Source organism: Nansenia antarctica, assembly GCF_963989245.1.
Source record: "Nansenia antarctica genome assembly, chromosome: 3".
NCBI lineage: Eukaryota > Metazoa > Chordata > Actinopteri > Argentiniformes > Microstomatidae > Nansenia > Nansenia antarctica.
In genome coordinates, this window is record NC_137688.1 from 47,460,126 (window position 1) to 47,527,625 (window position 67,500).

Sequence of the window (67,500 nt, forward strand, 5' to 3'; positions counted from 1 at the left end):
GTGGGTGGAGTGGGGTTTGGGGTGACTAAAGTGATTGACTACCCATAGCAAATAGCTGAATAACTGCCTAGGTGTGTGTGTGTGTGTGTGTGTGTGTGTGTGTGAGAGAGAGAGAGAGTGAGTGTGTGTAAGTGTGTGTAAGTGTAAGTGTGTGAGTAAGTGTATGTGTGTGTGTGTGTGTGTAAGTATACGGACGACGACGACTGTAGGTTACTGAGTGAGTGACAGCCACAGGGCTTGGTGTGAAGCTGAAGGTTGGCATGTTGGAGTGATGTTCTGTGATGGTCTCATGTCGTCTCAGGGTGCCCACCGGAGCCCTGATTACCGCCATGCAGAAACTGGGGGGAGAAACCGTCCGAGAGAGGAAGAGGAGGGAGCACAGAGAGCTGTATGAACTCAAGCTGGCAGAATGGTACGATCCCCCCTGTCATTTTAACCTTGCAGATTAGATTATATTTGTCATTGCAGGGTACAAGTACCAGATAACGAAATGCAGTAGCAGTAGTAGCAGTAGTACCAGTATCCATCAAACAGTCCGCCAGTATCTCTTCAAAAGCACTTTGAGCTGCAACGTTTGCAGGAAAAGTGCTATACAAATAAAAGTTATTATTATTATTATTATTCACATTACCGTACTTTACAAACTTAACTGTGGCTCAGCCAGTAGTGCCGGCGTCTAATGATCGCAAGGTCAGCAGCTTGGAAGTTGGAAGGGCTCTGACCCCATGCCTAGAGCATAAAATACATGTTGTTCATTTTGGAATAACAATTACGGTACGCTCTATGATCTTATTTGTTAATCATACGATCCCAAGCCAAAATCAAACTGTCCTATGTAATACTTTAAAGGCCGGTTTCACAGACAAGGCTTAAGCCTAATCCTTGACTAAATCACACTTTCAGTGTCAAATCTCCAATGCTTTTTAGTCTAGGATTAGGTTTAAGCCTGGTCTGTGACGCCAGCCCCAAGTGTTTGTTCTGCAGTGTAGTATTACCGTTTAATCTTCATGCCTTGTGTCGTCTTCAACTCATTTCCAGAATCGATCACATACCAAGCCCATATCACTTTCAGTCTTAACCGTAGACATTCAACCACTGCTGCACTGAGCACTGTGCTTCCCTTCTGACCTCCAGGAATTCCCGTCTACAGTTGACGGATGACCTGATTGGTGACCTGAGGGGGGGTACTCAAGTCCAGGACACTGACCACGATATGCAGAAGATCCAGGAGCTACTCAGCTTACCCAGGAATGAGGGCGGGGCCCAGGAGGACTCTGGCAGCCAATAACAGCAGCCAAGATACTCTTGACTGACACTAGGAGAACAACTGTAGTCGTCTTCATAGATAGACAATGATGTGGGGACATTTTTCACCCTTGAGGATGAACCGGTCTCGTGTTTGTGTGTGAACTATGTCCTGTTCTGTTCCAATGGGAAAGAGGAGCTCCTAATTCACCCATTAAGATACAATACATATGATGCTGTGTCGAGATGCCTATGTGATTGCTTAATCAACAGATGTATTTAAATGATTTGCAGCATGTCTAAAAACTGCACAAAAAAAGGTTCAGCATTGTGGACTCAGAGGAACTCTTTGTGGGATATGGGGAATGCTATTATGGTTCTCCCAAGAACTCAAGAGTCTCCTTCTCTGAAACTGTAAAATGCACTTGTTCATTATAACCTGGTGCTGATAAACAGTCGTGCCATAGACAGTAGAAAGGAGCTGCCCCGACTGCTTCTAAGGGGCTTCTCTCCTCCCTTTGTTAATCATGGTATCTGTGTACAAACCAGTGGTGGTTGACATTTGGAGAAAGGGCTCGTTGTAAAACCTGGAATGAGGAATGGTATCAAACACACCAGCCTCCCCTGGTACAAACAGACCCTCATAGTGCTGGTCCAGTCAAACCTGACTAATGAACTGTTACCTGGGGGGTATTCCATCAACGTCGCTAAAGGAAAATCTAGGCTTATTTTAATAAGTCTCGCGAGACTTTATCGAAATTAAAGTGCATTGAACATACGAACCACGTTCAATGATACCTATTTAAATCTGGTCAGTCTTTTTTTTGTTTGTTTTGTCTTCTGCTCTCTCTGTGTTTGTTTAGTGTGCCTTTGACGTCACCCCCCAGGCTCATCAGCATCTGGGTCAAACAGCCTCTGCCCCTGTAAACAAGATGACACAGCAACAGCTGGGGCCCAAGACACCACACATCCCCTCTGATGTGTGGACGAAGAACATAGCCAGGAGATGGGGAGAGAGAGAGAAAAGGCATGGCCAGTTCCCAAACTCCACAGAGGTAATAATAATATTATCAACGCTCAGATTCACCTTTAAGTGAGGGCTTGGTCATAGAAGGTTAGTCAAAGGTAAGCCGAAGAAGATGTTCATGTCACAAGGAAGATCTTGCCTCAGATGAACACAGCCTGTCTGCTCTGTCATCTATGGTTTGTTGCAGGTTATGGGGGAATAATATGTAACAGTTTTGTAGGATTGCAATTTCTTTGTGTCCAATGTGGAGGAGAGGATGACATAAGGGCATGACTATATTTTTTCTGAACCTGAATAATGAGGACCACTGAGGATTACGGCGCTTCATACATGTGCTTACAGCGCCATCTAGTGGAGAGTTATAGAAACTACTATGGCTTTGGACAAATAGGACGAAGTAATGAAACGTGAAATGTTTTTTAACACCTGCCCAGGGAGCACAGTTGAACGTTTGCCAATTCTCTAAATCTGGCACATTTACAGTAATGTACATTACTGTCCTTGGAAACATTGTCCTTGGAAAGCTAAACCTAATAAAATAAAGTAAAACTTATTTTATTTTGAATTCTTCGTCATGAAAAAGTACACTTATTTTACTCTTTTCAAAATGTAGAAACAATCCTGCTTTATCAGAGCTAAGCCCCAAATCGTGCCCGTCGTGTATGCGTGTGTAGTCCTTATAGTAGTAGTAGTTTATCTGTTTCATTTTCAGTGTTAACAAAGGGGGTGAAATAATCCTGAGACACCTTTGAACTTTATTAGATGAACCAAAATCCTCAATGCTACAGAACATCAAGAAAAATGACCAATGTGACCTTCAGCAGTGAAAGCATGTTCTCATAATTGCATGGGACATTTTTTTGTGCAACAATCTTGAGAAACACAAACATTTTCACACAAATAGTGAAGATGTCAATATTAAAATATATATCTGAAATGTATATATTTTAGAGGTCTTATAAATGAGAGTAGTGGAGAGAAAAAAACAAGCTGTCCATGCAATTCAGGTGCACAAATCAGAGCATCATCAAACATTAACAATTGTACTGTATCAATGCAAACCAATATACTAATATTTGATAAACAGACTAAGACATAGAAATCAATGTAAAGCGATATTCATTCAAGTAAAGTCATTTGTGGATGAAAACAACATTGGTAGTGCAACTGAGGATCAAAATTAAGGCACGCAAGTCTGAATCTGACGATTCAAGCAAGAAAATCTCCCTTTTACGGTTCCTAAAGCTTGGCACACACCAAGTACAGCAAAGGATGGCCTCATTTACACAAAGACTAAAGGCATGTGTGAGAGTAAACAGCTAAGCGTTATGCAAGACAAAACATCTCGTAGGATTATCGTTCATCCTACCGGAATGCTGAGTTTCCTAAGACATAAGTGAAATTGTTCACTTGACTTTTATGCACTACTGAACAAAAAGGATACATTTAAATCTACTGGTCACATAAGTTGTCATAAAATAAACATACATAATGAAATATGCTGACAATAGCATGACACTAATTTGTGATGGCTGACTTCTATTTTGAATACACAAAGTACTATAACAATAAATAAGAATCATACAAAAGTTATATAAACAATCTAACATAACTGCTGCAAAACATTGAAAAATGCACCAACTTATCTGTATTATGTTGGTTGACTTTCAATGAATCTCAATAAAGGCACTCATGAACGTACAATCGTTATGGGTCTCCAAGAACATTCTTTTACATTGATTGGTTATTGCAAGTCATTTTAACTGATAAATAAACAATATAGAAAAATAACAATACAATTGGAGTCTGGTTCCCAGACAGGACCATTCCCACTGTATATTTTTCCCAATAAGGAAAACAACAACAACTACTACTGCATACGCATATTTGATAGCCAGTGGCACATTGGACCAAACAGTTCCATTGAGTCGCCATTTTCTGTCCATTTGGGGTGTGGTAAAGGCACGGTTCACATCTGCTCAGCGATTCCAGAGAGATAGGACTCCACAGTGTGAGTCGGGAGGCACTCCAAGCTTCAGATGTCTGTTCAAGCCTCAAGGCAGTTACAGAGCTGTCTCATAGAACACCAGATTGCCGTCTGACGTCCCTCCGTTGGCCATACTGGGACGGCTCCTGCTCATGTAAGCCTGAATAAAGACCAGATAACCTGTGTTAGTACACGTCCAGATCCATCAAGGTCTGACAAATGTACAGAGGCACCACGGGTGTGGGTCAGTACCGCCCAGGGGCCTCATTTATAAAGCTTTGCGTACCTACGCACCTTTGCAAAGTAAGAACAAGAAACACGTCACCAACATTCGGATTTATAAAACGGTGCGCACGCCAGTGGAATTTGCAAGCTCCACGCCTGCTTCCCTTTATGAATCACAATCAACTCTAATGTTGCACACGTGAACGAGCGTCTTGTCCCACCCCTTTTTTGTGTGTGACTTGAGTACGTAAGTTTCCCACAAATTTACATATCATATTGATTTTCATGCAAATATATTTACTTTTTCCATTCATATTCATTGCACGTAGCGCGAGGTTGACCACCGTCCGCATTGACTTCACAGTAATGTACCTCTTCATAAGGGTAACATTCCCGATAAGTCCAATGATTGCAATATCCATACAGTGAAGAACATGAACAGGCCCACTGTAGACAATTGACTATCATCCCCAAGTACACCCCATCCCCATGTATACGGACTACGAAAACTTTAAGCGCACAGACACTTTATTACTGAACTATCTATTAGTTGCATCACTAGTGTATCCTGTCTTAGCTGTAATATTGTCACTTTTATCTTGTATTATGCCCATTGCCTTATGTCTTGTGCTGCAATGTCAGGAACCGAAGCGTACGAATTTTACTCTCTTAATGTAACGTAACAATAAACTTGAAACATGCTTGGCTTTTCTACAATGCAGGTTAGATGACGAACTGCATTTCCTTGTGACAACCTTGGTACTTGTCAATGACAATAAGATTGAATCTAATCTAATCTAAAAGAAAAAAACATGATTTAGCATAATAAATACAAAGGGAGATATCTGTTTTGCAAAACAACAAATATGTTGTACAGTTTAATCGGGAATCATATTTAATTGAATTTGTAATTATTAAACAATACTTGAATGTTATGAAATGTAATATCATAAATAATAAGGTGAACACGTTGTCGATACAGTCTGGAACATAGATATTATACGAGAGTTTCATATATCTATGTGTTCGTTAAGCGGAACTACTGCGCAGAAATTGACTGGGTGAATTTTTTATTTTTTTGCTTTCTGTCTGGCATTTCACTGACCAATAATAGGCAAAGAATGGGTGTTAAAAGGGGTGGGGCGAGACGCTTGTTCCCGTGCGCAACATTTTAGGGTTGATTGGGATTTATAAAGGGAAGCAGGCGTGGGAAGAGTGGGCCGCAAAGTCCACTTGCGGCGCACCGTTTTATAAATCAGAATCTTGTGTGCGTAAATGTTCTTGCTTTGCGTACGATGAAACTCTCTTCTCTCGTCTATATAATATCTATGTTCCAGACTGCTTCAACAACGGAGTCAGTTTAAATGTGATTCGTCCTACTGTTCACCTTAATATTTATGATAATACATGTCATAACATCCAAGTATTGTTTAATAATTACAGATTACAATTAAATATGATTCCGGATTAAACTGTATAACATATTTGAGGGGTTGTTTAGAAAAAACAGATAGGCCTATCTCCCTTTGTATTTATTATCTTAAATCAGGTTTTTTTCTTTTATATTAGATTAGATTCAATCTTATTGTCATTGACAAGTACCAAGACAAGGAAATGCAGTTCGTCATCTAACCAGATGCATTTCATGATCATCAGTGCATTGTAGAAAAGCCATGAATGTTTCAAGTTTATTGTTACGTTAGTGATCGCATTACACTGCAACGTAACACTCTCGTAAGAGAATAACATTCTTAGGCTTCGGTTCCTGACATTGCGGCACAAGACATAAGGCAATAGGCATAATACAAGATAAAGGTGACAATATTAGGCCTACAGGTAAGACAAGATACACCGGTGGTGCAATTAGTAATAATAGATAGTTCAGTAATAAAGTGTCTGTGCGCTTAAAATGTTCGTAGTCCGTATACATGGGGTGTGCTTGGGGATGATAGTCAATTGTCTACAGTGGGCTTGTTCATGTTCTTCAATGTATGGATATTGCAATCATTGGATTTATCGGGACGTTACCCACTGAGCACTCGGGAACAGTGAATCGGGAACGGTGCTCAACTTGTCCAGCCTTGCGCTATGTGCAATGAATATGAATATAAAAAGTAAATATATTTGCATGAATATCTATATGATACGAACAAAGATATATGTAGGCTACATTGTGATGCAGGACAAGGGGGAATAAGATATGTGCAGTGTGCACGTATTCTTTGTGCGCACTCACATGATATGTGAGGTAATATTTCGATTTATGTTGGTGGAAATTGTATCCATTTCAAAGCGTTTCTCCTGTTTCATCTTTCTGCCAGCGGAGTCGCAGTTGACATTTCTCCAGTTTCTATGCGTACGCATGGACCACAGTGTGCGTAGCCTAGAGGTGCGCACAGTTTTTATAAATCCCAAAATTGCTTTGCGTACGCAAGCTTTATAAATGAGGCCCCAGAACCCTACCCCAGCACAATGTCCCTTCTTGTGGAGGCATGTTATATTAAAGACATGTTATATTAAAGACATGTTATATTAAAGCAATTTCATTGAGAGAGTGCAGACAGCGCTGAGTTGGGGGGTTGCTCACCTCTTTAGCAGACTCCAGGAGGGCAGCCATCTCCATCTTGTCGGACTGCTGCACCATCTTGTAGAAGATGCCGTTGTGGTTCTGAAGCAGGACGTGGGGCTCGTCATACGCATGGATCTCACCCGCGTCTAGAACCTGTAGGCAGATACAAAGACTCACTTTTCAAAAAATGCCGGTCGAGAGAGGACGCTGGCGTTGCTTTTTTTTCGCCGCTTCTCCGTCCGAAATCTATATACTACTATAATACTTGCAGTATACAGAGTAGATTGTCCTACAAAGACATTTAGATTTAGTAATCTAAAAATGAATTAGACCCCTATACTTTCTTTTATTTAATTTCAGTTTATTTTTATTTTACTACTCAATCTTTTCGTAAAGCGTCTTTGAGTGTCTAGAAAAGCACTATATAAGTCTAATGTGTTATTATTATTATTATTATTATTATTATTATTATTATTATTATTATTATTATTATTATTAAAGGGATTCAGTCGGTCAAGGGCAACAAAACATTGAGTTTATACACATGCTTTCACCCCAGATGTGTTATATTTAAGCTAACAGAAGCAAAAGAAGATACTGTAGCAGAAGAAAATACTGTAGGCAGAGATGACCATTCAGTTTAAACGGGTAAACATTGCTGGGTGGGTGTATGGTGGGTGTATGGCGGGGGAGAACTCTCACCATAATGCGGTCGCTGTCTATGATGGTCTTGAGGCGGTGAGCGATGGTGAGCACGGTGCATTCTCTGAATTTGTCTCGTATCGTCTTCTGGATCAGCTCATCAGTTCTACAGGTCCAGGAGACACTCACATACTGTCTCTCTGACAATGACAAATCTACAGGCGGTGTAGATAGACTATAGAGTTACACATTCTGTAGGTATAGGTAACGGACTTCAGTATGTATTACTATGGACTGTAAACTAATGATCAAGTAGGCTAAACATGAAATGATTGATATATTGCCATTTGTGAATATCTAATTTAAAGCAAATAAAAAATATGAATGGCTGTAGTGTCTGCAGCGGACTCAAAGAGAAAGTAAGGCAAATCATAGAATATTAATCAGTTATTAATTATCAATACGCAAAGCATGAATGTATGGAAAGGAATCCCTTTTAAAATGCACAATGAGAACATTGGGATTTTAGTCTTTTTAATCTAAACAGAGAAAAAGATTAAATCAATATAGTGCTCTGGAAAAACCCAGCTGTTCTAATATTCTATAATTTCGGAATGTGAGGCTTATGCACATCTTTGTGCTGTATCAGTGCATTATTGGAGGAATATGTGCCATTACAGATTTCTCTATAAAAGGCCAATGTCGGCCGATAATATCGATGCTCCGATATATCTGTCCGGTTCTAATATTAAAACTAGCTCTTTACCTGGGGTCCACATTAGCAGTGGCCTCGTCGATGATAAGGACACGGTTCTTCCTCAGGACAGCTCGGGCCAGACACACCAGCTGTCTCTGGCCCACGCTGAAGTTGGAGCCTGACTCAGCCAGAACCGTCTCCATCTTATTGGGCAGCTCCTCCACCACAGACTTGAGCTGGACCTGTACAGAGCAGAGGTCAGGACACCTCTTCACCCCTAGGATAACCCACTGCTACAGTATAGGCAGGCATAACTACAGTTAGAGTACACAGTAAGACTACAGGGGGGCTTATAAGACCCTCATCATTGCCACTACAAACCCATTGAAGGGGCAATCTGGGATTGAAACAACAACAAAGTGGTCACCCTGCCACTTTTCAGGGTAAACAGCTGAGGGACGGAACTGGAGAAAAATAACAACTCTCAAATTCATAAACAGTGTTATGGATGCAATGACTGACCATCCATGAGATAAAAAATATAGTTTCAACCATGTTTTGAAGCTAAACAGTGTTTACAATGGCATTGTTTTACAATGTCATATTCTTCAATAATCAATGGCTATATATCATTCATTAAAAAAAACGTGTGTGTGTGTGGGGTATTACATCTCGGAGAGCATTCCACAGGTCCTCATCGCTGTGCTGGTTGAAAGGGTCCAGGTTCTTCCTCATCGTGTCAGTGAAGAGCACTGGGTCCTGGGGAACAGAGGTAAGAGACAAACCTTTAATATGTGACAGCGGCTGGTGAAAGGGGGAACAAGTCAGCAACCAATCAAAATGTTCAGGCTTTCATTTGGAAAAACGGGAATACATTTCAACGTGGTTGAAAATCACAACACACACTCGCTAGTCAAGCCAAAATATTGCAATACAAAGGATTCCGTGAGTAGTCCCCACTGATACCTAGTTAACTTTAACTAACTATAACACTACTTTACATTGTTAGTAGGCTCACAAAACAAGCTGTGTTAGTTGACTAGCGAGTGTGCCATTGATTTTAAACAACGCTGAAATGTATTTACATTGTTCTAAATAAAAGTCAGAACATTAAATCGTCTGCTGGCACCAGCAGCTGTCACGTATGCGTTGCCATAGCAGCAGCTTACTAGATCTGTGTCTGCAAATAAAAAGGGTACCTGAGGAATGATGGACATCTTCTGGCGCAGGTCGTGAAGGCCGATCTCAGAGGTCAGAACCCCGTCGATGTAGATTTTGCCCTTCGGCTCTGCCAGGCGGAAGAGGGCAGAAACCAGGGAGCTCTTTCCCGCGCCCGTCCTTCCCACGATGCCAACCTGAGGAACAGTGGGTGGAGGAAAGCTTTACCCATCCCATTGCACTATAATCAATGTTTCACATGGAAACCCTCATCAGTTCAGGGAATGACAACTATTCTAAGAAGCACCAGTCTTGCATGTCTTAGTTCGTTATATTCAGAGATATTCAACATATTCACAACTATTCCAGTTGTTGTGTAGTGTTATCTAAAGACAGACAAAGACCAATGACGAGCAGATGCACAACAGCCCAGGCTGAGTGAGTGAACGGACCTTCTCCTTGGGCCTGAACATGGCCTTCATGTCCTTCAGGACTACAGGTCCGTCTTCGCTGTAGGAGAAGTTGACCCTGTCAAAGGTGATGAGGCCTTGGCTGGGCCACTCAGGGGGAGGGCGCTTCTGCGTTTCCCAGGGTGCTTCGCTCTCCATAGTCGTGTACTCGACCACCCTCTCGACAGATGTCATCTGAGGAAGGTGAATAAGCCGTCAGACACACTGCCCTGGTGTTGGGTGGAGCGCCATGGCTACAGTCTAACAGCCATTCATACTAGCATGGCCTAAGAACAGGAATTAAGTAGCTGCAGAGTGATTTCCTAGAAAGCCGTTATAGCTTAACATTCCCCCTTAACATGAGCATTTGGACATGAAGTACAGTTCAGACAAAGACCACAACACTAGATTTGGAGGCAGCTCAAGAACCACATTTCAAATTTGAAAGGTGGTTAAACATGTCTTTCCAGCGGTTACAGCAGGTCAGCAAACTTCATAAACATGGACAGCAGATACATATCTTCTGCTTTCTTTCGGAATCTTACCAGGTTCTCCACCTCGGCGCTTTGACGGACGCCCCACTGGAACATCCCCGTTAGGGTGACGGCGTAGGACAAAGCTAGGCCCACGGCTCCGGCCTCCAACTCTAGAAAGATCCGGTCGGAGGAGAAGCAAACATGGAGATTTCTGAGTCCCAATCAGAAAACACTTGATTCTGTTCTACTGTACTGTTCTGCTTGGGAACCTCATTATACACCCTGAGACTGTACTCTTCTAGGAGGGCTCTCTGCCACGGTGACAGGTGTTCTGTGTGATGTAGTGTCTTACGGTCTCGTAGTAGCAGGCAAGCGACGGTGGCGGTGGTGACAAAGATGCAGCAGAGGCCGTCCAGACGGACAGCGAACCAGCGAGAGGTCACCAGGAAGAGGAACCAGGCCTCTGGATAGGGCACCAGACACACTCAATTATACTCTAGTTCTACTGTAGTACCAGAGGCTAATCATAGCATAGTGCTAAAGTTCTAAAATCTAAAGGAGAACCTGAGTGCAGATCCTGGTGGGCATCAAAGGTGTTCTGGAATCTCTCCTCGGCTCTGAAGGCTCGGATCGTCCACAGGCCTTGGAGGGAGGAGGACAGGTGGGAGAAGACTGGACTCCGGGCTGCAGAAGAATACAGTCAAGGTATAATACATTTATACACATACAGTCAAGGTATAATACATTTATACACATACAGTCAAGGTATAATACATTTATACACATACAGTCATGGTATAATACATTTATACACATACAGTCATGGTATAATACATGTATACTGCAGGGCCTCCCCATCCCTCCCCTGCCTGCTACTCACTGGTGGCCTCCAGCCGTTTGATGTCTCTTGCGGTCTCCAGGAAGTAGCGTCGCAGGAACATGAAGACTAAGAGCAGCGGCACCACGGGGATGAGGACCCAGGGCATGACGGACGCCGCCACTGCGATCGCACCCACGATCTGAAGGAAACACTACCTCAGGAGAATAACATCCCCCCACCACCAAATCGGAGAAGAGGGAGAACGTCTAGTTAGTAAACTAGTAGTGACCCACAGGACATTTGATACAGCTCTTCCATAGAACATAACCACAATGTAGAGGATTAACCAAGGACTAGCTATTATTTCAAGCTATTTCTCGAAGCAAGTAATGTCATTTGAAATTGACTGTTGTTATCATTGAATTGTCAGGATATCTAAAATAAATACACAATAAAAGCGCTCGACCTCTGTGATAGTTTTATATACCTGTAAACCTGCAGGGTTAAAATCAGATTCACCTGAACGAAGTCCACAAAGGTATTTGGTAGCTGGGAGTCCAGCAATCCGATGTCCTTGGAAAACCTGTTGAGGACTCTGCCTAGGAGAGAACACCACCATTTTAAAGACTGTGGCTTTTTCCTTGTTCATATTACACTTCTTTGTATAATAACAAAATAATAATTTGCCTGTAGAAATACTGGGTTTTGGTCTTCCCTGCATCGTATTTACTCACCAACTGGGTTGACATCAAAGAAGCGTACAGGGGTCCGGAGTATAGAGGTGAACATTGTGTTGTGGAGGTTCTGAGAACATTTAACCAGCACGTTGAAGAGCAGGAGACTCCTTGCAAACCCAAAGACCAGAGTGGCTCCAGTCAAACCTGAACACACAAATTTGTCTTTTTGAGGAAGGTGATACTATTGAGTGGAACACACACGCTATTGAGTAAAATACCCAAATAAACATGTGAAGGAATCGGAACTGGAATTGGTCCTGTGAAAGGATGTCTGTCTTGACCTTGAACTTCCACTTTCATACTATTTGTTACACTTTGTTGTGACCAACTACAGTACGTCTTAAAATCTACGTAAGGTAAAGGTTAAGGTTTAAACACATCACAGTTATGTCCCTCATGCTCAGGAACAACTAATACTGTCTGTACAATGTGTTATTAAGTAGAAGAGCCTTGTGTGAGTCGGGAGCTATGTTTTGAGAACATGAAATAAGTGGGAAATATAGATAACGATGGCCCTGCCTAAGTTCCGTGAATTAGTTATCAGTCCGCTCCACGCACATGTTTTAGAAGGTCTTTTCAGTATATCGATGGCCGAAACGCAAAACCGCCTATCTGCAACATTTTCTGATTTGCGGTTTTCACTTTAAATGATGACAACAAGGAAGGCTGCACATGATAGGTCTGTCTGTGGAAAAAAAGTGAATTTTGCAGATATGAGGTTTTGTGTTTCGGCCATCGATATAACAAATTAATGCTTACGTTTTTATCAGAGAGTCTTTGGGAGCTGTGGGGTCCAGTAAACAACTATTCTATTTCACCTGGGGTATATTGTCCTCTGTCCTTTTTCTTTCAGTTGATTTCATTTTACTAGAACTGACTTGAGTATTGAATGAATGATAATAAATTATTGAATTCATCCCAATTCATGAGAACACTGGTGTCAGTCTCACGTTCTTGATTTCGAGAGAAAAAGTGAATTCCAACATACGGTAATGGTTCCCTGGTGGAAAGATGGTGCTTGCCAGATGAATCTGCCCGACATTAAGCCACAACTTTCATGTAGTGGACACTGACCTTTATACCAGTACGGGTGAGACAGCCTTTAGCAACAACAGAGCAAAATCTGAGTAAAAACACATACATCTCCTTGTATCTCACCAGCATAAATGCCCAGGTAAAAGTCCAGGTCCAGCTTCTCAGTGATTGTTGTGGTGTTTTGTGCTCCAACAGTGCCATTAATGTTGAGCTTATCCTGCATGTCCGCCCTGTCAATCAAAGAGGAGTCACAGTTAGAGCCAATCCCGACATGGACAGGGCAAGCATGTACGCAGAGGGAGGAGCATCACGTGATACGTAAGGAAACACGCTGAACACGCTGAAGCCAAACCTCTGTAACATACTTCTAGTGCTTTAATGCACTTCTCCACTAACGTGGATCAGTCAACAATAATATGGTTCGTCAAAGTGACTGCTAAAGAAAGGCTGAAACAATGTTAAAAACACTTGTTTGTCCAAGGGAAAGGTTAGAGGACCCTGAGCATGTTCTCTTATGAACAGCAGATGAACTGAGAAATGAATGAAGTCTCTTACCAATACGCCAGCCACCAGTCCTGAAGAACATACGATGACTGCGCACAAAGTACAAAAGTAGATTATTGCTGTGCAAGAATAATATTATTAAATATTGAACAATAATTCGGTCAGTGCTTGGGTACCCGTTTCCTCCTGTTTAATGTGCAAAGACCTCAACCCAGGCCCTTGGCCATACTTACCCTAATGATAAGAAGGGCTTCTTTAAGGTTATTTTAACTTGAGTTGTCATTTGGGATCAGTGCAGAGGAGAAGGGAGGAAACAGGAAGGGGGGAGGATTTACCTGAGCTAGGAGATTAAGTAAAATGGCCACCAGCAGGACCAGGATACCGGCGCCCGCCCTCAGGTACCTGACGTAGAGGCCGGCGCTGATGGTCCCCACCTGGCGATCCTCCTCTACTATGGTCTGGGCATGTTCAGCCTACGAGGTTGACGACAGAACACACACCTACTGATCAGACTAGTCGGCAGATAACCCACAGAGGACCCACCGTCTGCTCCTAGCAACTGTATCTACGGGCTGGGCTGGACAGGAAGTGGTGAGCAGGGTGCGCAGGCTGACCAGGCTGAACCTACCGGCAGCTCTTCGGCTCCGTCTTTGACCGACTGTACAGAGGAGGTCTGGGAGTGCACGGAATTCTGGGAGATGGTACGGCTGCGTGGCGAGCGGCAAGGAGGCTCCGCCCCCGGAGCGACATGCTCCTCCTCCTCGTCCTTCTTCAGGAGGGAGGTGAAGTCGAGGCCGGAGCGCTGCAGCTCGGTGTAGGTCCCCCGAGCGACCATGTGGCCCTGACAGACACACACAGACAGTCACTCCGCGACCCTGTCCAACAGCTGGACACTATTTACAGTACGTCAAATCAACGTTTATTCATCAAATACAGAGAATACAGTCATAGACGGTGCAAGGAAATGCTTCTCAAAATTCAACAATCAACAATGCAATGCAATATAATAATAAAAAACAACATAAGGTGGCAAAGTATTAGCAGAAGCAACACAACAACAATATGTTGCAATATGTAAGTGTGTGTGAGAGAGAGAGTGTGTGTAATTGTGCAATGTCATTGGAGAATGACGTTGCACTGAGGGGGGGGGGTTTGTGTTTATATAAGTATGACGGATATAAAGGTTGTGTATACGTGTGTTTACATCATCTTGCGGGAGAGTTAGTCATTAGAACATTTTATATAAACTGCATTTCCACTGTTTCTACAAGCACAGGGCTAAAGCTGTGGTGATACGTTTCCTCTGCCACTTGTAACATGTCCATTTACTCAGGCAGCCAGTGGTAGGGCATGAAAGCGAGTAAAGTACTGTATGTTTGGAATGGGAAGCAGACAGGCACAAACCTCCTTGAGGACGAGGATCTGGTGGGCTGACTTAAGGTACTGCAGCTGGTGTGTGACCAGAATACGGGGCTTATGCCTGAGTATACCGCAGATACACCTGGGAGAACACAGACACAGACACACACAGACACACACACACAGACACACTCATTCATGAATGTTCACAACAAGCCCAGATCTCTCATCTCTCTACAGAACAGGCACATACAAGTTCCCCAACGAGGAGAAATATGAAAATATATTACCCCATTTACATACTGAACATACTGTTTTGCAACAGATAGTTATATTATTTATTATTATACAGTTATTATTGAATTTAGGGTTAGGGTTACATAATTATGTCCTAACTAGGGATGTAACGATGCATCGAGAGACAGTTAATTATCGTTACAAATATGTGACAGTCTGATCATTTGGTCCGCATGTCGGCAACCAATCAAAATGTTCAGACTTTTCTTTTGAAACACGGAACTACTTTTCAACGTTGTTGAGAATCACACACAATCATTTGTATTGTGAGCTGAACCCAGTATCATGAACCGTATCGAATTGTGAGTTGTGTTACATACATCCATAGTTCTGACCCTAACCCATGTAACAGGAAGAGGTAGAGTGGGGTCCGTTCACGTTATCTCCCCCCTACAGTGACTTTCCGTTTCCTGTCTACCGCTGCCTCTCACTGTACTCCCCGACAAGGCCTCAGTACTGTGGTCTGAAGCCAGTGGCAGGCTTTAAAGTAGCACTGGGTGGGGTGGGGGAGGGAGGAACAGAATGCTCCAGGCTTTCCTGCCAGTTGGCCACAAAGGGCACAAAGTCACCGCTGTGGTAGTGGCTCGCTGGACAACAATCACCCATGGCTAGTGGAAGTACATCAATAAACAACATGCTTAATAGTGAAGGGTACATACTCAAAGTGTTAGAGCAGTGTTCTTTAATCCTCATACTAGGAGTCCACATGGTGCATATGTTTGCAACCACCACAAATACGGCTGATCATCAGGGCCTTGGATTGGTTGAATCAAGTTTTAGTGCTGGGCAGGAACCCACAGACCCCCCTCTTCACCCACAGACCCCCAAGATCTGGGCCACACATGAAGATATTATGTCACAAGTTACCAAAGTGTGTATTACAAGGTCTCCTGTCCTGTCTCAAGGTCAGTTGATGCTTCAGTCATGATTGATGATGTTATTTCAAAGCTCAGTCAATGTTGTTGAACCTTTCACTTCCTCCATGGTCAGGATACCTGAGCCTTCTCTGTAACACTGAGTCACTCACTGTTCAAACAGGTGTCTCCCGACCTCCGCGTCCACCGCACTCAGAGGGTCGTCCAGCAGGTAGATATCAGCGTCCTGATACACTGCCCTGAGAGAGCCACACACACACACACACACACACACACACACACACACACACACACCAAGTCTTTTGATAAACAACCCTGATACTGTACATACACTTACACTCAGTTATTTAGGCTGTCCTCTTACCTAGCCAGGTTGACTCTGGCTTTCTGTCCCCCACTGAGAGTGGCTCCTCTGTCTCCTATCAGTGTCAGGTCCCCGTTTGGCAACAGCTCCATGTCCTGAACACAGAACCCACCAAAGACATCACAATCACTCCAACACAAAACCACACTGTCATTACTTGGTCCTCGTTAAAATAACCTGATGTTTAAACCATTTCCACTTCTTCATCTCTGTAATTCATGAGCTGCTATAATAAACTTTTTTTTATAATAAACGTAATCTACCTGATAAGGCAAACCATTGTCTTTCCAAACAACCTTCACAGCTCGTCATCACCATGTGCATTCGGCAGCACTTCACACTGTGTGTCTGCTGCAGCAGTGGCATTGAGGTCAGGGCTTGACATTAAGCTTTTTAAGTGAACTTATCTTTTACTTGTCCGAGAGCTCAAGTTACTTGTCCAAATATCTTCTTTTGTAAAAGCAATATATGTTAGTGCAAATAACAAAGATTTGATAATGTATCCTTTATTTTGAAATCTATTAATTAAACAATATTATGTAATTATTTAAAATGATTATGAAAGGTAATCAGCAATTTCTTTTAGATTAAGATTGGCCACAATACGCATGAATATATTTGCCAAAAATACTTTGAGTAAGTACCCCACCCCATTCCTCCCTCCCCAATGGAAGCAATCTTATTTGCTAGATATATGATATCCTTTATTCAAATTAAGAAATCTCCCTCCAGCCCGCTCCTAAACTCCCAAGGGTTGAATCCTGGCCAACGGCTTCGGTGACAGTCGGTCCACCACCTATGGTTCTTTAAGAGAAAAAAGTCACAAGGTGTTCAAACGGACTGACTTTGTCTGAGTCAAAGCTCCAAGTGTAGATGAGGTGGAAGCTACATGAAGGTTGAATTTCAACATTGTGTCCTTGTGTCCTCTCTCCTCCCCCTCAAAACACATTGGAGGAGAAGGTCCGAGAGGTTTTGAGTAGATAGCGAGGAGAGGATGTGCAGAAGCAAGGACTTTTGAGATTTGGCCCAGGTGTGTGTCTTACCCTCTTGAGGGCACAGGCTCTCAGGACCTTCTCGTACTTCTGATGGTCGAGCTCTTTGCCAAACAGGATGTTGCTGCGGATGGTTCCTGGGAACACCCAGGGCTGCTGGGCGGCGTAAGTGAGCTGACCATTGACCTTCAGCACCCCCTTGTCATGAGGCAGCTCTCCTAGGATGGCACTGAGCAGAGAGGACTGTGGGAGATCAGGGAAGAACACACGTGAGCTGGATCGGAGCGATATACATAGACAAAGTCAATACGGCACTGTCACATGGATAGGAGGTGGAGGATAAAATGTTACTTGGGAAATAAAATCCCAAAGTTACTACCTGACACCTTCTGTACAACTCAGAATCAGAATTGCTTTTATTACATTAATGTACAAGGAGTACAATTCTTGGATACAGGTTCAATTAGGCATGTGCTGTACACCTGTACTGTATACTGCACATACTGCCAGCCTGCTGGGTAACTGCCCTCACTACACATTCACTGTCCTCCCGCAGTCACCCAATAGGCTGGCGCCAAAGCTGACACTTGATCTCTGACCTTTCCAGAGCCCACAGGTCCAATGACAGCCACCAGCTGCTCTGACTTCACTGTGAGTGACAGGTTTTGGAGAGACGGCGCGTCCAGAGTCTGAAGGGGAGGGAGGGGGGACATTTTATGTCAACCTTACATTTGCTGATGTTAACAGAAAACATACCGCACAGAAAACGGCAATCAAGGTGCTTGTAACCTCGTTCCCAAGCTATTGGGCACAGCATATAAGCCTGGAATGGAACAACTGAAACCTGGCCTTAGTGGGAGTGAAGTATAGATTGATTGAATGATTGAGTTTATTCATGGATCGAGTAAAAACAGTAATCCAAGGGATGACATGTGAAAGTGTGAACACTTATTTCCAACATGGTCCTTTGATATTAACATACAAGATAACAATAACATCAAACAATCTTTAAATAACACCCCCCCCCCCAACAAAAGGATTAGGAACTTCTAGGAATAACAAGATAAAAAGAATAAAAGTAGGCTGAGAATAAAAGAATAAAAGAATAAGAGAATAAGAGAATAAAAGAGTAAGAATAAAAGTATAGCATTTGTTATGATTTGATTACAGCGAATTACGAGGCGTAGCTCCAAATCTGAAACGTGTGGCGTGCAAGCAGTGCTGTGGGAGATGCGGAGTAAAGTAAAGCCAATGGCTATGCGGCTTAATGAAGGGCAAGTTTGACGTGTTGGTCCACCAAACCTTTGGTACATTTGAGCGGAAGTGTCTGGGACCGGGACTAATGTGTTTGATACAGCTGTGATAAAGCTATGAAAATGTTGAAGATAGAGTCTGGATTGCCCAACTTAAGCATCCACCAAAGGTAACAATAACGGTGATTTGAATATATAGTAAAGCCACAAAAATGCTGTTGTGGCATTCTGACGAGACAGGCCATTCACCTTGTCCCAGTAGCACATCAGGTCCTGTACATCCACCGAGGCCTCTTTCTTCTTCTCGAGGAGGAGGTTTGAGCTGCCCTTCACAATCTCATCCAACATGAGGAAAGTCTGTGGAAGAAATGATAATACAGATGACTGGTCTGTTAGAATCATGTGGTATCAGATGTGACAAACTCAAATATATGCCTGCAATTGGTTGTTTGTTTGCACTTGCATAAGGTGAAATTGATCAATCAAATGTTAAGTTAAGAGAAAGAGTACACGAAACAGATGCTCGGTGGCCATGTAGATTCAACAAAAAACGAGGGTGTCGGCAAGGCTCAGATGTAGTAACCGTTCCTAGGTTTTCTATTACACAATACATTTTACGAGTGAATCCAGAGATTAGACTTGACCAATAGATTAGACTTGGCCAATAGCCGTGGCATATCGCCATGACTAAGCAGTTAGTGGAGAGGCCACACAATGAGAGACTGAACATGGTTCAGAGGAGTCATATAAGGATCATAGAGTGTGATAATGTGACCGGGGTTACACAAGTAGTCCTGAAAGTTAGCCAACCCCACGCCTTGTGTTTCACACTGGCATTCACACAACCAATGCTCAGGACAGCACATCCTAAAATTAGCCTACAGCGGCATGGGGGCACGTCACCTGCACTTTCAGTAGGACCACACGTGCCATGTCAGAGGAGCCTTGCACAAACTCAGGAGGGTGATTCAGATCGTGGATCATTTGCCATTCGTATCATTTAACATGAGATATAGCATGTGCACAGCAACCAGGAGAGCAGCGAGTTGGATTAATACTGAGCAGATTTGAGCTACTTCTCTTCCTATCTCTCTCAGTGAAAACAGACCTTGGTTCACATCCGAGTCATTCACGTAGACATTCAGGATAAGTTGTTGATAGGACGCATTGTTCAAAAAGCATCAACGTCCTGAACCGTAACCCTGTGTGTGTGTCAGTGTCTCCACCGACTATCTATATTAGTGTTCTCCCAGAACTCACAGGACATCATGCTTTTGTTGTTTTACCAGCTGCTCTAACAAAGGCTGATTCAACTTTTCTGAAATCAGTTGTTATGATGTACAGTACACTGTCACCATGGTGACACCAGTGGCGGCAGGTACCTGGATCCTTTTGACGCTGACGAGCGACTCGGACAGCAACGCGATGGCGCTGGGGAAGAAGAGGGTGACGTTGAGTCGGACGGCGCTGTACAGGGACACGGCCACGAAGACGCGGCTGGCTGTGATGGTGTTCCCCAGCAGGACGTAGACCGTAAAGGTCACGAACATGATGACTTTGCTGGCCGAGAAGAAGGAGGCCATGTTGAGGGCTCGGAGGTAGGAGGTCTTCATGATCATGGAGATCTCCTTCCTGAAAGCAAGAATGTAGTTTAGACCCTGTGCACACACTCTTTACTGGGTCAATGCATCTTAAACACGCCACAACAGAAAAAAGCACAACATCAACAATGTCATCAACACCCAAAATGCTCAAGAATGTACGTGGGAGACCTTTACACTATGGCACAACTAAAACAAACTCTGGCAGGGGGATATTCAGTCCAGATGCTATGATGGAGGGTTGGAACCCCACAGGCAGAATGTGACAGTAGACAGACACAGCCTAAGAGAACATGCAATTAGGTCCGGACATATTTGGAGAGTGACACAATTTCCATAATTGTGGCTCTGTACGCCACCACAATGGGTTTGAAATGAAACAATCGAGATGCAATTGAAGTGCAGAGATTCAGCTTTAATTCAAGGGGTTGAACATAAATATTGTATGAAACGTTTAGGAATTGGAACCATTTGTATACACAGTCCCCAATTTTCAGGGGCTCAAATGTAATTGGACAAATTAACATAATCATAAATAACATTTTCATGTTTAATACTTTGTCGAGAATCCTTTGCAGGCAATAACAGTCTGAAGTCTGCAACCCATGGACCACCAAATGCACCACTCTCTGATAACAGCCTGTGTTGATCCGTTGGAAAGCCCCAGTATTATCTTAGCCCTGGGAGTATGTGTAAACACATGTGGATATTACAGACGGAGAGAGGAGAGAGGAGCTATCCAAACAGGGCCTGTGTGTTGATACACTGGTGATACACTCAGTGGCATTGTACCCCAGAAGAAATCTGCATCTTGCTGTGTAATAAAATCAAGCTCAATCGGTTCAATTCGTCATAAACTAGGAGCCATCAGCACCTTGTTAAGGCAGTAGGCAGACGGGTAATGGATGGAATCCTAACTCTGCGCACTTAAGTCATGAATCATCGCACAAACTTCCCATTGACGTCAATGTAAGACACACAACTTAAAATAAAGGGTTACCACTAGGCAAAGAAAGACCCATTAATCTACTTTTGAATTGTTGACGGTTCCTTTTATGAACAGCCCACTAAATCCACGAAAGAAGCTATTTATTGTGTCAATACCTCAGCAAAGAGAAATTGGGTGTGGATGGTCTATGGTTAAGTCACACTATGGGACTTTAACACAAGTCAACTATCTTAATAGACTTCCTGTCAGACCGTAAACAAGTGTTGAAGATGGGCTCTAAGATCTCTGCCCCTCTGACCATGAGCTGATGGCTCACAGGAGCCCCCCAAGGCTGTGTACTGAGCCCCCTCCTCTACTCCCTGTACACCCACGACTGCGTGGCCACTCACAGCTCAAATACGGTGATCAAGTTCACCGACAACACAACAGTGATTGGCCTGATCACCAACGGCGACGAGGCGGCCTACAGGAGTGAGGTCGACCACCTGGCTCAGTACAGCCAGGTCAATAACCTCGCTCTCAACGCTGACAAGACCATGGAGCTGGTGGTGGGCTTCAGGAAAAAGAGGCAGGCACAAGACCCCCTCACCATCAACTGTCTGCTGTGGAGAGGGTCAACAGCATTACGTTCCTGGGGGTTCACATCACCAACGACCTCACCTGGGATGGACACACCAACCAGGTCGTGAAAAAAGCCCAACGTCGCCTCTTCCATCTCAGGCGGCTCAAATTTGGCTTAGGGCCTAAGATCTTTGGAGCCTTCTTCAGAGGCACAAACCGAGAGCATCCTGATGGGATGCATCACTGCCTGGTACGGGAACTGCACTGCCGTCGGGGAAACGGTACCGAAGCCTCCTTCCCCAGGAGCAATCAGGCTCCTGGGGAAATACACTGGAAGAATACAACGGTCTGCCACCCCCTAATCAGCCCCACGCACACTACAAAAATGAACATATGTGTGGTGGCCTGGGAAAACCCGTCGGATGTCGCTGGCGTTCGTTCGTGGCAAAGAGCAAATATAGATGGAAATCGCGATTTTGGCGATTTTGATATTATGTGGTATTCTAGTACTTTGAACTCCATACTACATTATGGTGAATAAACATTTTAAGAAAACAAAAGAGAAAGTACTTATTCTAATGTTTTTGTGGCGGGTAGTTTGCTAGCGAAACAACATCACGTTGAACGTGTCTCATTCTCAGTTAAGCAACGCACGCACACATGAGCGAAAGGAGAGACGATACTTCCACCTGTGTTATTGCCAGTTTACTGATGCTCACAATAAGCATAAAGTAATAACATCTTAACTAGAAGACACACAAATGGATCTGTCCCTCGCATACCGACGAGGCAAGCAGACTACCACCGCATCACAAGCAGACTAACGAGACGGCCGATCTGCATAGGCTCCTCCCCCGACCTGGAGGAGAAAGGGGAGGATTTCTCCCCTTTCACTTGACATGCTACATTAAAATGCTCATAACTTTTTAAAATAAAGGGCTATCTCAGTCATTCAACCAGTTATGAATAGCTGAGAACTTCTAATTTATGGAAATATAAAAAAATGAAAATGTCAAAATGCCACCATGTGAAGGGTTTTCCCAGGCCACCACACATATTACAGTATCATAACTACTGCAGTGCACACTACTGGATTATGTTGAGGAACCAAAGCCAAAGAATGTTACTCCTGTGTACTTGTACAGTGAGATGTAATAAACATTTTGGTTCTGATTAATAGGGCAACCAGCTGGATTGCATCATGGGGGAGTTACTAAATTAGCATTAGGGAAAGAATGTTTGAACATTTCTGTACCATGACACTCCACCTTCTGTAGTCTTTGACCTTCTGTGGAAAAAAAGGCTGGGTCTGCTTAACAACTGACTGAGTTATAATAATAGCAACATACACCTTGGTCAAACAGTGACTACTGTTCTTTTCTGTACCTTTCTCCAACAAGTGAATTGAATTTAGAAAATTAGTAGTGGTGTAAAACGGAAACTACACTTGCCAGATGCGTATTCCAACAAGTATGAGTGTGGAGCGTAGCTTCTCAAATAGAAACAGTTTCTATTTGAGGCACGGGGGGGGGACGGGGGGGGACGACGACGATGACGACGACGACGACACAGTGGGGGGGGGGGGGGGTTGGGGCCAGTGTAGTTTCTGTGTAAGATTTGCATATTTACAGGGAAACGAGAGAGAATCTAACCGTAACCCTCACAGTAAATAGTGTGCAGACAGAGGACATTAGCTTTAGATAGTTTTTTTATGTTTTACCTTCGAACTTCATTGACCAGTGCTGAGAAGGGCTTCTCCCAGGCGTACATTTTGATGATTCTGATTCCCGACACCACTTCATTCATGATGCGGATTCTATTGTCAGTTAGGGCAGCAGTCTTATGCCTGTGAGAAAAAAGAGACAGCCAGACAGTGATTGATTTAATTGCCATGATAATAAAGAAAACAAACAATAAATCGGGCTCCAGGGTTCACAACTTTCTCAGTAAATCAAGTTTATTGCCAGACGTCTTAATGAGCTCTAAACACAGGCATTGCTTTATACTGGGGGTAACCATTATATAGATCATGAAAGCTGGCCAAAGGTATATCATAGATAAGCTACACAGGTTTCCTGTTGAGCTAACTAGACCATCACATGACATTATGGGTCAGGGAGCAGCCAAGCTCTCGAGAGTAGGAAGGGAAAAAGTGCAATGTGAACCTATTGACTGTTGAGATTGAGACATTCTTACTTCCAGGCTAGTCATTTACTTGACTTTTTAATATTTCTGTCTCTTGTCAGATGCATCATGTCAAAGACAACGTTTCATCTTGTATATATGTGATAGACAATTATGTTTAGATTATTTTAAATCATATTATGTGTGTGTGTGTGTGTGTGTGTGTGTGTATTATACCTGAACTTGGAGAAAAGTCTTCCAAACAAACTTTGCAATGGCATGAGGAAGAACAGGATGGACATGCCTGCTAGGCATGATGGGCCGATCTCTACCCACAGCAGCCCCAAGATAACTGCTGCCTCTATAGGCCCCGCCCACAGGAAATGCAGGAAAATAGTCACCTGTGTTCAAGAGGAAAGTCATGGTTACAGTGTTTCTAAGGACCAGAGCTTGATAAGATATACAGTACATTAAACATGGACTTCTAGGAGGTTAATCTACACAGGGTGGAAATGTTTATGAACATGTCAGGTGTACACTTGACTTATGACTCACTCCTGCACTGGACAGGGGTGTAGCCAGTTCTTTTCCAGGAGGGGGACACAGAAGGGAACAGTTCAACAGTGCTTTTGTTGGCTACATTAACTCTTTCACCTTGTAAGCAAGGTGCATATGACTTTTTCATTTTGCACTGCCAACATCAAAATTCTGATTGACAGAATTGTTTATGATATTCTCATCAACATAATTATGTCATGTGCAATTAGTAAGCTCACGAACAGTAGCCTGAGTCATATTAAGCGGGTGCAATGTATTGTGCAAGAATAACACTATTTACAGCGCTGTCAATTTCAGATTCAGATTCTATTTAATTGTCATTGGCATAGTACAAGTACAGTGACAACGAAATGCATTTGGCATCCAGCCAGATGTGTGCAATAGTGCATCGTTTATAAATATTGCAATATGTATTAGTATTATTTTTTAATAATGATAATCAATTCGTGAACATTTTTCAGATCACAGACATATCTGCCGATATTGACTTTCTTTTTGAATGAAAAACAGATATTTTCTGATATTTCACTGTTCTGTGCCTTAATGAAGAATTCTTGAATATCTCCCCTTCTTTTCATTGTTAAGTCTACCTTGAGAACAATTACAAAGAAAGTAACTTCAATTTAAGCGGTTGAAAATGATACTTTCCTCGACTTTTAATGTTGCATTAACGTAATATAATTAATTATGAAATATATTTCCACATCCTCATACTGTTCATCTCTCTCTCTTTTTATTTTATTAAACTATGAACTGTCTGAAATCTACCACCACCCCCGCCTTTAACTGTAGTGTTATAAAAAAACATTTTTTTGTTTTTTTCTTTCTTTCCTAGCACCAGGGGAGCCACCCCTCCTAAATTTCGTTGTTTGGTACCTGTACTGTAGCAATGACAAATAAAGTCCATTCCATTCCATTCACTATGTCAATTACGGCTGTATGCGCGAGGTATGTGAGAAATAAAATGTCATTGACATTGCTTTATCTTGTAATAATGATTTGATATCGTTCTCTCCTATAATATGAAACAGGTGACCCATGACAACATTTTTGGAATGTTGCATTTCACTGCAGCCAATCCTGAAGGAAGTGAGATTTCCTCTCACCCAATGACGATTGCGGCTGGGACCACCTGTGGTCTTTGGGTTTCTTGATTATTTTGAAGTCAGGCTCTGCCTTTACTCTGGTCAAAAGATCCCCTCAAAAGGGTCCTGAGATCCCTTCCAGGATGAGTGACCACCTCTGCACAACTGGAGATGAACCCAGCTTGCTCTCTACCAAGGAGAAATCCAACCATGGTACCGTCAGCACAACAAGCTCTACGCATGAGAACATCCAGGAGGGTGTGTTGGACTCAAGCATCTGATCAACTCCGTAAATAGACAACAAATCGCTTTCTTCCTCGAACTATTAGGGCATTGCATGTTTCTCCTAACCATTACAATTATGTTAATCTTTATTGATCGTTGCAAATTCCTGGTGTGTTTCTTAGCATAGTACAATTCCATTGTTATAAAGGGGTTGTTTCTCTTTCAAGAAATACAATGTGGCAGGAGGGGATGGTGGGGGGGTAGAGATTATCACAGTTGGCTTTTCAAGTTGTTAATTTGTCTGCCGAGAGGCACGATGACCCTGTAGTGACAAGCCGAGAGTGGCATAGTGACCTTTATCAGAATTTCTTTAACAGTCCGTTACTAAGAAACAGATCTCTCTACAAGCCCAAAAGAATGTACTGTTTCGCCCCAGGTGTTGGTGCACTGATTAAAATGAAACTCCAGTGTAAGATGCCAACTGGGCGCCGTGCCAGTCAAAGTAACAACTTAATTGAGCTTGTACACAATCCATTTCCCTTCAGATAGTGCAAGACAGTGCGAACGTCAGCGTGAACGCAGACACATCAAGGTTCATCAACTTCGGTCACAGTGCCGATACAAGATTCCGTCTGCATGCTACCTGGAGATCGAAAGGAGGTCTTCTCATGCATGCATGGCTTTGTTGTTTTAGCCAAACAGACTAAACCACAACGGACTCGAGGGACGGACGACAGGGTTCACAAACCTCATCAAACTTGTTGACGTCGTTTGATAGAAGATTGACGATTTGGCCTGTAGTGGTTTTTCCCATGGCTGCACTGCTGAGGCACAGCGCCTGGGGGTAGGGCACATTCAGCAGCAGGTTAATTGCATGAATAACATACATCAAACTCAATCATTAAAAAGACAGGACGGGTATGATCTAATGCGAAATCATCCATTATGAAAAATGAAGCGATAACAACATAGACCTAATTGCCCAAACGAGTATAGGAGGAAAACTCTTAGGCTGTGTTTATGAAGCCTTTACTAAACGGAGGATGAAGCCTGAGGAGGAGCCAGACTGTAGAGGGTGCACCCATCCTCCTCTGGCCAACCCAGTTCAAGTTCAGGTCATCAGACATTTGTTTGGCTGTGGTCCGATTCTCTAACCTTCTTAGCAAAGAGTATATTTGTTCACTCCCCCTCATGGATCTTTAAGTAGGGAACAAAATATGATGGAATTCCACCCTAGCCCAGGCCTCAATCATTCTCGTTATTCTTAATGCATCGGGGGAATGAACGAGTGAATGACCGTGTGGGGTGGGGGATATTGTACCATAGCGTTTGGGGCAGTTTGTCCTACTGACCTTCCTGTAGATCATGTGACACATGGCCACTCGGATCTTCATACCCGCTCTCTGGACATGGAAAAAGTAGAGGTGGTGGATAATGGTCAATCCTAGGGCGGTCAGAGAGATACCAACAGCATAGCCACAGGCCTCATACAGCGCATCCGTGTTATCTGGGTCATAATACTCAAAGTACTCGATCAGCTTTCCCAATAACACTGGCTGGGCCACCTTAAGCACCTCCTTTAGTGGGGGAAAATACAGAAAAAAAGATTGTAATGATGTGGCATTATTTAACAGAATGAAATTAAATGCCCTTGCCTTACATAAGACAGAAATGTTTCTATGTACCTCAAAAAAAGTGAAAATCCCCAGAACGGCATAGGGTTTCCAGTAGCACTTGATGATGGCTTTGGTGAGTTTGGGGTTGCGGAGCTCTTTGGCAGCCTTCTGCACCTCGTGATCCCAGAGTCTATAAGAAGGGTACACAACCTTCATGTCACTTCACTGCAGTTTTTATTCTGTATCACACAAAAAACGAAGACTCAACATGGGGCTATAGTCACTCGTTTGATTGGTCGACAACTGTGAGAGATTATAACAGTAGAATGACAATAACATCAATGACAACAGTTCAAGATCAAAGTGCATCATACTAGGTACTGGGATACAGGGGAGAGTGTAAGACAAGACAGTGAAATTCTTACTAGCAAGCTATCTTTGAAAACACAAGAGCAGCACAGCAAGAAACCATCATCAAGTTTGCAGATGACACCACGGTGCAGGGTTTTTCCTGCATAGAGAATTTTGAGGCGGCCGCCTTCGTCATATTTCTAGCCGCCTCCAATTCTCGACAAAACTCTGACGGTCGTATTTTCTACACTCGGTGGATTTCTGTCATTTCTAACTGCAATTGCGGCACTGAGCCGACGTGGTGGCGGGGGCGCTGTTTCGCAAATAAAGTAGCTTTCATTTTTGCTAGCGAAATAGCTGATAGTTCAAGGAGAATCAAGGAGAATACATATTTGAAAGTACAGAATGCCTGAGAGCCTTATATTGCATTATATTACATTATATTTTGATTGGTCATCTCATCTGGTGCCTGAATATTGTGTTTTCCTTCACATAAATAATGACATTTCTACCATAAATTGATGCAGAAAGGTCACAAATTGGTGCATATCAATTCACCAGAATGCAAGAAATTAAGTGTTTGATGCTCGTTTAAGGACCCCCAGACAGCCCCGCTTCATGGGTCCCCCCCGATGTCAAACACCACTGGTACCACCTCCGCCTCATTTTGAGCCAGGAAAAACCCTGCAGTGGTAGGCCTGATAAGTAACAATGACGACTCGGCCTACAGGGAGGAGGTCCAGCAACTGGCAATGTGATGTGCTGATAACGACCTGGCCCAGAACACCAGTAAGACCAAGGAGATCATTGTGGACTTCATGAAAACTAGAGACTGTGTGTGTGTACACTGTACACTCCCATCTACATCAACGAGCTGGAGGTGGTGCATATCCCCAGCTTCAAGCTCCTGGGTGTCCACATCTCTGAGGACCTCTCTGGGACCCTCAACTCCTCGAGGCGCAGCAGCGCCTATACGTCCTGAGGAGATTGAAGAAAATGTCTACCACTGCACCATTGAGAGCACCCTAACCAACTGCATTACAGTGTGGTATGGCAACTGCACTGTGTCCGACTGGAACGCAACGGGTGGTGAAAACCGCCCAATGTATAATCGACACCAAACTCCCAACCAGGCAGACCGGTGTCGGTGGAGGGCGGTAAGCATCATCATGGACACCTCGCCCCCCAGCCACGGTCTGTTTTATCCCCTACCATCTAAGAGACTCAAGAAATACAGGATCCTCAGGTCCCATACCAGCAGGTTCCAGAACAGCTGTCACTCTGATGAACAATACCCCCCTCACACACTCTGTTGAACAATACTGCTGTTTGCACACACCCTTGGTCAATGTGAACACCCAATTACCCTTTGCACTACTGCTGTTTGCAAATACTACTTTTGCACATTTGTACATACATCTTGATTAGCCTCTAATCTAATCTTTATACATCTGTAGTGTATACACCATACTGTACATAGCTTACTGCTATCCATCTCCTGTAGAGACCTCTAACTACCGTACTGTACCTTTCACTTATCATTATCATGTTTTATATCACTATTTGCACTTGGTTAGATGCTAAACTGTGCTGTCGTTTCGTTGTCTGGTAGGCTACTTGTACTCTGCCATGACAATAAAGTTGAATCTAATCTAATCTAAAACGTAGCAGAGAATACAATTATTAACACAAGAATAATATTATTACTATAGGCTATATAGTACAAAACACAGCAGTGGCTCATGTGGCATTTAGATTACAGTGCGTCTGAAAGACATACGACACAGCAGCAGGGCACCAGGTAGAAAGTCCTACTGCACCTTCATAGTGGTACTGTAGTAACAGTGTGTGGTGTGAAGGCTGTTGCAAAGGGTGTACATAGAAGACAGTTGTGAAACCAGAGTGGCCGCACTGGTTGGTAGAACCGGATTCTATTTTAGGGCTTTCACACCGGCAAAGAACCGTGCCGGTTCGCGTTCGCGTTCGGAAACCTCTGAACCTTGGTGCTGTCTGGCGAACGAGCCCGCGTTCATACCAGTGTAACCTGAACCATCCGCGTCATCAACGCTGGGTGATGAAGGGGCGGGATAAACAAAACAATTCACAACTAGATGGCAGCTACTTCACTGGAAAAGAGGATAATATCTTCCACTACTACAGTATCTGAAATAAACACAATTTTCTGTGAAACAAAACAAAAGACACTTTCTATGCGTTCTTTTACTAATCAGCTACTCCATTACTGGAATAGAAATGGCTTACGAAATTCGCGTGCGCGCGTGTGTGTGTGTGTGTTTGCTGAGCATGTGAGGAAGATAGAGAGAATAATGACACTTTTGATATTGTTTTTGATCACTAATGATTAGATTTAGATTAGATTACATTTTGTCTACTTCCTCCTTGCTGGTCTCTGCAGCCTAGAATAGGACACACCCACTGACGACGTGACTGTTCTACGTTTTGGTTCGCGCTTGAGAACCACTATTTTTTGGTGCCCGCTGCGAACCAACTTTTCAGGTTCCGAACCAATTGAGCTTCGGTCTGAACGTGCCGGCCGGTTCCAGAGAACCGGCACGGTTCTTTGCCGGTGTGAAAGCCCTATTTGAGACCCGAACCAGATTCTATTTGAAAACAGGCGCTTGTGAATGCTTGCAGGCAAACGCATACAGTACACGTGATTTACAATGTGATACAGCAGCATTCTACATACGTATGTAGGGAAGCCATTCCATTCCATTGTCTGTTGAATTCCAACAAAGGCACACCTCATTCTACTTGATGAGTGATTAGGTGATCACCTGAACCGAATCTTGTTTAACATGGAAAATAATAAGAACCACTGCTGTCATCACTATCCTCTTGCAATAGGACCAGCTGGGTGGCAAAAACAGTGTTAGTAGTAGGCTACCTTAAAAGAAATTGAAATAAAAACTATTGACCATGCCAAGAGTTGAAAAGAAAAGTTTTTAGTGAGGAAAAGTAGGGTTAAATTCTGACTTTAGTCAAAGATAGAAAAAAGCCCTTCATCAATGAAAGGCAAAGAAGAGCCAAGCTAAGGTTTGCAAAAGACCATAAAGATTAGACCGTAGAGGACGGGAGTAGCCAGGAGTCAATGCTCCATGCCACACAGCCAGCTCAATCAAGGTGTGGAGGACCATCAAATCAAGACCCTGCCAGGCCAGCCCAATCTCCAGACCTGAACCCTATTGACAACTTCTGGAATGTGATCAAGAGAAAGATGGTTGGTCACAAGCCATCAAACAAAGCTGAGCTGCAGGAGTGGCATAAAGTCACCCAACAGCAATGCGAAAGACTGGTGGATAGCATGCCAAGATGCATGAAAGCTGTGATTGAAAATTCCAACAAATATTGATTCCTGAACTTCCTAAGTTAAAACATTAGTATTGTGTTGTTTAAAAATTAATACAAACTTGTTTTCCATTGCATTATTGGAGGACTGATAACTCTTTTATTCTGCAAATAAATGCTCTAAATTAGCTACAATCTTTTTATTTGGAATTTGGGAGACATTTTGTCTAGTAGCTTATATACAATAAACAAAAATGTTCATTTTACTGAAACACATACCTATGAATATTAGAACCAAAGAAACTGATAACTTTGCAGTGGTCTCTTCATTTTATTAGTATCATTATCATTTACTAATTTTAAAAAATCCAGAGCTGTATGTATATATATCATAGGATTTTTAAACAGCGTGGTGCTGGACTGCATTATCAAAACCTGACTCCTTTTTTAAACTCCTTGTTTATTCATGTAAAAATACACTGAATTAATTGATAGTTACTCAAATATAGATTTTCAACTTGAAATGTTTACATAGTTGTGCTGCCAAGTCTTTGGTGAGAACAGTCAACACTGTAGGATATATCATCTCATGCAATCTAAAGCTAGACCTATTGGACATCATGTTTTCATAATCCTTTATGTCTTTTGCACATCTAATTTTGTTTCAATTATTTGACACAATTTCAAATCTGCCTTCCCACAAGAACTAGAGAGACACAGTTGAAATGAGCATGTAAACAATCAGCTCTGTTTTTGAATTACACACCAATTTGTCACAATTTCACACATGGAAAACCTCTAAATGCATCTCAGTATAGTTAATGACTTGAACTAAATGATTAACGAGAGATTGAGAGAAGAGAGGTTTACCTCATGGCCCTTCAAGATTCTTGTTTTGGCCCAGGGCATTCATACATCAAGTCAAAGCAAAGGCATGTAGGCCTAGGTCAGTCAGGAAGTTAACGATCTATTCTATGTACATCATAAAACACTTAGGCTAATGCCAGCATTGGGGATAAGGGCATGAGTCTGATGAAGCAGTGATCCTTTTGAAAATGTTTGCGTAAGTGTACTCTGTTTTATTACAGTTTGCCTGCTTATACTGTCATTAGTCAGCGGTTAGTCAAGCAAAGGTTAGGCCCATTTAGGCTACTTGTTTCACTCCGAGAAAAGAACATGTGTCCTGCTCCGTAACAGCAAAGCTTACCTGAATCTGCACCTGCCTGAAACCTAAATCTTGGTAATTTCAGACTTAGTTCAGATAGATAATCATGGATTGGTTAATAAGCAGAGATTGCTTTGTTTGCCTTACCTCTGAAGGTCCTCTCCCAGTTTCTCAGAGCCATCCTCCGGGAGCACTTTGTACATGTCATCCTCCTCTAACTGCCGCTTGTACCCAATTCGGAAGAAAGGATTCAGCCACCTGATGAAAAAAGAGTGAACAGGGGTTAGAGAGAGAGTAAAGGCATGGGGGAGGGAGGTAGGTGGTGTGGAGAATAAACCATCAGTCAATAGGGTGATCAAGGTGGCCTGGGATGGTCCAGTGGTCTAGCATCGTGGACTTAAGTACACACATAATGCCAATGTTGGCATGGGTTCGAATCCGGCCCATGCCCTGCAGACATGCCCTATTCTCCTTACTTTCCTGTATCTTCACTCTCTCTATCCAATAAAATGGAAAATATGACTGGGACTGCCCCACTTAGAAAAAAATATAGCTTCTTTATTCATTCTTATTGCAATAAGGAGAGACAAATCGGTCAGTGCAGAGAAAATGGCCTGCAGAGTCCTAACATTCTCTCTGCCAGTCTCTTCTCCAGCAGGACACTTCATAGAAGGACACAAACAACAGTAAATCCAGATAAGGGTGCAGCTGGTTATGAACAGTCTCAAAAGGTTTCCTCGCCACAATCCATCTGGCACTGCCATTCAGACAAAATATTTAACATTTTGGAGAAATGAAACCCTTGCACATACGAAAAACCGGTTGTCAGCAGTCTGTCAACGACAGTACGTCGGTGAGTAACAAACGTACATTGAAGATAGTCTCTAAAGAATTTAACAATAGATAGGTCACCAATGTATTGAATGTAGTAGGGTGTTTGGAACACTGAGTCAGCATGAGACCATGAATAATGGAACAGACTCTCCCATGTTTGTGCGTGCGTCTGCCGGGTTTATGCAATATACCTTACACTTGGCTTACCCATTTCAACCGATATTAGATTAGATTAGATTAGATTCAACTTTATCGTCATTGCACAAGTACCAGACAACTAAATGCAGTTTAGCATCTAACCAGAAGTGCAACTAGTGATATAGTGCAAAACACTTGTGAACAACAGTGAAAATTACATAGTCATAGTGATCAGGTACAATATGGCAAGTGCGGTAGTTAGGCCTAAACGTAGGCTATACACAAGAGATGGATAGCAGTAATCTATGTAAAGTTAAGGTAGCTATGTATGTAGCAGTATGGTGTATAAGTAGCCTTGAGAACCGATGGTTCTCGAGCCTAAGGGCCCATAGCCTGTTTCCGTAGTGTGAGGCGGATATGACACTGGTATGTCACAGGTTCTTACCTCCAATCCAACCCTTAATGCTGAGTGCCAAGCAGAGAAGCATCGGGTACCATACCACTGTTATAGTCTTTGGTATGTCTCGGCCAGAGATCAAACTCACAACCTCCCAATCTCAGGGCGGACACTCTAACCGCAAGGCCACTGAGCTGGTGTAGTATGGTCTATGTATGAATTAGAGACTAATATCAAAAAGAGGTATGTAAAAACAGGTATCTGTTTGACTCAATCCATAGTTTTGCTCTCAGTCTATTAGAACCACCATATATTGTTTATTTAGGCTACAACAGCCTGTGTGTGTGTCTCTGATTGATGATGAGGTCAAGATATTCACGCAAAGGGAGATGGACAACTTGGCACTGATTACAGACATTTGGAACACTTCTGTAAGTAACTCCATTGCGGGTTATAAGCCAGGAGTCAACATCACTGTTTTCATGTTGTTTGAATGTGACTTTCCATGGTGGAGCAGGCGACAGAACTGTGTATTTTGTGTCCGCTTTTGACTTTTTTTTTTTTTTACTTAAGCAAATGACTGATGTTTACCTCTAAAAACACTTTGTATGACATATCATATTGCTTCAGATGTGTGTGTTCCTGGTACCAAGCATGGGGTGGGGAGATCCTATGAATTTAGTACCACCATTTGATCCAAGATTAAAATGAGTCAGCCGGAAATTGTGATTTTATGGAAAAATCATCCCGGCTTCAGTGCAACATGCCGGCGGCTAAATGTGCTTCACACACCAGAAAACCTTTGACACACTACTAAAAGCACATGCGTGGAAATGATGTTAACAAAACTGTGACATTCTATTTACTCGCTACTCATTCATTAACACAAAGCTTCCTGTACTGTAACAAACAAACAAAAACACTTTCGTTTCTGATTCTACACAGCGAGCTAGCTAGTGTTGAAAAGATGAACAAAACAAGAAAAAGACACGCAAACTCATACAAGCCTACGACATGTTGGAGAAAGTTGCAATTCAATAGTTTGCAGGAAGTGCTATACAAATAGAAGTTATTATTATTATTATTATTATTATGATTATTATTATTATATACGAGGCAACTTGGGCAAGACGACACGTCCAGGTTTACCAGCGTGGTAAGGTATGGTAGACGACTCACCAGAAGAACACCTTAGATAACAGACCGGCTGTTGCCATTGGGTTCCTCTTCGCATCTGCTTTCAGAGGCTCCATTGTGCCTCCTTACTCCTTTGTCTTGGCCAAGTTTACGCGTGCAACCGTATCTCCCCCTTTAAAAAAAATAAAAATAAAAACCGGATACAATGTGATATTATGTAACTTTCTTTCAAGCATGTGGAGGGTGACGCTCGAGACCGCCACTAGTATGACTTCCAGAGGGGGGCTGACTGACTGCTGGCACCTCTGCGTGGCGTGCCAAAGACTCATTCCGAGTTGAGCTTCAGTGATTGGCTTGAAATCATTCTCACCATGTAACTGGCTGTCGGTCGATAAATTGATGGTTGTGTATGAGAGGTTATTGTTTTGACATGTTGAGGTTAAAATTTGAGCTTCAACATCTTGGGTTGTTGAACTTTCGACCTCATATTTGAGGAACATAGGATAATAAGATAGATAAGTCTGTATGAGAAATATAGTATTTATTATTATAATATTTAGTAGTTTAGTATTTAATACACATTTAAGACACATCTTAGAGTGTGGTAACACATTATTCCTACTCGAAATACAGAATTGAAACCTATGAACTGACTGTGACCCCCTGTGTGAATATACTGTACAGTACAGAAACAGTGAAACCATGACAACCCATCTGATCAACTATCAAAGATCTAAGCCTGGATAATTTGAACCACAGCGAGAGCAGCAACAGCAACATGCTTGACAATAAGCATTTCTGGTAACAAAGTGGACTCTGACCCCTTCCATTATATTGGAAAATGGAAGTGCAAGTTGCCATAAATCAGTAAGTGTACCACTGCTTCTCTCTCTCTCTCTCTCTCTCTCTCTCTCTCTCTCTCTCTCTCTCTCTCTCTCTCTCTCTCTCTCTCTCTCTCTCTCTCTCTCTCTCTCTCTCTCTCTCTCTCTCTCTCTCTCTCAGATAACCTACAAAAGGTAACCTAATGATAGAGCGATGATGATGGATGACAGATACACTGTGACAGACTCCAGGTGGTTTCCTCTGCAGATACAATGGGCCTGCTGAGAGAAAAACACGCTCTCACTCCCCCTCCCTTCCTTTCCCCTCCTCATTACCCTTTTCACCAAGGGGAGGAGGGTGTGGTCTGGGAATCTTGAGGAAGGAGAACAGTCACGTGTCTCTTTAACCCATTCTCGTTACTACAGAGTCAGACAGCGAGAGACAACCAAGGGAGATAATGCTCTGCTGGTGGATTGGCTGGAACCAATACAGCAGAGTCATTCAATCTTCATCTAGCTGTTTAGCTAGCGATAGCCTTAGCTAAGGGAGAGCAGCCAGCAGGGGATTACAGGGGCCGCTGCTCAGTTCAGCTCAAATAGATTCCCACACTTTTGGGACCTTGTGATAGGCATAATCTTTTGCATACATTTTTTTTTCCGTTGTCCTCTTCAATTGCTCTTTCACCTCTTGGAAAAAAAGGACACTTACAAATATATATATACATACACTACCGTTCAAAAGTTTGGGGTCACTTAGAAATGTCCATATTTTTGAAAGAAAAGCACTGTTTTTTTCAATGAAGATAACATTAAATTAATCAGAAATACACTTTATACATTGTTAATGTGGAAAATTACTATTCTAGCTGCAAACATCTGGTTTTTAATGGAATATCTACATAGGTGTATAGAGGCCCATTTCCAGCAACCGTCACTCCAGTGTTCTAATGGTACATTGTGTTTGCTAATCGCGTTAAAAAGCTAATGGATGATTAGAAAACCCTTGAAAACCCTTGTGCAATTACGTTAGTGTAGTATATTTTACTTGAACACACACACATACATGAATTGTATAGTATGGGCATGTATTATTTGCCTTTTGACTTGCATAAGTTCTGTAAGATACTCCTGGCTGTTCTGTGACAAAATGGATGACCTGAATTGACTGTATCCTAAGATGGCTTCTGACCTGAAGTACTGACCCCTTTTTCACACCTCAAGCATCTATGTGACTGTGATAGGATCATTGTTGTAGATATTTGAATACGAAAGGACATAAAGGGGAGAGCTCAGGGAAAAGCTCTCTCTCTTATTCACCCCAGCTGACCATCAGACCAGAATCCAGCTTTGATATCTGTATACTTTTGTACTTTAAATAAATCTTCTTAAACTCAGAATTGATTCTTTGATTCATAACCAACAAAGGTAATTAACTTCATAAGCACAGCTGAAAATGGTTTTGCTGGATAGAGAAGCTATACAAATGGCCTTGCTTTGAGCTATCTGGAGCATCACATTTGTGGGTTCGATTATACTCTCAAAATGGCCAGAAAAAGAGAACTTTCATATGAAACTCGACAGTCTATTCTTGTTCTTAGAAATGAAGGCTATTCCATGTGAGAAATTGCCAAGAAACGGAACATTTCCTACAACGGTGTGTACTACTCCCTTCAAAGAACAGCACAAACAGGCTCTAACCAGAGTAGAAAGAGAAGTGGGAGGCCCCGGTGCACAACTGAGCAAGAAGACATGTACATTAGAGTCTCTAGTTTGAGAAATAGACTCCTCACAGGTCCTGAACTGGCAGCTTCATTAAATGGTACCCGCAAAACGCCAGTGCCAACGTCTACAATGAAGAGGCGACTCCGGGATGCCTGGCCTTCTAAGCAGAGTGGCAAAGAAAAATCCATATCTGAGATTGGCCAATAAAAGGAAAAGATTAATATGGGCAAAAGAACACAGACATTGGACAGAGGAAGATTGGAAAAAAAGTGTCATGGACAGACAAATCGAAGTTTGAGGTGTTTGGATCACACAGAAGAACATTTGTGAGACGCGAAACAAGTGAAAAGATGCTGGAAGAGTGCCTGACGCCATCTGTCAAGCATGGTGGAGGTAACGTGATGGTCTGGGGCTGCTTTGGTGCTGGTAACATGGGAGATTTGTACAAGGTAAAAGGGATTTTGAATAAGGAAGGCTATCACTCAATTTTGCAACGCCATGCCATACCCTGTGGACAGCGCTTGATTGGAGCCAATTTCCTCCTACAACAGGACAATGACCCAAAGCACACCTCCAAATTACGCAAGAACAATTTAGGGAAGAAGCTGGCAGCTAGTATTCTGTCTGTAATGGAGTGGCCGGCGGAGTCACCAGATCTCAACCCCATTGAGCTGTTGTGGGAGCAGCTTGACCGTATGGTACGCAAGAAGTGCCCATCAAGCCAATCCAACTTGGATGTGGTTCAGGAAGCGTGGGGTGAAATTTCTTCAGATTACCTCAACAAATTAACAGCTAGAATGCCAAAGGTCTGCAATGCTGTAATTTGCTGCAAAGGGAGCATTCTTTGACGAAAGCAATGTTTGAAGGACAAAATTATTATTTCAAATAAAAATCATTATTTCTAACCATGTCAATGTCTTGACTATATTTTCTATTCATTTTGCAACTCATTTGATAAATAAAAGTGTGAGTTTTCATGGAAAACATGAAATTGTCTGGGTGACCCCAAACTTTTGAACGGTAGTGTATATATATTCTCACCTACAGTAGCATTGGTTGAACTTTGTTTGACACAGTGCAGTCATGCTGTCTAGTGACAACCTAGCTACTCATTCAGTTATTTTATTATTGTTGTAGCAATCTTCACAATCACTACCTCCCACCTTTGTCATTTGTGCGACACTGTATGGTTGGACTTGGTCACGATTGAATACTGCATCAAACTATTTTTGTACTCCTTAAGTCAAAACCGATCATGTGTGGCTTGATTCTCAATGTTCTCAATGAAGGAACAAAAGTAAACATACGTATAGATAATAAGATAAACATATACAATAGTCATTCATCAGGTTAAAGGTGACTTTGTTATGTCTCACTTTGTTCAAATGAGAGGGGTGACAGATTGTTGTCCTCTTCATCGAATTACCGTAGTCCTGTTCCAGTATGGGATGCTGGGCTGTAGTCATGGCAGCACTCACACTGCTTAGTCATTGGAGCCATAGAGATATATAGATTGCTCGGCAACACTTCTCTGAAAAAACATACCCAGGTGACCAAACGGCAATTATCAGGATAATGAGCACACCACATCCTCAACTCCCTTGTTTATAATTCCATGTTGTTCATAGCACAGCCCTTCCCAAATGCTTGGGGGACTCCAAAATGATTTGCTTGGGAGACTCCTGCTCACCTAGTTCAGCATAAAAGATAGCATTTCATTCATGGTTGTATTAATTTGGTTGGCTTTTTCTGACACACAGAGGAACCCGTGTTCTATTTTAACTTGCGTTTGGACCTGTGTAATTGAGACATTCTGTTTAATGAGTAAACAATTATTTTTAGGTTTTTTTGTTTTTACTGGAATGTCTTGGAATGTTTACTGGAATGTCTTCGGTTACTGAATGTCTTGCCTCACTTACTAGACTACTGAGAGTTCCCTGGGGATTGTTAAAGTTATTCAATTACTAAACGTTGAATGTACCCTTTTCCTCACAGTGTGAAGTGAGTTTGGCAAGGTTCCCTGTAGTCTCAGTAGCATGAATCAAAACAGGCTGCTTAATGTGATTATCAGGTAGATATATATATATATATATATGTTACGGTACATGTGGGAATACGGTACATGTGGGAAAACTAGGGTTAGGGTTAGGTGCTACGTCGACTTGGTACATGTTGGCATGTCAAATTAAAATTTATGTCTAACCCTAACCCTAATCCTAACCCTAACCCTACCCCTACCCCTAACCCTAACCCTAACCGTAGCACCCTAGCACCTGCTAGCACCTAGCAACTGCTAACCCTAGTTTTCCCACATGTACCGCTTTCCCACATGTACCGTAACATATACTGTATATAACTTGACCTGTTCTACTAAATTGGTCAGCATTACAAATAACAGACTGAGTAGTAGGCTTTCCCTGAAGTCTCTTTGTATAAAATATGTTTGGTCTTTTTGGTTCCCCTTGTAATGTAGAGTAGTTTCTGATCTGTGTATTATCACCCACAGGTACTGTGTACTGCTATCACCCACAGGCATAAGGCTAATCTAACAAGCTAAATATGATTACAGTTTTTCTCTATCGTTTTACGTAACATGATTAACATGATTATGAAGTATGTGTGTTGATCTCTGTCTCTGTCTTTCTCACATTCTGCAGCAATAACAACCAAGTGTGACAATCACTGCTAACCTTTGCTGAAAGATCAACTGCCTCACCATCTCTCTGCTCCAGGACAACCAAGAGGAAATGAGACAGGGTTACAGAGGGAATAGGCAGGAAACAGAAGACTGTGGTCTGCAGTATTTTCCCTGATTCTTTGCACATCATTTGTTTTGTTAAAATAATAAATTTTATTTATATTTGCTTAGTTCCAAGATCCAAATGTCAGTGAGAAACATTGTGCACATCTCTTCATCCAACTGAGGACTATCAGAAAAAGTGAGATTATTATATTACAATTTATTGTAATATAAACTACACTCACTGAGACTGCGTCTCCTCTCTTGCCATCTTTCCTTCATTCGAAAAAACATTAACTTGTGAATAGAGTACTTTCTCACGGACAGGTTTCTTGCCAGTCTTAGGTTCACACTGTCAGATCATTTCGAAGGAGATGGGGAGGGCATTACTTAGACCATTGGTTATTTAGGACTGCTGAGATTTTCCCTTATGACTCAGTACTCCCTCATGTGGTTCCTGCAAATAAATAACAATAAAGTGTTCACCACTAGGTGGCGTCCTAATTCAATAGACACTGGTAAACTAGTAACATACATTTCAAAATGTTTTGCTCTAAATTCTGTATCAGGGGCTCAGATTGAATCCTTCACAAAGCATGAATTTTCCAATCTAGTATTATGATATATAACATATCACAAAAAAGTCTCACAAAAGTCAAAGCGACTTATGAGATTATTGAGTCTTGTTCGTCTTGTTCTCATTATATGTTGAACAGTTGCTTATTGTCCTTTTAACCACACACATGTCAGTTCCTTCTCCTTATTTCCTGTTCGGTCACATACATTTAAAATCCTTTCAATTAGTCCCATCCCCTGCAGATCTACTCACTGACCCTCTGAATGAGTGTTGTGGAGTGATGTGTGTGTGTGTGTGTGTGTGTGTGTGTACACACATGACTCTATCTATGTCAATGAGAGACGGAGGAGAGAGAGAGAGAGAGATTTGAGATGTGTGTGTGTGTATGTGTGTGTGTGTGTGTGTGTGTGTGTGTGTGTGTGTGTGTGTGTGTGTGTGTGAATGACGTGTGCCAGAGGATGATGTGTGCCAGTGAATGATGTGTGTCCTGGGGATTGGTCCGCAGGTGGAGGTGCAGAGGCATGGACACAGAGCCCTCCCAGTTGAGTATAAACTGGGCTACAAGATTTGAACCACTGACGCACTTCACCCATTCACCCTGGACTGCCTCTGTTCTGCTGCCCATCCACCATTCATACCAAGACACACAACACGACCCATCTTCCCAGAACTGCTGTTGCAAATATACCAACTAACTTGAACCTGTTCTTGAACATCTGACCAGTATACACTGAAGAAGATGAGCAACATGGCGACAGAGATCGTTGCCTTTCTCTTGACCATATCTGGGTGGATCCTGGTTTCATCCACATTACCTCTTGATTACTGGAAGGTTTCTTCAGTGGATGGGACAGTCATCACGACAGCTACCTTCTGGTCCAACCTGTGGAAGACCTGCGTCACCGATTCTACAGGAGTCTCCAACTGCAAGGACTTCCCCTCCATGCTAGCACTGGATGGTCAGTTCAAACTTTATCGCTGTGTGTGTGTATGTGTGTGTGTGTGTGTGTGTGTGTGTGTACGTGCGTGCATGCGTGCGTGTGTGTGTGTGTGTGTGTGTGTGTGTGACACAGATGTCTTACACGTTGAGCACCTGTTCTCTTGGATGAATGACTGGCTTTGAAAAAAAGAGCATTTGGAATTTGATAACTCAAATCCTGTATTGGCTCGAGCCCAAGAGTCACCACAACATTCACTACCAAAGGCCAGAGCAGCCAGAGCAGGGTGTTCAAGATGCCATGTCAGGGAAAGCTCTTACAGTGCCAGTGTGAGGGAATTTGAGAAAGTCAGGCGTTTGCGAAAGTTCCCAGGGGTGTTATAACTCTCTGTCTCTGTCTCTCTCTCTCTCTCTCTCTCTATCTCTCTCACACACACACACACACACACACACACACACACACACACACACAGCCTATATCCAGGTGTGCCGGGGCCTGATGATTGCAGCTGTGTGTCTGGGCTTCTTTGGGGCCATCCTTGCCCTGTTGGGGATGAAGTGTACCAGGATCGGGGGCTCTGAGACCACCAAGGCCAGGCTAGCCGGTCTTGCAGGTCTCCACTTCACACTCAATGGTTGGTACATGTTACTCATCAGCTATGCTAGCTGCAGTACCTCAGAACCCAGTGCTGTACCTCAGAACCCTTGCACCCTTGCACTCAGTGTGTTACCATACAGCCATCAGTTCTCCCTCTGCCTTTGTCATAGATAGAATGTTGTAGCGAAGGTAACCCAACATTGATAATACTGGTGCTAGCATCAGCCCCTTTTAATTGTGTGGTTTGTTTTCTGATTTGTGAACCTTTCCTATCTCGTGAACCAGCTGAGTTGGCCTTTCGACTCTGTTATTTTTAAGGCACAGTTACAAACTGTCTGTTTTCTCTGCAGGGCTCTGCTCCCTGACTGCATGCTCCCTGTACGCACACAGGATCACATCAGAGTTCTTTGACCCGCTCTATGTTGCCCAGAAGTAAGTGCACGGAACTCCTGATAGTTTTGTCATTGAGCATAATTTCATAAGCCATCATAAGGAATGTTGAGGTATTATGTAGCTTCCTTATACAGTATATACAGTCCACCAAGATGAGAACATTTGAACTATCTTCTTTCTAGGTTTGAGCTGGGTGCAGCACTGTTCATAGGCTGGGCTGGGTCTGTGCTATGTATCTTAGGAGGTCTCATCTTCTGTCTATCATTGACAGAGGGCATCAGGTGAGTGTATTTGTGTGTTACTGCGAATAACATCTTAGTCATTTGATTGACATGTTATAGCTTTATGTATTCAATGTGTTCTAGTAGTATCAAGATCAACAATAAAGTTGAAAATATAAACACCGACAAGATATCTATAAAGTGGGAGAGACGGCTCATTGTGAAACCTGACCTTCAGTAACTCAATGAAGCAATCTCATTCAAACTGTAATTAAATTGTTTAACTTCTGGAGTATCCGGGGATCACTCTCAACATCTTGTCTCATAATGATCAGACTAAAGGACACATATGTTGATGACTGAATGTTGCCTTTGTTACCATAGTGTCTAGTATCAGCATATTTACCTGAAAGTCACCTTGAGTGAAACGGCCTAGGGAACTACTCTTAGGGGGGATGAGGTAACAGAGCGTAACCATGACTACAGATGGCCTATATCTGGAGAATTCTCTGTCCCCTGAGATTTAAATGCTTTTACCATCAAGCAGTAAGGGCAATGTCAGATGAATTAAAAAAAAAAAAAAAAGATGTTAAACATGTTGTCAGTTAAAAGCAGTTCAATTAGCAGTAGGCTAGTTGTAATAATTAAATAAATATGTATTTAATATGACCAAATGACCCTGGTATACCTGTAGTGATTGGGCAAAGAAATTGGCTGGCAGATCATCAACTGAGACCATCTTTATCCCATGATCCTTTAGCTATGATAATAGTAACTCAATACAAAGATCCACAATAATGCAGTGAGTGGTCCTTGGTGAGAGGAAGGAGAGAGAGAGAGATGTTCTTTTGCTTCAGGTTTGGATGAGGGGGGGGCACCTAGGGGGCAATTTACCGCAACGCTGCCTACTGTCACTTTGATCAAATAAGAAAAAAAATACTGAAATGAGATGAATTAATTGAAAATAATGTTGAGACCAAAGATCACACCGAAGACCACACTTCTTACTTGCTTTCTGTTGTCCCCCTAGTCGAACAGAGTACTCTTACAGTGGTGCTACGTCTTTAGTAACCACACGCAACAAGCACAGCATGTCTGGCAAAAGTTTCCGCAAAGACCCTCGGGACCCAGCTGATTCTTCCAGGCAGTTTGGAAAAAATGCCTATGTCTGAGCATGGATGGCTGACATATTTGATGTCCATGAACTTGTCATATGGGGTGACCATGAACTTGTCAAATAGGGTGACCATGAACTTGTCAAATGGGATGACCATGAACTTGTCATATGGGGTGACCATGAATCGGTTTCTATCATCATATTTAAACTGTCATATTTGGTGATTCTGGACTGTTTTACCCTGATGTGTCAAATGTGTGAAGATTCTATTAGGAAATTGCACCTATTCAACCTCATCCCTCCTCTCTTCAAATGTCTTCCCACTCCATTACGACACTGACTCCTATGGAGGATTCAATGGCCTGACAACAATGTTATGCATGCCACCTGTTTTAGGTTTTATTTTCCATAATCACAGTTCTTATTCAACAAACTGTGCTTACAAAACTTGTTTTTGAATGATGTCATCCCTGTGGCACAAATAATTCTACATGGAAATGAACCTTGAAATCGAAATGGGTGAGCTGTTGACTCCTTTCAAAAACAAGATTATGTAATAAGTCTTTTCTGTCAATGGGCTATAAACAAAATACATCAGATAAGCTTGTTTTCTTCGCTGAGCAGGAAATTCAGTTTGGCAAGGAACACCACACAAACTCTAGGGTCACCTTGAAGGTCCAAACTGGTACTCGTCCAAGCCTTATGTTACTACCTTATGTTAAATGTGCATCTAGAAGAATATCAGATATAATATCAGATGTATGTTTAAAAACATGGAAGACTATCTTGATGGTGACAATCGAGGATGTTCAAGCTGAACCATTTTTGTCATCAGCTTTTATTGATTTGTACAATTTACACAATTTGTACTTTTTCTACTCAAATACACATTTTTTATACTTACAGTAAAACATCTGACTAGTTTATTCCTAAGATATCTGCCAATTTGTAATAAGTGAGTCTATGTACTGTAAATAAATGTATTTTTTCTCTAATATATTCCAAAAGGTTTGTGATTATTTTTCTGTAAACAATCTAATGAAAGATAATTTGGTATCCAGTATAAATCTAGTTTAAGTGTAAGATCTTATATCTGGCCTCTGGAATTTGGTTGCTTTATCACTTCAACACCATTCTGAGTGTGAATGCTTATCGAAAATAAGTCTCAAGTCTCCCGTTCAATGTACTGTATGTTTATGCTGTCACCCCCTGTCCAGACCACAAGGGAGGTCTGAGGAAAGGAAGAGTCAATGGGGACCATTGTGCACCATAGGGAAGTTTTTGTGTTTTTGTAATAATGCCACTCACTGAAAGACAGACCACTACCACAGATTGTGGAGAGCTTCCGACAGCCACTACCTGTCTAGACTTCTCACAGAAGCAGGGGTCACCAGTGGGCCTGGCTGCTGGTAGCGATCTAGGATCCTGGATCGGACGTTTTCCTCACCATGTGCCATCCATCTCCACCTTCTGATCAATGGAAACCCTAACCCTGTTATGCAAAAGCACTCGGCCCACAGAAGGAGGAGACCGGTAGCAGCTGGCAGAGAGAGGGAGCAGCCCTCCGCCTTGTGCTCTGGTGCTGTGCATCCGTAAACAAGTGTCAGGTGTCCGGTTTCTAGATGAGAAGTTCACTGACTAGTGACTACTACACATTTCTTTGCTTGGCTGAAAGGACCAAATACACACACAGTTTTATGTTTGTTTGTTTGTGTTTCTTGCACATCCATTTCGGCATTTTACCAATGGATACAAATACAGTCAAATTTACAGTCAATTCTAATCATACTAATCATGTTTTATGGCAAATAATCACCTTCATCACAAACTACTGTGTTAGGATTGGTTAATCGTTCATCTCTGTGGCAGATTATTACAAAAACACATCTCAAGCATCCATACAATTTAATTGTTATTTTGGATTTTAACATTGAAGATGTACTATAGCCTTCCAAATAAGTTTTTCGTCCATGAGCCTATAGACATTATTGTTTTGAGAAAAAACATTTTAGCCCTTAGCCGAGCATTTGCCTTAACTGTGGTTATTATCAGCTTGGTTGCTTTTTGAGCAGGATGCCACTAGAGAGCAGTATTTGTGTAATTTAATGGAACATACAAGCACTAGGCAACATCGATCATGTACTCTACATACAGTTCTGTTGACATCTGTAACTAGATACCACCTTATTGTTTAAAATTATATATATATATATATATATATATATATATATTATTTGATCAACACGATAGGGCATCTGAAACAGGTCTTATTTGGTTGATACTCCATAATAATGTGACGCACAGCCAGCTAACACACATAACACTTCTTTTGTTCTTTCTCTTATTGCCCTTCACTAATGAAAACCATGACACCACCTGACTCACCATTTTGGCCCATCAGCTTCAATAAGCAGTCTGCTTTGCCAATAACTTAGCCAATAAGGTGCTGAGGGACTTGAAACGTTTTCAGAAACACAAAGAAGACCCTTCTAATCTTCAGTCACCACAAGAAAATTCATCACTCCCCATGGAACTAATAACATCAGAGGCATGGATTTAAGTCTAATTATAGAAGCTCAGAGACATGTTTTAATTATGAGATGTATAGCACACCCAGCCTGGTGAAATTACTAATAACCTGCCTCAGCCTGGGGCAAATTCAATGGACAATGAAACTGATTCAAGGAACTTTGAAGTTGTAGACCTAAATCCCCTACAAAGTAATGAGCTCTTTGAACTAGTTAAGGCCAGCTTCTTTAAGATATTCTTTAGGTCAGGTAAGGTTGTTTCCTGCAACTATCAGTCCATCGATGGGCTTACAAAATAATATTTCTGCTCATGTAATGTAATCATTTAACAATTCTACTGACAGGTTTTGTGGATGTTTTTATTTTGTATGTTTTACTTATATCCATACAGCTCATGTATACTGATGAGATTAGCTACATGAGACTGGAGTGATATAGCTTATTAGCTTTTATACTGTATGCTCTTCACATCACATGTACATTTTAATGGCCGTTTTCCTCCAAGACAAAGGGGGGAAAAAAGTCAACAGTAATGGTGCTTTTCCACTACAGGGCCCGGCTCGGGTCAGCACGGCTCGCTTCGGCACGCTTCGGCACGCTTTTGAACAGTTCTGGATACGCGACGTTTTCCACTATTAGTCCTTGGGCCAAACCATTTTTCATTACCAAATTCTGGGCAAATTCTAGATGTGATTTTTTTATTCCTATACAGATCAGCAGGGGGAAATGTGATAAGAATATTGTCAAAATGCAGCACTATCGTGCACAGATCAGCCTTACAACATGTAATGTTAAGTGCCTGTAACTTGCCGCTTTCAGTTCTAGTAGACTAGTTTAGATCTCGCAACCAGGGAAATGCCGACACAATTCTATTTTTATTTCTCCTGACACGTTGAGCACTGTGCTTTTTTTGTTGGTGAACTACCGTAATAAGCCTAAAAAAGTTCAACTGTTCAAAAAGTGCAACTTCTCTGCTTTCAGAAACTGTTTGAATTTTTTAGATTGGGCATATAGTTCATGAATTACAGTAGTTCGCCATGGTGGTGACGTATATTTTCACAAGACAACACAGCCACAACAATAGCAACATGGAGGAACTTGAAGCTATCGTATACTTTTTCCTCGGCATGTGGTATATTATTAACCGTGATTTTTTGGGAGAGAAAGAGAAAGAGAGAGAGGGAGAGAGAGAGGAAGCTATGTACATAATAAAGTCATGTTTTTTGAACCCTTAAAACCACTGCCTTCACTTGTCTGCTTTATGAACTGTATGAACCAGTGGCGGCTGGCCGATAGAGGGCGCTGGGGCGCCGCCCCCACCTTCACTTCCTAGTTGCGATTTGTAAAAGTTTTTTTTTAAAATAAACATTGTTTATTCACAAAATGCGGCTGATATTCTGTCGGCGCCTATCAGCATTCATTAAAAATCCTCCAATACAATAAACATTTTTATCTGTGTGTGTGTGTGTGTGTAAAACTCACTGTTAAAATACATAGGGGGAGAACGCGGGGCGCCGGTCAATGCATGTCTATGCCAGGACGAATACTTTTCGCTTACACGTGAGCTGTAGCAGCGCTCCAATTGGCTGTCTCTATTTCTTGGCCAGGGCGCACAAATGTGCGTCCTGAATCTCCGGTTGTATTGCAGACAGTGTTGCCACAGTTACTTTGAAAAAGTATTCTGATGACTGATTACTGATTACTCCTTTAAAAAGTAATCTAGTTACTTTACTGATTACTTGATTTTAAAAGTAACTAAGTTAGATTACTAGTTACTTTTTTAGTTACTATTGGCAGCTGCCTAGGCACCCGACCCCCCCCCCCCCCCCCCCCGCAACATAAAAATGAAAACTGGTTTTGCCAAAACTCACTTTATTTTAACAGTAACTTAAATTACATAATTAAACTTTAAACAATAACTTAAAACAACAAAATAAAGAGTCTTTCTTTGCCTCACCCAACATAAATCAATCCGTCAAGGCCCTGAACACAGAAAAGGCCTAAGTTCTGGGCCCAGGACAGTCCGGACGGATTGTATGGCAGCTAGTGCTGAGGCACAAACATGTACATTTTCAAGCCTGCAAACTGTGACACTTTAAAATAATGTGAAAAAATACTTTTGTGCAATATGACAACCCTAGTTGACTATCTGTGCAGTATAGTACAGTGGATTGTGTACATAGCCTTTATTGATGTAAACCAGCTCCTTACCTTCTTGTGATTTTATGCTTTTTAAAAAAAAAAAAAAAAAAAAATGCTTTTTCTCCCCCTAACACCAGGGGAGCCACCCCTCCTAAATTTCGTTGTTTGGTACCTGTACTGTAGCAATGACAAATAAAGTCCATTCCATTCCATTCCAAATACTTGTTTTTAAACAATAAAATAAATATAATCTTTATTTAACAGTAACTAGCAAGGAGTGGTTTCACAAAACCTAAAACGATGACAACAAACTCAGTCACCACCCCCAAGCTGCATTGTAGTCTCTCTCTCTCTCTCTCTCTCTCTCTCTCTCTCTCTCTCTCTCTCTCTCTCTCTCTCTCTCTCTCTCTCTCTCTCTCTCTCTCTCTCTCTCTCTCTCTCTCTCTCTCTCTCTCTCTCTCTCTCTCTCTCTCTCTCTCTCTCTCTCTCTCTCTCTCTCTCTCTCTCTCTCTCTCTCTCTCTCTCTCTCTCTCTCTCATTCACCCTTTCTCTCATTCTCTCTCTCCCCCCCTCTCTCTCTCTTTTACACATGTTCAGTATGAGCCTAGCTCTTCATTCATCCCTCCCTCCCTCCCTCCTCCTCCTGACCAACCAGTGTTGCTGCTGCTGTTCCCTCCTCTGCCTGCCTGTCTGTCTGTCTCCTCCTCCTCTCCTCTCCTCCTACACATTACACTGTGCAATCAGCGTGGTGATACACGTGAGCGATTCTGCTGCAACCTCGTGTTGAAAACGTGAGCACTGACGTCACTCCCCAAGACGCGAGAAAAGCAAACAAATGTTTGTTTACTATCGAACATTACAAAGAAATACTGCATTTAGCCTAAGTTATGAGGTAGTAACGCAATAGTAACGCACAGTCACTTGAATAAGTAACTTTAATCCGATTACTGATTTGGAAATAGTATCGCGTTAGAATACTCGTTACTGAAAAAAGTATTCAGATTAGAGTAACGCGTTACTTAGTAACGCGTTACCGGCGTCACTGATTGCAGACAATGCATTATGCTGAGGACTTCCGACTTCTGGTTTTCCGGACTTCGGGCTTCCGGAGTATTTTAAATGAACATTCGTAATGTCTGTCTCTGATGTTCATGGTCAATTAAATCAGCCTATTTTGTGCAACTAATAATGTTCCCGCTAATGGGTTAACCAAGCAGCCTCGCACCTAACGTGCAAGCACCTATCTTCGAACTATTCATAGCAATATGCGCGGGGCAAAAATAATCTATTGCCTCTATCACCACGAACAGAACGGCTGAGGTACGGGTAAACACGGCTCATGTTCTGTCATCAAAGGTAAGAGTTGGTTTTCTTTAACTCAGCTGATGCATTACCTTGCTGTTGTTGTTTACCGAATGCTCCATCTGACTGTCACACTGTGATTCTACTTGTGTAAACAGTAACACAGACGGGGTGAATTTCATGAATGAAAGTGAAAGTTCTGTCACAAAACGCCGTTACGTATCCTCACACATGTTTAAGTGGGTATTGCGTGGGTAAAGTGAAATTACGTCTTTGTTTTGAGCGCCAGTGCGTGTTTTATGCGCGTGCACGCGGAAATTTTTTTTTCCCCCCCGCCACACTGCTGTGCCCCACCCAAAAAATGTTGCACCAGCCGCCACTGGTATGAACATATGAGATGGCTACTGCCTGATCGATGTCGACACTGCTCGTAGTGAATATAAGCACTTGACGCATGTTGAACTCCTGGTTCATTGAGTTTACTCCCGGTTCACTTCTCGGGGTGGCACCACGGTGGTTCAGGGCTCAAAATGACCGTATACCGATGGTGGAGTTATCCAGCATAGTCTTGTGTTTCTACCCCCTTCATAGCCGGTGTTATTAACAGGCAAAGACGGTGCCCGGAGGCACCCTTTGCGGGTTAATAACTGTGGTTTACCGTGGGTTACGGTAACAATTCAAACGTGTCCCAAGAGGGGAGAGGACAGGGAATCTAGAGGCTTAGTGGTGGTCTAGTGGATAGTGAGTTGGACTTGTGATCGGAAGGTTGTGAGTTCAAATCCCACCTGAAACCACACCACTACTAGTGTGCCCTTGAGTAAGGCACTTAGCCCTCAGTTACTCCAGGGGGAATGTCCCTGTAATTCCTAATTGTAAATCGCTTTGGATTAAAAGCGTCTGCTAAATGGCAAATAAAAATTATAGAACCATTTGAATGGTGTCGATACGACACTCTTATCACGGTCGACACAGCGCGGAGAGAATTCCCTGGTAGAACTTCTCTCCCCCCGCTGTCAACGGGAGTTTCAACCAGCAACACCATAGGCACAGCACATCGGCATAATAGCGATTTTTTTTGTTATGCTTGTTGTAAATAAAAGTTCTATGATGCATTGAAATGACATTAAACTAAGATAATACGATGGTCAGCATAATTTTTCGAATCTTTATTAATAAGCTATTGTAGGAGTGACGGCAATAACTGGACGATGTAGTCGGTTTGCCGGTAGAAAAACAATCATGTGCTTTATTCTCACTCTCTGCATGCGTACTGACAACAACAACATTCATCCATCTTTGTGCCACTTATATCCCGTCATATCACCCGCTAAGCAACCTGGGTGATTGAGTAAACACAAACATATCAACAGTGCTTTGTACAGGCTGGAACGCCGTGAATTACGAATACTCTGCTCACTAACGAGCGGTCACTACACACGTCCCCCCAGAATTCACAAGAACCGGCCCCAAAAAACGGTCAGGGACTCTGATAACTCGCCCAAAGCGACTCTGGCGCCCTTGAGCAGGCACAGGAGACCGAGGCAGGGGAAAAACAACAGGCGGATGTTTGGCCGGCCTCGGACGGCAGGGCAGGGGGTCTGCAGGAGCTAGGGTCGGGACTGTTTTAACAGGGGGGCGACCGCGGCGGGGCGGGTGGGCCACCTCGATGGGACGGTCCAAGTCCAGATGAGCTGGCTTAAGGCGATCCACCGAGATGCGTTCCTTACTACCCCCCATGTCGATAATAAAGGATTTGTCGCCTGTCTCCACGACCCGGTAGGGACCATCATAGGGCGGTTGCAGAGGGGCTCGATGGGCGTCTTGGCGGATAAAGACATACCCCGCTGCCTTCAGATCAGGCGGGACACGTACCTTAGGAACGCCATGGCATGAGGTAGGGATCGGCCGGAAGGACTTGGCCTTGTCCAGCAGCGCACTTCGCTGTTCTGGTGCTGACCAGGGGACCGTAGCACAGGGGAGGAAATCCCCCGGAACCCGGAGGGGTTGGCCGTACACCAGCTCAGCAGAGGACGAAAGGAGGTCCTCCTTAGGTGCAGTACGGAGTCCCAGCATCACCCAAGGAAGCCTGTCGACCCAGCCGTCGCCCCGGAGATCGGCTTTAAGGGCAGCCTTCATGGACCGGTGAAAACGTTCACACAGGCCATTGGCCTGTGGGTGGTAAGCCGTAGTGCGGTGGAGGGAGACACCCAGCTGCTGAGTAATGGAAGTCCATAAGCCAGAAGTGAACTGGGCCCCCCGATCAGAGGAAAGGTCTGAGGGGACCCCAAACCGGGAGACCCAGGTGCCGATGAATGCGCGGGCCACCTCAGCTGTGGTAGTCTCCGTCAGTGGGACGGCCTCTGGCCAACGGGTGGTCCTGTCCACCATCGTCAGAAGGTGAGTGTACCCCCTGGAGGCGGGAAGGGGACCCACCAGATCAATGTTGACATGGTCGAAGCGTCTTTCTGGGACCGTGAACCGCTCCAGCGGGGCCTTAACATGACGATGGACCTTCGCACGTTGGCATGGCACGCAGGTCTTGACCCACCCACCAATGTCAACCTTCATCCTGGGCCAGACGAATTTCGCCGCAATCAGGCGCTGCGAAGGTTTCCTGCCTGGGTGTGAGAGGCCATGTATGGCCTCGAAAACTTGCCGTCTCCATGCATGTGGAACCACGGGGCGCGGCTGCTCCATGGACACGTCACAAAGCAGCGTTGTGCCGTCGTCACTGAAGGGGATGTCCGCCAACTGGAGGCCAGAAACTTCAGTCCTGCATGCCTGGATGTCTGGGTCCGAAACCTGATCCGCAGCCATATGGGCGTAGTCGATGCCGAGGTGGACAGCCCCGATAGTGGCACGAGAGAGGCAGTCAGCTACAGGGTTGTCCTTCCCCGCCACATGCCGAATGTCTGTAGTGAACTCGGAGATATAAGCCAGATGACGCTGCTGCCTGGCAGACCACGGCTCCGACACCTTAGCCATGGCAAAAATCAAGGGTTTGTGGTCCACAAAAACTGTGAATGGACGAGCCTCCAGCAGGAAACGGAAGTGCCTGACTGCCAAGTACAGAGCGAGGAGCTCTCGGTCAAAGGTGCTGTATTTTTGCTCACTGGAGCGGAGTTGTCGGCTGAAAAATGCCAGGGGTTGCCAAACCCCCTTGACCAGCTGTTCGTAAACGCCTCCAACGGCATAATCTGAGGCATCAGTTGTCAAGGCCACGGAAGCTTCAGGCACGGGGTGAGTCAGCATGGTCGCGCTCGCGAGGGCTTCCTTGGTGTCTGAGAATGCCTTTGACATTTCGTCGGACCATGCGATGATGTGCTTAGGGGTCTTGTCCTTGAGAGCCCCATACAGGGGTCGCATTAGGTGGGCAGCCTGGGGGATGAATCGATGGTAGAAATTCACCATCCCCAGGAACTCCTGTAAAGCTCTAATGCTGGTAGGGCGTGGGAGCTGCAGCACAGCGTCCACCTTTGATGGCAGCGGGACCGCCCCAGCAGTAGTGATGTGGTGGCCGAGGAAATCCATGGCAGGCAGTCCAAACTGGCACTTTGCTGGGTTGATGATTAATCCATGTTCCCGGAGGCGACTGAAGAGGAGACGGAGGTGGGATAGGTGCTCTGCCTTGGACGTGCTAGCTACCAGGATATCGTCTAGGTAGACAAACACAAAAGGGAGGTTGCCCAGCATGGCGTCCATCAACCTCTGAAAGGTCTGGGCAGCATTCTTGAGGCCAAACGGCATCCTCAAAAACTCAAAAAGTCCGAATGGTGTTATAACCGCTGTCTTGGGGACGTCCTGAGGGCTAACTGGCACCTGGTGGTATCCCCGTACCAAATCCACTTTAGAAAAAATAGACGCGCCCGCTAGATGGGCTGAAAAGTCTTGAATGTGTGGAACGGGGTAACGGTCAGGTGTGGTGACATCATTTAGACGCCGGTAGTCGCCGCACGGACGCCAGCCTCCGTTGGACTTGGGAACGAGATGGAGAGGCGAGGCCCAAGGACTGTCAGAACGGCGAATGATGCCAAGTGCCTCCATGGCTGCAAACTCCTCTTTCGCGATGGTGAGCTTGTGTGGGTCGAGGCGACGGGCCCTGGCATGCACTGGTGGGCCTTCCGTGGAGATGTAATGCATGACGCCGTGTTTGGTGGTAGCAGCCGAGAAGGTAGGTGTTGTGATGTCTGAGAACTCCAATAGAAGAGGAGAAAAATCGTCAGCCGGCGAGACAGCACTGGACAGCTTCATTGTGGCTGCGTCACTGCGCTCACATGACAAAGAGCCGAATGTCTCAGCGTTGACGAGTCGGCGGTTCCCCACGTCCACCAGGAGGCTGTTAGCGCAGAGAAAGTCAGCGCCTAAGAGGGGAGTAGACACTTTGGCCAACACAAAACTCCAGGTAAAACGCTGGTCAGCAAAACACAAACCCACAGTGCGCCTGCCGAAGGTAGCGATAGCACTGCCATTGGCAGCCTCAAGGGAGGGTCCTTGTTTCCCTGTTTTAATGTCTATTGCCGATACGGGCAGCACGCTCACCTGGGCACCTGTGTCACACAGAAAACGGCGGCCGGAGAGGGAGTCAGTGACGTACAGCAAGCCTGCAGAATGGCCGGCACCCACAGCTGCTAATGAGTGGCGGCCTGTGCGTTTCCCGACACACTGTAGTTGCATGGTGGTAGGCACTTCTTAGCTTTGTCCCCGAATTTCATATGGTAAAAGCACAACCCCGACGGCCTCACCCGTCGGGCCACAGCAGTAGCGGAGATGGAGAGTGGTTGGAACCCAAACTCATCCATGGTGGCTGTAAAACACTTCTTCCCAGCTGAGAAAAATATATCCGCTTCCTTGGCTAGCTGACGAAAGTCTGTTTTGATGGAATTAGCCATTGAAAAACGAACCTGGTCTGGTAACTGTTGCAGAAAAAGCTCTTTAAAAAGAAAACACGGCTGATGGTCGCCCAGCAAAGCTAGCATGTGGTCCATCAGTTCAGAGGGTTTCGTGTCACCGAGCCCAGGGAGAGAGAGGAGCTGGCGTGCACGTTCAGATTCAGACAAACAAAACGTATCTATGAGGTGCGCCTTCAAGGTAACATATTTGTGCTGTGCCGGTGGGTTTTCAATAAGACTCACCACTCTCGCTGCCGTTGAATTGGTTAAAGCTGCTACCACGTAGTAGTATTTGGTATGATCCACGGTAATATCCCTGAGGGCGAATTGAGCTTCAGCTTGTGCAAACCATGCGTTGGCATTTTGTTCCCAAAAAACGGGCAGCTTGAGTGAAACTGCGTTTGTTGTCATGTTCAAATGATCTCCGAAAACGTTCGAGAGAATGTCAGGGTCACCAATGTAGGAGTGACGGCAATAACTGGACGATGTAGTCGGTTTGCCGGTAGAAAAACAATCATGTGCTTTATTCTCACTCTCTGCATGCGTACTGACAACAACAACATTCATCCATCTTTGTGCCACTTATATCCCGTCATATCACCCGCTAAGCAACCTGGGTGATTGAGTAAACACAAACATATCAACAGTGCTTTGTACAGGCTGGAACGCCGTGAATTACGAATACTCTGCTCACTAACGAGCGGTCACTACACTATTACAGAAACAGTAGGGACAGAGCGAAATCTGTTGTGGTATTTAAAGATGGCGGTTAGCGAAGAAATCTATGAACATGGGATGACGATTTCCTTTGACCAATCAACAGTGTGCAGCGTCACACGCAGCCTGGCAAAAAAGCACCCGTGCCATTTCTGGTACCCATAGTTCTTGTTTGGCCCGGATACCGGAAATGGCACGGGTACTTTTGGCAGTGGAAAAAGGATAATAAACAGGGCTGACCCGGGTCGACCCGGGCTGGCACTGTAGTGGAAAAGCACCATAATAGACCTATCGCTAAGCCACGCCCCAAAATATTAATTGTCCAATCATATCACAGCAAAAGTCACTACAGGCAGAAAACTCGGACGAACAACTCGCTGATATCTGATGGGGAAAAGCTTCTATACTAAATATTCTTGCTATGGTAAATCAGAAATCTGCCAACTCCCACCATTGTAAGTCATGCCCGGCCGCTGTGCGTTTCTCTACTGGGTAAAAGCTTACGGCACCGGGGATTCCCAGGTGGTCTCCCATCCAGGTACTAACCCAGCCCAACCCTGCTTAGCTTCCGAAGTCGGACAAGGGAATAATGTCACCGATCATCCATATAGAACAACCACCTCCACACGATCAGACCTTTTTTCGGAGCGTGGAACATAGGACCTTTTTCAGGAGGGAGCTATGGTACAGAGGAACATAGGGATGACCCCCTTAGTTAGAATCCCATTACACGTGTCTGGTGCATAGCTAGCTAGCTATAGTTAACGTTATCACCTAGGCTAATCAGCCAACTTAATTCTCTGGCTTTCTAATAACACGGCACTGCTTTTCCAGAGCAATGGCGCGACTGGAAAGCATCAACCAAGATTGCATGAACACAAATGTTTTTTGTTGTAACTTTTAATGAAAAAACAAGTGAGCAGGCTTTATGTTTTTCATAGCTATTGTACTGTACATTGATACATGTCGAAAATAAAACCCTATGAATATAACAGAGACAATTGTAAATGAAGAAATTGAAATTGAATTGAATATAACTTTATTGTCCACCACGGGGGAAAATTGTCTTCGGCTCACCAAACAGAAAAATCAACACAAGGAGCCAGAAGGCAACTAGTAAGTAAAATAATAAAATAAAATAAAATAAATGACTTAATAAGAGCAAACAGTCATGTTCTCAGCTGCCCAGGGCCGCGTTCGGAAATTCGCTCTGAGAGTGTCGGAGCGTCCACGTGACTGCCTCTTGTCCAATCAAATGACATGGTCCCTTTATGACGTCGAACCCAGTGTGCGTTCCTGCGAATTTACGAACACGGCCCATATGGTTTTAACACGGTCCAGGTGGTTTTTGTGTCTTTTTCTTCTTTTTCTTCTGTCCAGACCTCATGCCGCGTGGTACCCCACCATGCTCCCTGTAGTACATGGAGATGGTATGGAGAGTTCGCGAGCTGACCCTGAACAAAACAAACAAACAAACACACTGGTTTCAGACTGGGTCCCGTCTAGCGTTAACCAACTAGTATACACAGGGTTCCCACACCTTCTGAAACATCACATTCAAGCACCTTTCCAAGGACTTTCAAGACTCAATTCCTTCAAATTCAAGGACCCAACACGGCAAGAGACAGATGTAGATGAGAATGTATATAATAGGAACTATCCGCTCACAGACAACAATTAAGAAAGGCTTGAATGTGTGAACACTAGATGGTGTCTTGTCTTCTCTACCACCGCACAGCAAAACAATATATTGTTAAATGTGTAAAGTTAAGCAATACAGAGACGTATTCACTAGTCTACGAGCTAAGTAACATTTCTTTGAATATATATATTATTGTGATTCAAGCACTTTCAATGACCCATGTCTATTTTCAAAAACTTTTACGGCCTTGATTTCTTTCTCATTCACAAACTTTCAAGGATTTCATGGACAAGTGGAACCCTGCATACACAGCAGGAAGTTGTTTTGCTCCGGAACAAAACGTACCAGCTCAGGGGGCCGTTCCACTAAAGTGGATTAGTATATCGGCGATTGAAATAAATCAGGCGATCAGGCAACTCGGGATTGGAATTCAAGCCTCAGGTGATTCCTCGAACGAGGATCAGGCTTGTGTCATCAGTGTTCACAGAACACCGGCTTAGAAATCCTCGATATGGGCGTGTGCACGCTGACATAAAGAGCCCCGAAGAGTCGATCTGTCGAAATGAAGATACTCCACTCTGCAGGGGTCCTACATTTGCGCAACATTCCGAATTATTGATCTTTATGAAGACGGAAAAATAAGATGTAAAATAGTGCAATACTGCCGCAAATAACAAGGCGAGGGAAATGGTTTGGCAAGAAATTGCTGACCGATTAAATGCGTAGGTCATACTAGCCCTAGTTATTGTTATATGTTCAGGGGTGCACATAACTTTTTGGGGCCAGTGCTCAGAGGAGCACCTAGGGATGCTGCTTGGTGCTCCCCGAGCTCGCGAGTCACGACTCGTCCCACAGGATGGATGACAAAGGGATACATGGATAACTTATATTAGCAAAACGACATTTATTCATAAATAAAGATGAACGAACAAATGATTGTGTGCAAAACAAAATAAACAAATCAAATGACTGCTCTTTAAGCATGAAAGTCTGTCAGACTCCTTTAAACACAATGAAATCAACTGACATCTCTTTAAGCACTAACTGAATGTCTGTTCTTTAAACACACTGAAATAAACGGACATCTCTTTAAGCACTGCTCTGTTCTGTAAACACTGAAATCAACTTTTCAACAAAAAGTTACAGCCTAAGCATTTATTTATGCTACAAGCTTAATCATCATCATCACTGCTCTCTTGACTGCTGTTATCACTGTCTTCAATTTCAACCATGGTAGAGGATGTTGTAGGCTATCACTTTAAATAGCTCATTATTTTGATTGTGCAACAAAGTCTTTTTTTTTTCTTTTTCTAATAGAATTCCCAACCATATTCCCTGGGTCAGGGGTCGAGGTGCGATAATGAAGCTGTAAAACAAACGTCTGAACGTTTGAAAGCTTCAGAGAAAAGAAACGTGAAGTCCCTTGGTGTTGTTTTTCCTTTTAGCGACGAGTCGTTCGGGACTGAATTTTCACGTGTCGGCGTGATAACCGTGCGATACGCGGAATGAAAGTACGAGTTACGATACATACTTTCCGAATGTTTTCGTGAGGGGAGTCGCCGTGGTCGTCGTCGGTCGACTGTTGTGATGGATTACTCGTCGGGCCTTCGGCTGAGGGGACGGCAAATAGTAGTGGGACTTGCTTCTTGGACCCAGCTGTTGGTGCGCAAAAGCGCCTTCATGCGGCTGATCTGCCGCGCAGCATGCATTTTGGCGACGCATGCGCACTGGCGCACCAGTTATGTGCACCCCTGTATATGTTCATATTTTAATAAATGAATATTTACTACTGTGGTGATATCAGCAGCAGGCTAAAATCGTCTTATCGTCAGGATGGCCTAGTGGTATTTACCGCTGCCGTGGTATTTATTCGTCTTTTTAAGACGGTGGTTCGAATCCCTCTTCAGACACACTTTTTATTGCATTTCGTTGTCTGAATCTAATCTAAAATCTCATCTAAAATATAGTAATAGTAAGTATATAGGCTATAAAATGATGGTGCAGGCTAATTTACAAGAACTGACACGATTACAATGGTGTTTGAAGCCTTTCTGAGTAAATTATGTTCTTAAACTAGACCCTGGATTTGGCATAGATTATTTTTTCTTACGATTACTGATGGATAGATGATTCACTTAGACAGATATATATATATATATATGTTGTAAATCGATTTGCATGAAGGCTTCGGTTAAATGTAAAAAAAAAAAAAAATCACTTAAATCAAGTCTCGAACCCGCAACCTTCGGACCTCTAGCTGGTTGCCTTAACCACTACGCCAGCCAGACCGCTGTGACAAAAGTAATGCAAGTTGATAGACATACCTATTTATTTAATTACATTTTTTACACTTTTTTATTTATTTATCTATCGATCTATCTATCTATCACACTTTCAAAGTATCTAATTATCTATCTATCACAGTCAAACTATCTATCTATCTCGTGTGAAGTGGGAACTAATATTTCCTAAAAGACACTTGAGGAACTGTCGTTCGGGATGTAGTTTCCGCCTGTGAGCCTTTTTTGATGCACGCATTACTTTAGCCAGCCTGTAAGTCTGCTCGGGACCAGGCTAATTATATCTGACTTAGAAGGATATGTTGCATTGCAACCAAGCAGCGAATTATTTGAGCCACATTGATGGAACCGACCGCAAGCTTATTTAAACCTGGATCAGAGTTAATCGCTTGGATCAGTTAATCTCGATTAGTGGAACGGCCCCCAGGTTAACGAGCGGCCAGCTGCTCCAAAACAAGCAGCTACTACAGAACACAAACACAACAAGCTACACACAACTAGACGTGCACACAGTTTTTAAACATGCAAGGTATCAGAAAATGGAAACTCACCCGAGTATAAAGCAGAAAGTACTACGGCACACGACAGTGCCGTGGATGGTGTACGTGATCCTGTTGAGCGTGCGTTTCTTCGGCAGTTTCTTGGAGCCTTCGGTCATCTCTGAACAGTTCATGGACGACAGCAGAGTCCCCATAATAAGCATGTCTCTGTTATCTGATGACAGAGAGGCCGTCTTCAGTCTGGTCTGGCAGATCAGTTCAGGGGACAGCCTTTGGATGCAAGAGCTCGTCTGGCAATTGCAAACATATCTTCGTATTAAGTCCATCTCCGTTTCTAGCGCGTCAGCCCCGATCTCCTCCTCGTCAGAGGAGACACAACTAGTGTCACTGTCGTGGACGGAAACCTCGTCCTCGTTTTCACCACCATCATCTACAGATTCCGAGTTATAGTCGCTACCATAATTGCCGCAATGGTTGTAGTCATTGATGAACGACATCATAAGTTCTCCGCTGTCGATCATCTTACCGGCAGCAGTGAATGTGTTGATATCCATGGTTGAAACTGTAAACAGTGTTTTCGTGCTTGGAGCTATTATCCTCCAACCTACAGTGTTGCCAGATTGGTCCGATGTTTACCTGCCCAATGAGCGTTCAATATCCGCCCACATTGATTAAAAAAAAAACGTAAAAACGCCCATCTGGCAACACTGTCCACCTATCTCGGCCAATAGACCTCGCGATCTACCTCGGGGTAGCCAATGAAACCGAACGTTCTAATCCATCAGCCCGCCCCCCAAAACACAATATTAGCACGCCGAAACAAGCTGACGTATCAAAATGGACAAACTTCAGTATTTGAAAGATACTGGGTTGATAGATAAGATTTAAACCCCCCCCCCCCAATTTTGTTTATTTCTTTCATTTTTAAGTTTTCCCTGTCAAATATATCGTCCAAACACAGTCCGGTAGGTGGCGGTAATGCGCCTCAAGTTGGTCGCAAACCGCCATTCAAACTGAAAAGAAGAAGAAGAAGAAGGAGAAGAAGCTGATTTATGGTGGTCGTGCAGCTGTTTGTTATATCAATATAAACCCCTGAGGATTATTCCTCCCCTTTAATAATACCAATTGGTATTGTATTTTATATCTTTGGAAAGCCTGATTGGTCACCTTTACAATGAACTACAACTTGTAATTCTAAATGCTATGAAAGTCAGAGACCTAAAATGCTCTGAAGTTCAAAAATGCAAATCAAAATTAGTGAAACACTTAAACGAAGATCACAAAACCCACTTTGAGAAAATTAAAAAACAATGCAACAAACTATGCAATCAGGTAATTACCATGACCAAATCTGCTAAGAAAGAATACCTCGATAACAAAATCGAAGAAAACTTAAACAAACCACGTGACCTTTGGAAGCTACTTAATAGCCAACTAGGTTGCAGTCAAAAACTCAAAACCAGGTCTACAAACATCAGCATAAAATCTGGTGATTCTCTCCTTACAGACAAGCTGGATGTGGCTAAGTGCTTAAACACTTTCTTTACAACCATAGCCACTAAATTAGTTAACAATCTACCACCCCACTCAGGGCGTTATGGTGTAGAGCACATCCGTGCGTTCTACAATAAACTGGGTGTACGCAATGATGATTTTAAACTCTCCATGGTGTCAAACGATGAGGTGTTTAAAAAGCTAGGCGCTCTACACTCAGAAAAGGCCACGGGCCATGACAATATTCCAGCCAGATTTCTAAAAGACTCAGCTGCCTCCATTACCCCAATCATCACCCACATAATAAACCTCTCCATCAAACAGGGACACGTCCCCCTTGACTTTAAAATAGCAAGGGTAACCCCACTATATAATCTGATGTATGAATTTCAATCAGGATTCAGAACATCCCATTCCACTGACACATGCCTATTCTCTATTTGAACGACCACATCAACCATGAGGTGGACTCGGGCAAGTACTGCGGCATGGTCATGCTGGACCTCCAGAAGGCCTTCGACACAGTAGATCACCACATATTATTAGATAAACTGAAAGCAATTGGGTTCGATAGAACATCGGTGAGCTGGATGCAATCCTACTTAGAGGGGAGGGAACAGGTGGTTAGTGTGAACGGAACACTGTCCCCCCCCCTCCCAGTGACCTGCGGCGTTCCACAAGGAAGCATATTGGGACCTTTACTGTTCCTAATATATGTGAATGACATGTCATCAGCATGTAATTGCAATTTGTTCCTGTTCGCGGATGACTCGGCTCTGCTGGTCTCTGGCAGGGACATATTGCAGGTGGAAAAAGCGCTAAGCACTGAACTGAGTAGAATCTGCATCTGGCTAGCTGACAATAAACTATCAATACACCTAGGTAAAACTGAAACCATCCTATACGGATCCCCATCTAAACTCAGAAAGGCTGAAAATTTTAAAATAAAAGTGGGTAACATTAATATCACAAGAAAAGAGGATATTACATACCTGGGCTCCATCTTAGAGGCAAATCTTTCCGGAGATAAAATGGCAGCAAAAGTAATCAAAAAAGTGAACCATAAAACTAGATTCTTGTACAGGATATCCTCACTTGTCAGTAAAAACACACTGAGGACCCTATCAGGAGCTCTCATTCAATGTCACTTCGACTATGCCGTAACATCATGGTACTATAGAACCACAAAGGCCCATAAAACAAGACTCCAGACAGCCCAAAATAAACTGGTTAGGCTTCTGCTAGGCCTCAACCCTAGGACACATCTAACCGCTGCTCATTTTTTGAGCCTTGATTGGCTACGAGTAGTTGACAGAGTGCAGCAGCTTGCACTGGGCCTAGTCTTCAAGATACGCTACACCACAAAGACACCCAAGTACCTGTCAACATACTTCCAAAAAGTGAACAACGTCCACACATACAACACCAGAGGAAGCTCCACGAACCACGTTCAACCGCGTTGCACCACAAACAAGGGTTTAAACTCGTTTGCAAACTATGCAGTAAAGATGTGGAACGCCCTTCCTATAATCTTAAAGGAGTGCAAAACACTGCCCACCTTCAAAACCACTCTCAAAAAACATTTACAGGAGGCTGCAATCCGTAACTGGACCCTCTAAAACAAAAATCAGATTAAAAGACCCGAACTACCCACTGTACATACTTTGTGTTTTGTCCCCCGCCCCCACCTGTGGTGTATGTCCCCACCTGTCCTACCCGCTGTACATACCTTATGTTTTGTTGTATTGTTCTTCCCATGATGGATGTACGTTTATCTTGTAGATAGTAATAGTTATTTGTCTGTATTATCATGTAGATAGTACTAGTTCTTTTCTTATGTCTGTCTTACATGTAACGATGAATTGAAAATCAAGGACCCCAATTGAAATAAGCCAGTGGCTTTCTTGGGTTTTTATCCTTTTAGTTTGACCTTGTATGTAATATGTACTTTCATGTACCTACTTCTGCAAACATTCTAATAAAGTTTTCAATCAATCAATCAAGGATCATACATTCATGGAATGAGTAACACGGCTAAACGTTTTTTTGCCAAAATCCCCTGCAATATTCTTCTGTTGGTATTCACTCTTTCCAGCCTAAATACTGTCTAAAAAACGCAAAATCCACCAAAACCCGCCCCATCTGGCAACCCTGCACTGTGCCGTGTACGTTCTACATTGTGTATTTTCCTGCAGATTTTTCAGATGCACTTTCAAGGTGTGAATTGTCCGTTCTACCACATCCCTACGGTGACCTATTCAGATTCAGATCCGGTGGCTGGGAAGGCCACTGAAGAACACTGAGCTCATTGTCACGTTCATGAAACCAGTTTGGTTTGTGACATGGAGCATTATCATGCTCTAAGTAGCCATTAGGAGATGGGTACATTGTGGCCATGAAGGGATGCACATGGTCATTAACAAACAATACTCAATTAGGCTGCCGCCTTGAGTCCAGCCACCAGAGCCTGCAGAGAACGGCTCTTCTGTAGGTCCTCTCCCTTACACAGAGCGTCGTCCATCATACGCGCTGCATACCTGAACACACACACACACACACACACACACACACACACACACACACACACACACACACACACACACACACACACACACACACACACACAAATACAGATACAGATACCGAGACACAGAAACACCAAGACACAAACGCACACTTCATTTTCCCTTCAGATTAAAACACACAGCTCATACAAAATGATAATGAGAATATTAACTGGACTTGGGCTGATATAGAGACACTGCTGCCATCTAGTGGAGTCAGTTAGAGCTCTCTTTTCATAATAATAACAACACAAATGTCTAATAGCAAAGTCTACGCATGTTTCAAAGAAGTGTGCCTCGGCTGTGTGTTAGTGCCCCCTGGTCTTAGGCATAGATTTGTTTTTTCTTATCATGACTGATGTATAGATGATTCACTCAGACAAATGTACTGTGTTGTAAGTCACTTTGGATGTCTAAAGTTAATTATGCTAATTAATGTAAATATTACCTGGTAGTGAAGGTGAGAGCCAAGGCGGCAGCCAGGTGAGGCATCAGTCTCAGATACTGGGTCTGGTGTTCAATGATCTTCACCTCATCCTGGTCCTTAGGCCCAAACTGACGACGACTGCAGGGAGAGAGGGGAGGAGAGGAGGGGGGAGAGGGGGGGAGAGGGGAGGAGAGGAGGGGGGAAGGGGAGGGGAGGAGACAGAGGGGAGGGAGATCAGGGAAAGTGATACACAGTGTGTAAGGGGGTAAATGGAAGAGAATATGCTGTATGAATGATGTGCGTGTGTGTGTGCGCGTGCGTGTGCGTGCGCGTGTGTGTGTGTGTGTAGTTGTGGTGGAAGACGAGAAGCATGCACCTGCTGCTCTGAAGGCACTACAAAGTTGTTTCTTTTTGAGTGGAACTAAACCAGCACAGGTGTCTTCGCGGGGGAGAGTCAGAGTGTCAGGGAAGGGGGGTGGGGGGGGGGGGATGCTGGTGTCATATGTTGGTGTTACCCACTCTATGATCTGACATGGTGTGAGGAGGATGAGGTGGTTTAGGCAGAAAGACTGAAGTGGAAATATAAATGCATATTCGATACAATACAATACACACACAATACACACACACACACACACACACACACACACACACACACACACACACACACCAAAGGGAGAACTGGGGGGGAGCACACATCTGTTTACACAGGGGAAGTCCTAAAACACAACATCACCGGAACATCTCCTCAACAGCTCAACAGACTCAACTCTGCACATACAGATATAAATGGACGCTACTCGCTACTTGTTTACTTCTTTCATCATTGTGGATATTTTTGATTTGATATTTACATTACCGGCATCATAGGCTATTCACTATCATTGTCATGTTCTTATATCACGTTTTTTTATATCATGTTCTTCTTCATCATAATCATCATCATAGGGAGGGAACGTAAGCACGTAAATTAAAACAATTAAAAAAATAAAAATAATAAAATAATAAAAAATAAACTTAAATAGGCCTTTCGCAGCTCCACTAAGCGGGTTAACTGTCTTGGTGTAGTGGTTAGCGCGGCCGGTTGGTACGCAGGAGATCGGGGTTCGCCACCCGCATGGAAGGAAGGAGTTTCCGCGCATGGAAGGAAGGTAGGAGGCATCGCACCAGAGAACCTGAATAAGGTTCCCACCCTGTTAGCAAGCTCCGCCAAGGGAGTTAACTCTTTTGGACCAAAAGTTTTGGTGTTGTGGTTAGCGCGGCCGGCTATTGCAAAACGTCACGTTTGACGTCAGGCTTAACAACCGGATAGCAACGCATTACATTTGCTCACCTCTAATGGACTTTTTTAATTTTATTTTTTTAATCCTTTTGTTATCAAAAAATACATTTTACAATTTATAGTTGACAATGATTTACAAAAAGACAGTCAATGACGCAAAGCATAAAGACTTTTGACCCCTGTGAGTAAAAAGAAATCTTTGCACTCGATCACATTTCAGGACCCTCCTTTCATGACCTTTCCTAGATATGTGCGTTCTACCCCCCAGTATCCTTACATTTTCAAAATCTAGCTAGTATAAAGTTATATTGCAGTATTTGTGTGTGTTTGTGTGTGATTGCGTTAGTATCAGCCGCCATCTTTTTTTTCATGGCTGCAATGCTCTTCAATACCAGCAGGGGTCGCAGAGGGACACTAAGAAGTGTGTTTATACGTGTCATACAATGTCATACAATGTCAGTTGCTTCTTTCATCATTGTGGATATTTTTGATTTGACATTTACATTACCGGCATCATAGGCTATTCACTATCATTGTCATGTTCTTATATCACGTTTTTTATATCATGTTCTTCTTCATCATAATCATCATCATCATCATAAAAAATATTTATTAAAAAAAAAGTTTTATATAGTTTTTTCAGTTTTTATATCATCTGTGTGAATATGCAGCTTGGAGTATTCAAAGCTGATACAACATGAAATGAATTAAATGACAGTACTATCTATGGGTCATCGTGCATTAAATCAAGAATTTAAATGCTTGTAACATGTGTACTTTTAAAAACGTTTAAATTATTCACATCATAGAACTTTTATTTACAACAAGCATAACAACAAAAAGATCGCTATTATGCCGCTTTGAGCTCCGTTGCGTTCCTAACCGGAAGAGGCACAGCACAGGGGCATAGAAAACACACTGCCACCTAGGACATGACATCTAGTATTTTCACAATCTAGCATACATGTTTCATACTTTCGTGAAAATTATTGTTATTTTTCATAGATTTCTCACAAAAACAAGCGTATCTTTGTGAAATGTCAACAGAGCACTGAGAGCGTAACCCAAGCCTTTTATTTTCAAAGCCTTTTACATTTAATTCAGCAAGTATCATCCTTATTTAGATGTTTGTGACCCATGGAAACAACTTTGAAGACTACCACCACCAAGTCCTCAAAACTTTCTATGACATTGCTTATTATCAGCTGTATTAGGTTACAAAATCCAACCTTTTGGATAAAATGTTAATGATTATGTTAGAGAAATACCCCACAGAATGATTCACAACATGAAGGATCATACTGTTTAGGTAAAATGTATTTTATAACAGTTAGGAAGTGAATTGTTATCACATTCTCTCACTGCTATCTCCCTCCTCTGGCTCCCTCTCCCTCTCTTTTTGTCTCTCTCTCTCTCTCTCTCTCTCTCTCTCTCTCTCTCTCTCTCTCTCTCTCTCTCTGCGTGGGTGTGTGTAAAGGGTGATTCTGGGGATGCCACCCAGAATCACCCTTTAGAACCTCCCGTGTCCCTCCCCACCCATGCTGCTGCCCCCGCAGTTAAACTTCTGCAGAACAGGAAACACACACACACACACACACACACACACGTGAGGATGCACACGTGCAAACAACATAGAGAGAGAATAACATGAGACCTCTGTGGAGCTAACAGAAGTACAGATACAGACAGACAGACAGACAGAGAGACAAACAGACAGACAGACAAACAGACAAACAGATAGACAGACACACACCTCAACATATGAATATTAATAAATGCAGTTTCTTATTCCATTCTGAGGAGGTATATAATACATAATGTTACAA

General features: G+C 43.2%; 3 protein-coding genes across 3 annotated transcripts in view; 2 read left to right on the forward strand and 1 right to left on the reverse strand.

Annotated features, from left to right (window-relative positions):
* timmdc1 (translocase of inner mitochondrial membrane domain containing 1) overlaps nucleotides 1–2,022 on the forward strand; it is an 8,132-nt gene extending 6,110 nt beyond the window's left edge. Inside the window, exons 7-8 of the mRNA XM_080525897.1 lie at nucleotides 302–412; nucleotides 1,135–2,022. Coding sequence (XP_080382023.1) covers nucleotides 302–412; nucleotides 1,135–1,288 — 265 coding nt within the window. The 3' untranslated portion in view covers nucleotides 1,289–2,022. The remainder of the gene's footprint in view (nucleotides 1–301; nucleotides 413–1,134) is intronic.
* A 1,063-nt stretch (nucleotides 2,023–3,085) lies between these two features.
* On the reverse strand, nucleotides 3,086–34,877 carry abcc4 (ATP binding cassette subfamily C member 4 (PEL blood group); the record flags this gene model as incomplete). Its single annotated transcript, XM_080526790.1, has 31 exons — nucleotides 3,086–4,419; nucleotides 7,072–7,206; nucleotides 7,756–7,861; nucleotides 8,462–8,634; nucleotides 9,062–9,151; nucleotides 9,592–9,747; nucleotides 10,003–10,194; nucleotides 10,545–10,645; nucleotides 10,828–10,938; nucleotides 11,040–11,159; nucleotides 11,356–11,506; nucleotides 11,815–11,890; nucleotides 12,026–12,176; nucleotides 13,191–13,297; nucleotides 13,623–13,660; nucleotides 13,907–14,044; nucleotides 14,200–14,412; nucleotides 14,976–15,072; nucleotides 16,255–16,341; nucleotides 16,467–16,561; nucleotides 17,510–17,701; nucleotides 18,058–18,147; nucleotides 18,961–19,068; nucleotides 20,094–20,343; nucleotides 23,543–23,668; nucleotides 24,184–24,347; nucleotides 26,563–26,652; nucleotides 27,167–27,391; nucleotides 27,500–27,620; nucleotides 32,403–32,513; nucleotides 34,804–34,877. The coding sequence occupies 31 exons, from the start codon at nucleotides 34,875–34,877 to the stop codon at nucleotides 4,336–4,338; spliced, it is 3,972 nt and encodes a 1,323-aa protein (XP_080382916.1). The 3' UTR covers nucleotides 3,086–4,335.
* A 6,222-nt stretch (nucleotides 34,878–41,099) lies between these two features.
* cldn10a (claudin 10a) lies at nucleotides 41,100–43,942 on the forward strand (the record flags this gene model as incomplete). Its single annotated transcript, XM_080527327.1, is given in 8 exon segments — nucleotides 41,100–41,189; nucleotides 41,193–41,208; nucleotides 41,211–41,334; nucleotides 41,336–41,580; nucleotides 42,032–42,193; nucleotides 42,507–42,588; nucleotides 42,732–42,830; nucleotides 43,801–43,942. Coding segments are annotated over 8 exon segments (960 nt in total).
* Between the last annotated feature and the right edge of the window lie 23,558 nt (nucleotides 43,943–67,500).